This window comes from Onychomys torridus, chromosome 2 (genome assembly GCF_903995425.1).
Source record: "Onychomys torridus chromosome 2, mOncTor1.1, whole genome shotgun sequence".
Lineage (NCBI taxonomy): Eukaryota > Metazoa > Chordata > Mammalia > Rodentia > Cricetidae > Onychomys > Onychomys torridus.
This window is the reverse complement of record NC_050444.1, coordinates 128,635,351-128,707,439: the sequence shown is the minus strand read 5'-3', so window position 1 is coordinate 128,707,439 and position 72,089 is coordinate 128,635,351. Positions and strand designations below refer to the sequence as shown.

At 37.7% G+C, this 72,089-nt stretch overlaps 1 protein-coding gene and 1 pseudogene across 1 annotated transcript in view; one reads left to right on the top strand and one right to left on the bottom strand.

Annotated features, from left to right (window-relative positions):
* The window catches only part of LOC118577968 (selection and upkeep of intraepithelial T-cells protein 10-like), a 15,592-nt gene extending 10,399 nt beyond the window's left edge, over positions 1 to 5,193 (top strand). Inside the window, exons 6-7 of the mRNA XM_036178595.1 lie at positions 2,199 to 2,325; positions 5,145 to 5,193. Of these exons, the coding sequence (XP_036034488.1) occupies positions 2,199 to 2,325; positions 5,145 to 5,193 (176 nt within the window). The remainder of the gene's footprint in view (positions 1 to 2,198; positions 2,326 to 5,144) is intronic.
* Positions 5,194 to 23,585: 18,392 nt separating this feature from the next.
* On the bottom strand, positions 23,586 to 50,386 carry LOC118578727 (annotated as a pseudogene).
* Between the last annotated feature and the right edge of the window lie 21,703 nt (positions 50,387 to 72,089).

Sequence of the window (72,089 nt, the reverse complement as noted above, 5' to 3'; positions counted from 1 at the left end):
TGATATGCTGGTTCTAAAGTCCACATCAGGATCAAATGGACTATTTCTAATTCTTAGAACCCTCATAAAGGAGGAATATAATAGAGATATCCACATTCATCTGAGGAGCCCAAAGTAGTGAATATTGAAATAGTCTATAAAAAAATTTACCAAGTAAAACAGTATGTCTCATGGAATACTATGAAGAGTGGAATGCAGGGACTGGAAAGATGGCTCATTGATTAAAAGCACTTGATTCTCTTGAAGAGGATCTGAATTCTACCTCAGCATATATATGGCAGCTCCAAACTCACTATAATTACAATTTTCGGAGTTCTGTAGACCTTTTCTGGCCTCTAGCATTTATACACATAAAATCAAAAATAGGAAAAATTTTGCAAAAATGGATCGAATTTAGAAATTACTTTTCCTTAGCAAGTTTGCAGGTATTAATTTGTATGAATTCCATGCAAAATATGAAGACAAAGGCAATTGATGTGCTCTCCCCTGGCATATTGAGGGGTAGTTATCAAAGTTATCAAAATTAGCAGTGATGGTCTGGACTTCCTTTATATATATTAAGCATATGAAATACATTGTTTGCATTTAAAAATAGAAGAGTGAACTTAAAATGTGAACAGACAAGAAAAACTATAATAAAATATGATAATATTTCAAAAGTTCAAGTAGAACATCTATATAGACTCAATCATAGTAATTAAAATTTAAGCAATAACTCTGGAAACATTAAACAGGAAATCAAACATAATAAAAAAAGAACTGGACTTCAAATATCAGGTAAGATGCAGTGTGTACATAGTTATCACATGTGGCATGGGCCAAGATTATGCATCAGTTGGTCCTCATCAGAGACTCTTGTATTTTTAGTAGATGACAATCAATTCAGAGCTCAAGGTGCAGAGCATAAAATACATCTGGGTGGTCATTCCTAAGCTGTTTATTTATATCCTGCCTTCCTTCAAAGGCTCACGGATCATTGCAGAAGACAAGAAGGAAAGGTGGTGGATTGCTACAAGGAAACAGTGTTTTCCATATACAGCAGGGCAATTACACACAATGAACTCATAGAAATTGAGATGATATGCAAAAGACCTGTGCAGACTCTGGCAAGATAACTCAATCATGTATAGGCAAGTTGTGCATGAAATCACACCCCTAGTTAGAGAGGTATTGATAGCTGATAAGTTCTGGGAGAGGGAAAGTCAATTTTCTTTAAGGCTGTGGCTTCTGGGGCTTCTGGTATGGTGACTGCCCTTCAGTGAAAGGCACACATCCAGTATCACAAAGGCAGCAAAAACTGTACTTGTGGTGTGTGTGTGTGTGTGTGTGTGTGTGTGTGTGTGTGTGCATTCACATGTGCACATACATCTCTCTGTGAGAGTACTTTTGTTTTTTCATAATAAATATCTGTTGGACACCATAATGTCCTCTGTTAGAATGTTCCTTATGGCCTGAAATATTCTTATTATTGCATCAGATGCTTCCTTTTCTCCTTTGTTTAACTCTTCTTTTATATTCTTGGATGAATACTGATCTCAGCATTGTAATCTAATTTCTACTTCTTACTGTATTTTCCACCTTTGCTCGTTAAGAATTTCTAACACAAACTCAAATGTAGTAATTACAATTACAATAGCCTATCCTTTGCATTCTTAATTTCTTGTATCACATTTCAATATACCTATCCATTTATTATTTACATGGATTGACTTTTAGCTCTTAAATGTTACTATCACATTCTTGGTATGCTGCATACTAGAATCTGCTGTTCTACTGAGCTGCAATGGCAGACAATGTTGGCTTAACCAACTGCTCATCAGACCAATCTATTTCCTTTGTGCTTTTCCTGCAACATCTTGCTTTGGCCACTCTGAACCCAAAGAATAAAAATAAACAAGAGGATGTTCTCAATTATCTGTGGATAAATGAGTAAAAATAACAACATCTTACAATTTATATGCATGGCTCAAACTAAACTACACAAAATCTTTGACACCCTCAAAACTGTAAAGTTATGTCATAAAATCTTGGATTGGTGGCCTAAACTTTGTCCTCCAAATGAAGTTTACTCAAAGCCTCCTTTTTCTCTTTCTTGTTGATTAGGAGCCTGTGGTCTGGCTTCTTAATTTATGCATATTTATCTGTTTCTGTTTTACTTATTTTAAATTATGCTTAATACATTTTTCTCTTTTTTTCAGCTTCTATTTTGGACAATGCATACCAACTGTACAGTAATTGGCTGTGGGACTTATGCATAATCTTGGTTGTGATAATGGTATTTTTCACTGGGCTCATTTTGATTCTACTTTGGACCCTGAACCACAAGTAAGTGAAGCAGTGGGAGACTCAACTCCAGATGAGTCTCCTGTCTCTCTACATACATCCCCATAAATCTAATCTTCACTTGGTAAAACTAGAGGAAAATAGAGGCTTAGGTTATTGCTATCTTTCTTTACTTCCATAAGCAGATTGGGAGGTATTTTAGGATTCATATAGGCCTTGGTAAGTGTTCATTAGATTAGCATGTAGGCTTGCCTATGGGAGACTATCTTTATTAGGTTAGTTGAGATGGGAAGATTGAGACCTTAACTGAGGACTTCTTTATAACATTCACTGTTTCTCCTTTGATACTTTTTGTGATGTTAACCTCAACTATGAGGAGCTCTATCAGCCATCTCCTCCACAGTGCCATGTTACCATATTGAGCTTTGCCCCTGATAAAGTCTGATTTCTCACTTTTAATGCTGGATTCTCACTGAAAGCTGTTTTAAGGAAGCATCTTCTATAACTATCCAAGACTAAACTAATCCCACAGATTTTCATTTATCCACCTACTATATCTAACCCTCTTTGAACTTTTACAAAGACATTCAGTAAATCAGACTTAGAAAAGATCTCTAGGAGTGCCGAAAAAGAAAATAGACATCCAGAGTGATTTAAGCCTTTTAAAATAGAGAGAATCTTGCTTTTCTTCTTTGGGTTCTTAGTTTCATCAATAAAGTAATTTAAATGCAGATAAGAAGGAAAACTGTGGTGCAATGTTATTAATTTAAGAGAAAAACAACAGGACCAATTCAGGCTATGTATTTGCTATTACTAGGAGTCTAAGCTGGGCTCTTCCTTGAAGATTCCTGGGAGATTCCCTTGTGCCAGGTTTTTGCCTGACCCCAAAATGTGTCTGTTTTCAGTAGTCTCTTTCATTATTCACCTTTGTCCCCCCACAACCTGATATTTCATATTTATATCCCCACTCTATGGTGATATTTTATTTGTGCTGAAATGTGATTTTATTTGTATATTAATAAAGTTGCCTGGGGATCAGAGCTAAGAGCAAGCCATTAAGCAGAAGTCTGGTAGTGGTAGCACATGCCCTTAATCTAATCACATGGGAGGCAAGGACACAGCCAGCGTGGTGACACATGCCTTTAATCCCAGTACCAATCATAGAGACCTAGAGGTCTGTATAGACAGGCAGTGACAAGGAAGTCATGTGGTTGGGTTTAGAACCAATTGCAGAACAGAAAGACAATAAAAAGACAGGACACATGAAGAAGGTCTCTCTCTCTCTCAGGGAAGAACAGCAGTGAGTGGTAAGATAAGGTGGTCTTAGCTCTTGGCTACTGCTCAATCTCTGGGCTTTTAACTCTATTTGGCTCTGTGTTTCTTATTTAATAAGACTGTTTAGAATTACATCTACACCACTCACTCTCAGTCCACTCATGAAGTCTCTTCTATTTATCACTTCCCAGGCAGATCTGGGTGTCTCCCCATGAACCCTCCTTGTTACCTAGTCTCTCTGGGTCTGTGGATTGTATCATAGATCTCCTTAACTTTATAGCTAATATGCACTTATTAGTGAGTACATACTATATTTGTCTTTCTTGGTGTGGGTTAGCACACTCAGGATGATTTTTTTCTAGTTCCATTCATTTGCCTTCAAATTTCTTGGTATCCTTGTTTCTAACAATTGAATAATACTCCGTTGTATAAATGTACCACATTTTCTTTGTCCATTCCTCCACTGAGGTACATTTGGTTGTATAACATGAGGTGCAGCTTTCTGTCCCATATGCCTGATTACACCTGGAGGTTACTCCCCAAATTACCACACAGAGGCTAATGTTAATTATAAATGCATGACTAATGGCTCAGGTTTATTACTAACTAGCTCTCACATTCAATATCCATTAATCTCATTATCACCACATGGCTTGTCACTTACCAGTTCTCTGGCATCTTGTATCATGTGAGGCTGGCCATTGTCTGCTCTGACATTGTCCTTCTTGGCATGCAGGTCTTCCACTTGCTTAGATAGAGTTACACCAAGATATTTCATATTATTTGAGGCTATTATAAAGTTTGTTGATTCTCTGATTTCTTTCTTACCCTGCTTATCATTTGTATATAGGAGAGTTACTGATTTTTTTTTCTTTTTTTTTTTTGAGACAGAGTTTCTCTGTGTAGCTTTGGAGCCTGTCCTGAAACTCACTCTGTAAATCAGGCAGGCCTCAAATTCATAAAGATCTGCCTGCCTCTGCCTTCTAAGTGCTGGGATTAAAGGCACAAACCACCACCACTTAGCTAACTTTTTAAATTAATCTTGTATCCAGCCATTGTCTAAAGCTGTTAATCAGTTGTAGGAGTTCCCTGGTAGAGTTTTTTGGGCTGCTTATATATACTATTGTATCATCTGTAAATAATGTTACCTTGACTTCTTTTCTAATTTCTATTCCTTTGATTTCTGTGGTGACATATTTTGTCCCCCAATATATTGTACACCCCAGTGAAGTTTATCTGAAGATCGGAGGAAAATTCAGCCACTATAGTAAACAGACATACTGTGGGATAAAGCTCTTGTACATTGATTTAGTAAAACACTGATTGGCCAGTAGCCAGGCAGGAAGTATAATGGGATGAGCAGACTAAAAGAATTCTGGAAGGAGGAAGGCTGAGTCAGGAGTCACCCGGCAGACCCAAAGGAAGCACGATGACAAGACAGAACTGAGAAAAGGTACCAAGCCATGTGGCTAAAGATATATAAGAATTATGGGTTAATTTAAGTGTAAGAGCTAGTCAGTAATAAGCCTGAGCTAATGGCCAAGCAGTTATAAATGATATTAAGCTTCAAAGTGATTCTTTTATAGATGGGCTCTGGAGCTGCATGGGCCTTCTGGGACTGGAGAAACATTCTGACTACACATAGAGGTCAGGCAATGGTAGCACACACCTTTAATTCTATCAGTCAGAAGGCAGATATCTGTCTGGATCTCTGTGAGTTCAAGACCACACTGGGAACAGAGTCAGGTATGATGGCATTTGCCTTTAATCCCAGCACTAACCCTAGGGGTCTGGAAGTCTGTATAGACAGACAAGAAGTGATTTAGCTAGGCAGAGAAAGAAAGTGAGATGCAAAACAGAAAGGCATATATGTGTGGGTATACAGGAAATAGGTCTCTTTGGCTGAGGATCTCTATGTGGTAAGAATGCAGCTGGCTTCTTTCTGCTTTTCTGATCTCTCAGTTTTTTACCCAGTACCTGGCTCTGGGTTTTATTAATAAGACTGTTTAACAAATTGTCTTACAAATTTCCTTTAGTTGTTTTATTGCTCTAGCAAGAACTTTGAGTACTATAATGAATAGGTATGGAGAGAGTAGAAAGCATAGATTTTCTGTTTTTAGTTAAATTGCTTTGATTTTCTCTCTACTTAACTTCATGCTGGCAATCAGCTTGCTATATATTGCTTTTATTATGCTTAGGTATGTTGCTTGTATCTCTGATCTCTGCAAGACTTTTATTATTAAGGGGTGTTGGATTTTGTACAAAGCTTTTTCAGTATCCTACATAGGAAGGTAATAATGTTTTTTTCCTCTCTCAGTTTATTTATATGGTGGATTACATTGATAGATTTTTTTTTTTGTATGTTGAAAAATCCCTGCATCTCTGCAACAAAGCAAATTTGGTCATGGTGAATGATCTTTTTTTATATGTTCTTGGATTCAGTTTGTCATTATTTTATTGAGTGTTTTGCACCAATGTTCATTAGTGAAATTCCTCTGTAATTCTTTTTCTTTCTTGAGTCTTTTTATGGCCTTGTAGAAAGAATTTTGCAATGTTCATTATATTTCTATCTTGCGAAATAATTTGAAGAGTATTGGCATCAGCATTTCTTTGAAAGTCTGGTAGAATTGTACTTTGAAATCATGTAGCTCTGGGTTTTGTTGTTGTTGTTGTTGTTGTTAGAGGAAATGTAATGACTGCTTCTATATTTCTTATGGGATGTTAGTCATTTTAAATTGTTTATCTCATCTTGATTTAACTTAGGTAAGTGGTATCTATCAAGAAATTTGTTCATTTATTTTAGATTTTACAATTTTGTGGAGTACAGGTTTTTGAGGTATGACCTGATGATTTTCTGGATTTCCTCAGAGTCCATTGTTATGTCCCCTTTTTTGTTTGACTTCATTGATTTGGATATTTTCTCCTTGCCTTTTAGTTAATTTGTTTTTTTTTTTAATTTTCTTGAAGAACCAATTATTAATTTAATTGATTCTTTGTATTGTTCTCTTTTTTTATTTATTGGTTTCAGTCCTCAGTTTATTTCCTACCATCTACTACTCTTAGGTATGTCTACTTCTTTTTTATTCAGGAGCTTTCATTTGTGCTGTTAAGTTGCTAGTATGAGATCTCTCCAAATTCTTCATGAAGGCCCTTAGTGCTATGAAATTTCCTCTTAGCAGTGCTTTTACTGTTTTCCATAAGATTAAATATGTTGTGCATTGGTTTTCATTGACCTCTAGGAAGTCTTTAACTTATTTCTTTATTTCTTCCTCCAACCAGTAGTAATTCAGTAGAGAGTTGTTCAGTTTCCATGAGTGTACAGGCTTTCTGTTGTTGAAATCCAGTTTTAATCCATGGTAGTGTGATAAAATACAGGGGTTATTTAATTTTTTTCACTCTTTGTATTGTATTCTTTTATGTAAGACACGTTTTATTCATTTTACATACCAACCACAGATCCCCCTCTCATCCCTCCTCCTGTTTCCCCCAGCCTATCCCCCATCCACTTTTATATTTGTTGAGACTTTCTTTGTGTCTGAATATATAGTCAATTTTGGAGAAGGTTCCACATGTGGTACTGAGAAGATAAATATTTTTGTGCTTGGGTAAAATGTTCTGTAGATATCTGTTCAGTCCATTTTAGTCATAACATCTGTTAGTTCTGTTATTTCTCTTATTATTTTGCTTCTGTATGGATGACCTGTCCAAAGATGAAAGTCGGGTTTTAAAGTCTCCAACTTTTTCCCCCAACACTTTACTTTGAGGTAATTCCTGTTTTTGATGTTGAGGTATGTTTCTTGTATGCAAAAGAATGATGGATCCCATGTTCAAATCCAATCTGTTAGCCTCTGTCTTTTTATTGGTGAGTTGACTCCATTGATATTGTAGAATATTAATGATCAATGATTATTAATTCCTGTTATTTTCTTATTGGTGGTGGTAGTGTGTATATGTGTGTGTGTGTGTGTGTGTGTGTGTGTGTGTTTGTGTGTATGTATGTATGTGTTTACCTTCTTCAGGTTATACTGTTTTGAGATTATCTATTTCCCATGATTTTGTGGGTATACTTTGTTGCTGGGGTGGGAGTTTTCCTTCTAGAATCTTTAGTGATAAATTTATGGTTAGGTATTGTTTAAATTTGATATTGTCATAAAGTATCTTGTTTTCTCCATCTATGGTGATTGACAGTATTGTTGGGTACAGTACTCTGGGTTAGTATCTGTGGTCTCTCAGAGTCTGCAATACATATGAGTCCTGGCACTTCTGAACTTTAGGGTCTCCAGTGAGAATTTGGTGTGATTCTAATAGGTCCACTTTTATACACTACTTAACCTTTTTCCCTTGGTGCTTTTGATATTCTTTGTTCTGTATGTTTAATATTTTGATTATTATGTGGTGAGAGGACTTTCTTTTCTGATCCATTCTATCTGGTGTACTTTAAGCTTCTTGGACCTTTATAGGCAAGTCCTTATTTAGGTTGCGAAAATTTTCTTCTATGATTTTTTAAATGCATTTTCTAGGTCTTTGAGCTGGCTTACTTCTTATGCTTCTATTCCTATTCTTCTTCTTCTTCTTCTTCTTCTTCTTCTTCTTCTTCTTCTTCTTCTTCTTCTTCTTCTTAGCTTCCATTCATTTGGATATTTGTCCCTGCTCTTTTCAAAATCCTGGTCTTAACAATTCATGCTCTTAAAGTCACTCCTCTTTCTCGACAATTGGACAACTGGAGCTCCACCTGGGGCCTGGCTGAGGATCTCTGCATCCACTTCAGTAAGTTATTGGATGAGAGTTCCAGCACAGCTGTTAGGGTGTTTGGCCATCTGATCACCAGACTAGGTCAGATCAGACTTTCTCTCGACCATTTCCAGCAATCTACAGAGGATGTATCATTGTGGATTTCTGGGGACCTCTCGAGCACTCTGCCTATTCCTGTTCACATGTGGTCTTCATTTATCATGGTCTGTTATTCATCATTCTCCCCTTCTATTCTTGATCTAGCCGGGATCTTCTGCTCCCCTAAGCTTTCTTGCCCTCAAAACTTGCCCTTCATTACCCCCACTGTCATCCAGGTTGTTCATGTAGATCTCATCCATTTCTCTGTCATTGGGTGATCCCTGGGTCTTTCCTAAGGTCCCATTTTCTAGGAAGCCTCCCTGGAGTTGTGTAGCAGTCTAGTCATCTTAGTTTTACATCTAGCATCCTCCTATGAGTGAGTACATACCATGTTTGTCCTTCTGAGTCTGGGTTACCTCACTCAGGATGATTTTTCCAGATCCATCCATTTGCCTGCAAACCTCATGATGTCATTTTTTTTCTCTGCTGAGTAGTATTCCATTGTGTATATGTACCATATTTTCTTTAACCATTCTTCAGTTGAAGGGCATCTAGGTTGTTTCCAGGTTCTGGCTATTACAAACAATGCTGATATGAACATAGCTGAGCAAATACCCTTGTGGGATGACTGAACATTCCTTGCATATATGCCCAAGAGTGCTATAGCTGGGTCTTCGGGGAGAGGGTTTCCCAATTTTCTAAGGTAGTGCCACATTGATTTCCAAAGTGGCTGTACAAGCTTGCATTCCCACCAACAGTGGAGGAGAGTTCCCCTTGCTCCACATCCTCTCCAGCAGAAGCGGTCTTCTGTGTTTTTGATCTTAGGCATTATGACAGGTGTAAGGTGGTATCTCAGAGTCATTTTGGTTTGCATTTCCTGGATAATTAGGGAAGTTGAGCAATTCCTTAAATGTCTTTCAGCCATTTGAACTTCCTCTGTTGAGAATTCTGTTTAGTTCTATAGCCCATTTTTTAATTGGACTGTTGGGCATTTTGATGTCTAATTTCTTGAGTTCTTTATATATTCTGGATATCAGCCCTCTGTCAGATGTGAAGTTGGTGAAGACCTTTTCCCATTCTGTAGGCTGTCACTTTGTCTTGTTGACCATGTCCTTTGCTCTACAAAAGCTTTTCAGTTTTAACAGGTCCCATTGTTTGATTGTTTCTCTCAGTGTCTGTACTACTAGTGTTATATTTAGAAAGTTATCTCCAGTATTAATGCATTCAAGACTACTTCCTACATTCTCTTCTATCAGGTTCAGAGTAACTGGATTTATGTTGAGGTCTTTGATCCACTTGGACTTAAGTTTTGTGCACAGTGTGAGATATGGATCTATTTGCAGCCTTCTACACATTGACATCCAGTTATGCCAGCAACAATTGTTGAAGATGCTTTCTTTTTTCCATTGTACATTTTTGGCTTCTTTGTCAAAAATTATATGTTCATAGGTGTGCAGGTTATTGTCAGGGACTTCAATTTGATTCCATTGGTCCACATGTTGATGCCAGTACCAAGCGGTTTTAATTACAGTAGCTCTATAGTAGAGCTTGAGGTCAGGAATCATGATGCCTCCAGAGGTTGTATTATTGTACAGGATTCTTTTGGCTATCCTGGGTTTTTTGTTTTTCCATATGAAGTTGAGTATTATTCTTTCCAGATCTGTAAAGAATTGTGTTGGTAATTTGATGGGGATTGTGTTGAATCTGTAGATTGCTTTTGGTAAAATCTCCATTTTTACTATGTTAATCCTGCCTATTCATGATCAGGGGAGATCTGTCCATTTTCTGACATCTTCAATTTCTTTCTTCAGGGACTTAAAGTTCTTGTCATAAAGGTCCTTCCCATGCTTAGTTAGAGTAACCCCAAGGTATTTTACATCATTTGTGGCTATTGTAAAGGGTGATATAGCTCTAATTTCCTTCTCAGCCTGTTTGTCTATTCTATATATGAGGGCTACTGATTTTTTTGAGTTGATCCTGTATCCTGCTATGTTGCTTAAGGTTTTTATTAGCTGTATCAGTCCCTTGGTTGAATTTTTGGGGTCTTTCATGTATACTATCATGTCATCTGCAAATAGGGAAAGCTTGACTTCTTCCTTTCCAATTTGTTTCCCCTTAATCTCCTTATGTTGTCTTATAGCTCTGGCTAGAACCTCAAGTACTATATTGAATAAGTATGGGGAGAGGGGACAGCTTTGCCTTGGTCCTGATTTTAGTGATATTGCTTTGAGTTTCTCTCCATTTAATTTGATGTTGGCTGTTGGCTTGCTGTAGATTGCCTTTATTATGTTTAGGTATCTTCCCTGTATTCCTGATCGCTCCAAGACCTTTATGATGATGGGGTGTTGGATTTTGTCAAATGCCTTTTCTGCATCTAGTGAGATGATCATGTTGTGATTTTTCTTTGAGTTTGTTTATATGGTGTATTATATTGACAGACTTTTGTATGCTGAACCACCCTTGCATCCCTGGGATGAAGCCTACTTGATCATGGTGGATGATTGTTTTGATGTGTTCTTGGAGTCTGTTTGCCAGTATTTTATTGGGTATTTTTGAATCAAAGTTCATGAGGGAGATCGGTCTGTAGTTCTCTTTCTTTCTTGCATCTTTGTTTGGTTTAGGAATCAGGCTAATTGTAGCCTCATAGAAGGAGTTGGTAATACTCCTTCTGCTTCTATTGTGTGGAACAATTTAAAGAGTATTGGTATTAAGTCTTCTTTGAAGATCTGGTAGCATTCTGCAGTGAAACCATGTGGTTCTGGGCTTTTTTTGGTTGGGAGACTTTTAATGACTGATTCTATTTCCTTAGGGGTTATTGGATTATTTAAATGGTTTATCTGGTCTTGATTTAACTTAGGTACATGGTACCTATCCAGAAAATTATCCATTTCTTTTAGATTTTCCTGTTTTGTGGAATAGAGGTTTTTGAAGTTTGACCTGATGATTCTCTGGATTTCCTCATTGTCTTGTTATGTTCATTTCAGATTTTGTTAATATGGATGCTCTCTCTCTGTCCTTTGGTTAGTTTGGATAAGGGCTTGTCTATCTTCTTGATCTTCTCAAAGAACCAACTCTTTGTTTCATTAATCCTTTGTATTGTTCTCTTTATTTCTATTTTATTGATTTCAGCTCTCAATTTGATAATTTCCTGGTGTCTGTTCCTCCTGGGAGACTTTGCTTTTTCTTGTTCAAGGGCTTTCAGGTATGCTGTCAAGCCACTAGCATGAGATTTCTCCAGCTTCTTTATGTGGGCCTTTAGTGATATGAATTTTCCTCTTAGCACTGCTTTCATAGTGTCCCATAAATTTGGGTATATGGTGTATTCATTTTCATTGATCTCCAGGAAGTCTTTAATTTCTTTCTTTATCTCTTCCTTGACCCATTGTTGATTCAGTTGAGCTTTATTCAGTTTCCATGAGATTGTAGGGATTCTGTAGTTTTTTCTGTTGTTGAAATCTAACTTTAAACCATGGTGGTCCGATAGAACACAGGAGGTTATTCCAATTGTTTTGTATCTGTTGAGATTTGCTTTGTGGCCAAGTATATGGTCGATTTTAGAGAAGGTTCCATGGGGTGTTGAGAAGAAGGTATATTCTTTTTTGTTTGGGTGGAATGTTCTGTAGATAGCGATTAAGTCCATTTGAGCCATAACAGCAGTTAAGACCATTATTTCTCTGTTAAGTTTCAATTTGGCCAATCTGTCCAGAGGTGAAAGTGGGTTGTTGAAGTCTCCCACTATTAATGTGTGGGGTTTTATATGTGATTTAAGCTTTAGTAATGTTTCTTTTACATATGTAGGTGCCCTTGTGTTTGGGGCATAAATTTCAGAATTGAGACTTCATCTTGTTGGATCTTTCCTGCGATGAGTATGTAGTGTCCTTCATCATCTCTTTTGATTGATTTTAGTTTGAAGTCTATTTTGCTGGATATTAGGATGGCTGCACCAGCTTGTGTCTTATAACCATTTGACTGCAAAGTGTTTTCCCAGCCTTTTATTCTTAGGAGGTATCTATCTTCGAATTTGAGGTATGTTTCTTGTATGCAGCAGAAACATGGGTCCTGTTTTTGTATCCATTCTGTTAGTCTGTGTCTTTTTATAGGTGAATTAAGTCCAGTGATATTAAGGGATATTAATGACCAGTGATTGTTCATTCCTGTTATTCTTTTTTTTTTTTTTTGTGGTAGTGTGCGTGTACTTCTCTTCTTTTGGGTTTACTGCTGTGGTGTTATCTATTGCCTGTGTTTTCAAGGGCCTATCTGACTTCCTTAAGTTGGAATTTTCCTTCTAGTGCTTTCTGTAGGGCTGGGTTTGTGGATAAGTATTGTTTAAATCTGGTTTTGTCTTGGAAGGTCTTGTTCACTCCATCTATGTTGATTGAAATTTTTGCTGGGTATATTAGTCTAGACTGGCATCCTTGGTCTCTTAGTGTCTGTATTATATCTGTCCAGGTCCTTCTGGCTTTCAAAGACTCCATTGAGAAATTTGGTGTTATTCTGATCGGTTTGATTTTATAAGTCACTTGGCCTTTTTCCTTTGCTGCCCTTAATATTCTTTATTTATTCTGTACATTTAGTTGTTTAATTATTATGTGGCAAGGAGCTTTTTTTGGGATCTAGTCTATTTGGTGTTCTGTAGGCTTCTTGTATCTTCATAGGCATTTCCTTCTTTAAGTTGGGAAAGTTTTCTTCTATGATCTTGTTAAATATATTTTCTGTGCCTTTGAGTTGGTATTCTTCTCATTCCTTTTTCCCTATTATTCATAGGTTTAGTCTTTTCATGGTGTCCCAAATTTTCTGGACATTTTGGGTCATGACTTAGTTGGTTTTAATGTTTTCTTTGACTGATGAATCTATTTCTTCTAATGTATCTTCCACACCAGAGATCCTGTCTTCCATCTCTTGCATTCTGTTTGTTATACTTGCATTTGAAGTTCTTGTTTGTTTACTCAGATTTTCTATTTCCAGCATTCCTTCTGCTAGTGTCTTCTTCATTTTTTCTATTTCCCTCTTCAGGTCTTGGACTGTTTCCTTCGTCTGTGTCGTTGCTTTTTCATGATTTTCTTTCAGGGACTTGTTGTTTTCTTCTGCTTTAATTGTCCTTTCCTCTACTTTTTTATAGCGTTCTTCCCATTTTTTGTTTGTCTGTTCCTCTACTTTATTTTTGATTTCTTCTATATAAGGCTCTAGCCTCTTTATGATGTTACTTATAAGGTTGTTTTTTTTCTGCTTCTTCCATTCTGTGATGTTCAGGTCTAGCTGTTGGAGAAGGGCTAGGTTCTGGTGATGCTGTATTGCTCTTTATTTTGTTGTAAGTACTTCTGCCTTGATGTCTGCCCATCTCCTCATGGATTTGTCCTTGGTCTTATCAGTGTACTTGGTCCAGACAGAGCTGACAGATTTAGGGAGCCTCTTTCTGGGCCAGATGGGAGCTCTGGTCCAGATGAGAGTGCTGGCCAGATAGGAGCTGGGGGCTGGACTCTGAGTTTTAAGAAGTCCCTGGGGTCTCCTTATCTTGTCCAGATGGGAGCTCCTCTTGTCTAGATGCGAGTTCCGGGGCAGGATGGAATGTTGGACGCTGGTCTCTAAGTCTCCGGAAGTGGCTGTGGTCTCTGGCAGATGGGTGTGGATGCAAGGCGTTAAGGTTGTAGTTTCCACTGGAGGGTCTCTGTGGTCCAGGTGGGAGTTCCATGGCAGATGGGAGCTGGGGCTGGACTCTGTGTTTCAGGAATTGGCTGGGGTCTTAGGCAAATCGGTGTGGGAGCAGTGTGTGGAGACTGCAGGGTCTGCCTGCAGTCTTGGAAAAGGGAAGCCTTCCAGCAGGGCCCGCTGATTGGCCAGAAACAGGGGCCAAGTTGGGCAGTTCCTCCTGGTATGGCTGGTGCCCAGGGATGGGACCCAGGGTCAGTTGCCTCTCTGACTATAACCCCAGGCACTCACCTCTGGTCCAGATGTGAGTTCTGGGATGGATGGGAGCTGGGGGCTGGTCTCTGAATCTCAGGAAGTGGCTGGGGTCTTGGGCAAATGGGTCTGATGGCAGGGTCTGAAAAAGGGCTAATTTCCTTCTTTTTTACTGTCTTGACCCACTTTTCATTCAATAGAGTATTTCAGTTTCCATGAGTTTGTTGGCTTTCTGTTGTTTCTGTTGTTGAAATCCAGCCTTAATCCATGGTAGTCAGATGGGATGGGGGGTGTTATTTCAAATTTTCTAGTAGGTGTTGAAACTTGTTTGGTGACTAAGTATGTAGTCAGTTTCAGAGTAAGCTTGGTGAAAGACTCAGAAGAAGATATATTCTTTAGTGTTGGAGTAAAATGTTCTTGAGTTATCTGTTAGATACATTTGGTTTATAAAATCTATCATCTCTATTATTTTTCTGTTGAGTTTCGTCTGGATTACCTGTCCATTGAAGAGGATGGAGTGCTAAAGTCTCACACTATGAATTTATGAGGGTCAATGTGTGATTTGAGGCTTTAGTAATGTTTCTTTTGCAAGGGTGGGTATGCTTACATTTGAGGAGTAGATGTAAAGTCTTGGAGATACCAGGGATATAAGAAACATATCTCAACATAAAAAGCAATGTATAGCAAGCCTATAGACAAAATTAAATTAAATGGAGAGAAACTCAAAGAAATTCTACTAAAATCAGGAATACACCAGGTAAGACTTCTTTTTCCATATCTAGTCAATATAGTTCTTGAAGTTCTAGCTAGAGTAATAAGACAACAAAGATATCAAAGGGATACAAATTAGAAAGGAAGACATCAAGATTTTTCTATTTGCAGATGATATGATAGTACACATAAGTGACCCCCCCCCCAATTCTACTAGGGAACTTCTACCGCTGTTAATTAAATACCTTTAACAAAATAACTAGATACAAGATTGACTCTAGAAAAATAATAACCAGTAGCTGTCTTACATAAAAATAACAAATTGACTGAGGAACAAATCAGGGAAACAACACCCTTAACAATAGCCACAAATAATATAAATTATCTTGAGGTAACACTAATCAAGTGAATGAAAGTCTTGTATGATAAAAACTTCAAGTTTCTGAAGAAAGAAATTGAAGAGGACATTAGAAGATAGAAAGATCTCCTATGTTCAAGCCTCAGTAGAATCAACATAGTAAAAATGGACATCCCACTGGAAGCAATCTATAGTTGCAATGCAATCCCCATCAAAATGCCAACACAATTCTTTAAAGACTTTGAAAATATAATACTTAACTTCATATGGCAAAACAAACAAACAAATAAACAATCCAAGATAGCTAAAACTGTCCTGAGCAGTAAAAGAACTTGTGGAGCTGTCACCATACCTGATTTCAAGCTGTACTACATAGAGCAAGAGAAATAAAACCCACATGGTATTGGCATAAAATCAGAAAGGTTGATCAATGCAATATAATTGAAGACCCAGATATAACTTCATACACCTATGGATATCTCATATGTCAAAAGTGTACAATGAAAAGAAAGCATCTACAACAAGTAGTGCTGGTATAACTTTAAGCCTGCATGTAGAAGAATGCAGATAGATCCATATATATCACCCTGAACAAAACTCAAAGACCTCAACGTAAAATCAGATATACTGAACCTGATAGGAGAGAAAGTGTCCCGGAATAGAATTGAGCACACTGGCACAGGAGACAACTTTCTGAACAGAACACCATTACCACAGGCACTAAGATCAACAATTAACAAATGGGACCTCAAAACTAAAAAGCGTCGGGCAGTGATGGCACATGCCTTTAATCCCAGCACTTGGGAGGCAAAACCAGGCAGATCTCTGTGAGTTCGAGGCCAGCCTGGGCTACCAAGAGAGTTCCAGGAAAGGCACAAAGCTACACAGAGAAACCCTGCTCGAAAAACCAAACAACAACAAAAACAAACAAACAAACAAAAAAAAACAAAAAAACAAAACTGAAAAGCTTCTGTGAGGCAAAGGACACCATCAATAGGACAAAACAGCAGCCTACAAGATAGGAAAGGATTTCCACCAACTACACATCTAACAGAGGCCCAAATTGGAAAATTTCATCAGGTCCTCCCCTTAGAGCTTGGGGAATCCCACAGAAAGTGGGGGTGTAGATGGCCTAGAATTTGAGGAGTCTGAGGATTCAAGGACACCACAAGAACATTGCCCACAGAATATACTAAGTGGAGCTCAAAGGGACTTAAAGAGACTGAAGTGGTAATTGCAGAGCCTGCATGGGTCTGTGTTCAATCCTCTGCAAATGCCATGGTTGTTAGCTTGGCATTTTTGTGGGACTACTAATGGTGGGAGCAGGGATATTTCTAACTCTTTCACCTGCTCTTCACACCTTTCCCCTCCCACTGAGTTGCCTTGTCCAGCCTTGATATGAGGTTATTTGCCTAGTCTTATTTCATCTTGTTATGCCACATTTAGTTGATATCCCTGGGAGGCCTGTTCTTTTCTGAAACAGAGGAGGAGTGGATCTGTGGGAGAGGAAAGGTGGTGGAGGGAACTGGGAGGAGTGGAGGGAGGTAAAACTGTGGTCAGGATGTATTGTGTGAGAGAAGAGTAAACAAAATATAATAAAGAGAGACTTCAGAGTTCAAGTTCCTTTAAAAAATGAACTGTTTTAGTCCCTTTTGCTTTAAATATCTATAGAGATAACAATTTCAGAGATCTCATTTCTAAACTCAAAAGTTAAGATATTGAGGACAGCCATCTGAAGAAATCTGAGAGACCCTGATAGTCTCACAGCAACACAAGGGGATTTCATGCCTTCATTAAAATAGAGTTCTGTGTATATACACCAAACAACTGAGACAAAATGTCATCATCTACCATGAGTTCCATTGTCCTATTCTGCCTTATGTCTAATGATTTCCTAACACTGTGGTTCTTGAGTACCTTATGGTAGAAAAGGGCTTTGTTTATAACATTAATATGAAGATTGTGAATAACAAGTTGCTATATGATATAGTGTGTGTGTGTGTGTGTGTGTGTGTGTGTGTGTGTGTGTGTGTTGATGTGTCAGATAGTACTATCAGAAGACTCCAAAACCTTCCATGAAAATGGAGTTTCTTATATCCCTCTCAGGCTAAAATGTCTATATATCTGCTCAGGTCTTCAAAGGTTCCAGAGAGGAAATCGTCCAGGTCCAAGGAAGTATTGTAGAGGAGATCTTCCATCAGCACAAACAAAGTTGTGGAGAGAAGATTTTCAGTCCTCTTCAGCACTTAACATTGGATTGCAGTCTCAATGGGAAACTTGAAATGCTAAAGAAAGAGAGAAAAGGATTCTGATTTGAACTATAAAATTTATATCTACAAAACATACAATTAGGGGATTCTTTGATCAAATTCTGTCTAAAAATGTAGATTTAAAAAAATACATTTCAAAATTAAAATACAATTACATTGCTTCCCCCTTCTCTTTCTCCTCTAGTTCCTTAAGGCACCCTCCTTCCAAGCCTTCCCATGTGCCCCAAAACTGATGGTCTATATTTCTTTGATTATTATTGTTCACACACTTATATGAATATGTATGCACAAATATATAAATACAACATGCTGAGACTGTTTTTGTTGTTTGTATATATAGTTTCAGGGCAAAAATATACGTTTTTATTTTGAGCTTTGTCGTCATATAGATGCCAATAAGTGTCTATGTGGTCTGTGATGCATACTCTCCTCAACATCTTAAACTCAATAGGGATTGAATCAATGTAGATTTGTTAAAAATAATTCTTTGTTGAATTTTCTTCAAGTGTGAACATAGAATTTCATTTTTGAAGAAAGGATGACTGATGGAATTAAAAGCAGCAATTCTAAACTTTTTGGAAGAGTATTTTGGAACAAAATAATACACTTTTGTATAAAGCCAATGTTTAGCAGCAAAATGAAATATTTTCCTGTAGAGTCCCACTGAATTTTCCCAGTGAGAACTTACTCAGGGTCTGAGAATCTGAGCTTGCTTTACCCAGCAGGGTTGCATAAGGGGACGATTTGTCTGTGGGCATGGTTACCAGGTGTTTGGAAGGGTGTACATTTGGCTATGTTGTTTGGTTTGATCTAGCAAGGGGGAGGTCTTTTGCCCCACCCCTTGGCATTGCTATAAAAAGCCCTTTTGATGAGACAGAAGAGGGTGATAGATTTTGATCCAGGTCCTCCCAAAGCTATCCTATGTTTCTGTCTTTCTCTTCTCCACTATCTTTCTATCTAAAAGTTTCTTATCCCTCTCTCCTCCTCATAGGAATTGTTTAAAAGGTGGGAGCTTGCCTCCCACATTTTCCTACTTTTCAAAAATTCTAAAAATATATTACCTATATTATCTTTCCAATTTTCATAAATTAGTATCGAAGTAAATATAATAGTATAATAAATAATAACTACCAGATATGAGAATATCTGCACTTATAAAAAGGCAATTAGTAAACATAAAATGAATGACAGAGTCTAAATATTTCCAGAAACAATTAAAATACATCATAGAGAGACAATGGAGAGATGGCTCAATGATTAAGAGTATTTGTTACTCTTCCAGAGGACCAGAGTTTGGCTCCTAGTACCCATATTAGATTACTCATAACCACATGTAACTCCAGTTCCATAGAGTCCAAAACCCTTTCCAAGCTTCTTTTTTGGTTATGCACTCACATGGAATACCCACACACAATCACAGACAAACATGATTAAAGGTGAAAAAAAAATTCTTAAAATACACTGATCAGATATTTAAATGGAACCAAATCTCTAATTTTTTTTTAAGATGATGCTGAAACTAAATGAAAAAAATGGGTGTTTGGATTTTTTTAGAATACATTCTTAAACAATGATAAAAACAGTTTCAATGTAAAGAAATAGAAAAAGAAATCACTGAAGGTAAGCCTTAGTCTTTAAAGACTGAGCCAACTTTCCAGCTCAGATCTCAAAGCCGCATCAATATTAACTATTTTCATTCCTTGTTTTCCCTTTCTGTTCTTGATCCAGACAGACCATGATAAATGAAGACCACATGAGAACAGGAAGAAGCAAAGTGCTAGAGAGGTCCCCAGAAATCCACAATGATACATCCACTGTAGACTACTGGCAATGGTTGAGAGAAAGTCTGATCTGACCTAGTTTGGTGATCAGATGGTTAAACACCCTAACTGTTGTGCTGGAACTCTCATCCAATAACTGATGTAAGTGGATGCAGAGATCCTCAGCCAGGCCCCAGGTGGAGCTCCAGGACTCCAATTGTCGAGAAAGAGGAGGGACTGTAAGACTGTGAATAGTTGAGCCCAAGATTGGAAAAGCACAGGGACAAATAGCCAAACTAATGGAAACACATGAATTATGAACCAAAAGCTGTGGAGCCCCCAGCTGGAGCACGTCCTCTGGATAAGTGAGACAATTGAATAGCTTGAACTGTTTAGGAGGCACCCAGGTAGTGGGACCCAGACCTTTCCTTAGTGCATGAGCTGGCTGTTTGGAACCTTGGGCTTACACAGGGACCCTTTGCTCAGCCTGGAAGGAGGGGACTGGACCTGCCTGTACTGAATCTACCAGGTTTAGCTGAATCCCCAGGGGAGTCTTGTCCTTGGAGGAGATGGGAATGGAGGGGAGAGGCTGGAGGGAAGGCAGGGGCGGGGATGGGAGGGCGTAGGACAGGAGAACCCATGGCTGATACGTAAAATTAAAGCACAAATATAATAAAAAATAGAAAAATAAAAAATATTAGCTAGCTTTCATAGTTCTGGAAGGTACTATGTATGCTGCCAGAAGATAAAAGTGATCATTAATTATAGACAGCTGTGAGCCCTGCCAGCCTGCTGCTGTAACAGTGACACAGACATCAAAAGATTAACCACTTTTTCATTGGATTTAAGTTCCAATCCACAATGTGAATCCCATATCTGGCTCCATTATCAGGCAAAGAACCTGTGGATAAACAGCACATGGGCTGTAAGTGGGGGGAGGGACCTACTACCATAATCCTGATTAATGGACATAGCATTAAACCAATTCCTAATGACTTGTTATTATACTCACAGATCACTGCATCTCTGAAAACTAACCTGAGAAGCTTACATTTGCAGTATACAATGATTAATGCAGAGACTCACAAGTGGCCAAGGAACACGCAATAAACAACTACAGGATGCTCAGCCCTAAAGTGGGCATATATACTGCAACTCCCAATCAGGACTTAAGGATTACTGTAGGAACATGTAAGATAAGGATTCAATTTGAACAAGAGAGGCCTCTTAATTAAAAGAGGTAATAGTTCATCAACCAGCATGACCATTCAACTTAAACTAGCTTATACCACTAACAAATGCTTTTCATTTAATCAGATATAATTTGCCAAATGGGAACCTCCCCAAAATTAGGATTGGGGAAGGGATTTTCTTTTTGTCTTTCAGGTGAATGAATCTAAGGAATCTGAAGAGGGCTGGACAATGGAGACATCTGAAGAAAAAGGACAAATGATCCAGAAAAAAAGTGTCCCAAGACTAATCCTAGATAAAAAGGCTTCATCTAGCTTTCTGTACATGATTTTGAGTTTAAGTTTCTTTCATTCTTCTGCAAGGAACCATGACTTGTGTCTAACAGCAACTTTGAAGTCTCCAAAACGATAATGGAGACCCACAATGACAACAATTCTATTAGGACAATGATTACCACTAAGCTCTCAAACACAACCTAAAGATAGGCTTTGGATTACAAACTGCTCAGGACAATTATGAGATGGCAACCAATGATCCAGCCTCACAGACTATTCAAGCAAGTACTTGAGACAAGCCCTGCATTTTCACATTATGCAGAGACAGGACAACAAATGATATAGCTACCTTGCCCAGGACTTGATAATTAACCCAAGTTTTTTGTTTTCAGGAGCTCCTAAAGATGTCTTGGCCCCAAATCAGCAGGAAACAATATTAAGATCACAATGCTCACATTCCCAAGAGGTGGGATGGGTGGGTTTTTGGTCATTTAATGGGTTATGGATAACTGTCATTGTTTATGAGGGTTGGGTATAAGTTGTTAATTGATAAAGGTTGGGACAAAAGCTAAACAAAAGAAATTAGACTGAGGATTCCTGTTTGAAAAACAAGAGGATGTAGATAAGAGGTAGATTATTGAATCTACTCAGGAAAGAAAAAAGAGAGGATATAGATATGATAAGATAAAAAAGGTAGATTGTTGAATCTGCTTTTAAAGGTAACTACTAGTTTTAAATATTTTACATTAGATTCAATTATTGTATATTATATGCAAATTATGTATATTGATACAAATTTGAGATTGATTTTGTTAGAAAATATTGTACATATATTTCTAATCTTGTTCAAGGTATTTTACCTCTACAGTTTATTAACAATGTAATGCAAATTGCTAGCCCTTGAAAGTTATTACCAACTAATTACGATGTAAGAAATGCAAGTTAATAGACATTACTATCAAACTTGTAGTCATATTAGGTATGTTTTCAAGGTCAAACAGATATATTTTATAGAGACCGGTCATCTTCAAACACTTCAGCGATCTGTAGAATATGGCATTTAAGGTGTTTTAATAACATAGATTTTTTTTCTATGACAATGAGACATGTCTGCTGCTGGTAACACCAACCTACTTCAAAGAGTATGATGAGTGCAAAGAAACTCCATAGTGAATTTACTTTCTTTGTGGCAAATTAGCCACTGGGCAAGAAGATGCCCTTGCCTCAACTGCTGATAGTATGCTGTCCAAAACTGACAAACAGGATACAAAAGAAAGGACTGCTGATCCTTGCCACAACAAGGTAGGAGGCTCTTTAGAGAATACTGCTTCACAGATGATTATGTCAGATATGCTAGGCCTGTAGGCCAAAAATGGATACTCCATCATTGCAGAGGAATCTTGGGTGACTGTCCAGACTGCCAGCTGTTTCTGTCATTTCTCACATGTTTTTGGAAGTGTCTTGTTTGCACTTGCAGCTTACTCAGTTAATATTATTTCCTTCTTGGGTCTCTGAGGGGGCCAAAGACTAGATATTTATAGTTTTCTGTGTTAGCAAATTCAGACAAGAAACTCACTAAAGAGGTGTAAACTGTGTAAGTTTGAAAGACATCAAAAGATAATTTTCAGTTGGTAATGAATTAGGATAGAAGGTGAATTAGATATAATCTTTTGGATTTACAAAGGTAGGATAGATAATGGAGTATTTTCTCCAAATTTATCAAAAGCAAATGGACTAGACATTGTTAATGTATTTATTGCCTATATGTATTGTATATAGTTATTGTACCTATTGTATGCAGGTTTTCTTATATTAGTAATAATCTCTTTTTAGACAAAAAAGGGGAAATGTGGTGATATTTTATTTGTACTCAAACAAATAAAGATTGCCTAGGGATCAGAGGACAAAGCCAGCCACTGTTTTAAACATAGAGGTGGCAGTTGTAGCACACACCTTTAATCCTAGCATTGGGGAGGCAGAGATTCGTCTGCATCTCTGTGAGTTCAAGGCTATACTACAAACAGGCCTGGTGGCACACATCTTTAATTCCAGTGCTAGTTAACCATAGGAGTCTGGACAGACAAAAAGTAATAAAGCTGGGCAAAAAGAGGAAGTGATGTAGCTGGGTGGAAAGAGGAAGTAAGATGGCAGGGCACAGAAAGGTATATAAGGTGTGAGTAAACAGGATGTAGCTTTCTTGGGCTGAGTATTTCCTAGGGTTAAGAACTTATGGTTGGTTTGTTCTATTCCTCTGATCTTTCAGCTTGCACCCTAATATCTGGCCTGGGGTTTTTATTAATAAGGCCTTTTAGCAATTCATGTTACAGACAATTATTTTTATCTTACCTTTCATGGGCTCTCTTCACATTAGCTCCTATGTGCTTCTAATTAACAACATCTACGGCTGCTTGTGTAGGAAACCAAGGACTGAATGTTACAAAGTTATAGAACTGTTGTTTTGATTATTTTATTCCTCTGTATCTTAACAAAGATTTTAATAATTGTATCAAATGCTTTGTGTCAAAGGACTGAGAAAAACCATGTTTATTTGACTCTCTGAGTTGTGGTTGTGACCCCTTTGGTGAGAGGACCAAACTCCTTTTCCATGCTTCTATTTAAGGCTTTTCTTACAGTTACTATGACACAAGGAGTGGAAAGTTCACCCTCTAGACATCTGAGTATTAGTCACATGAATCAAATTTTCTGAGTTTCCACCATTCCCATCATATTTACCTTACAGTCTGAAGTAAATAAATGAAACAAGCTTGATGATGAAGCCTATCAGCATACACAGGATCACACTAATATCTTCTAACCACAAAGTGTCCAGTTCAAAATGAGGATCTGAAACTGTGACTAGAAAAAGAGGAGTCAGGACAGTTGCAGCCAAGAGTAAGGCTAGACTACACATGAAAGGTAGCTTTGCTTTTCAAGTTCCTGTTACTCCATGCCTCCCACATGTACAAGAACAATCTAGAAGAAATTTGGCCTACTTGATTTTGGAGATGAACATGTTTGTGTCAGGCCTGGAAAAGGTTAAGAGGAGATTCATTCAATGCATCTTCCTAAAAAACTTCAAGTGAGAATAGTTTCCTTGTCCCTCCCCAGGTTTCTGGCTAGCCCTGAAAAAAAATCAAAAGAGACAGATAAAAAGCAGAAAAGAATAACAGATTTATTTCATCTAAGTTCTATATGAAAGAGCAGCCTTTAGAATGAAGATCCATGACTCAGGATGAATATCCATTTTTATACTTCTGTTTGATAAAGCATGGGCAGATCTGCAGAAATATGATTGGACAGAAGGGCAGACCCAAAGGGTGTGCCAGCTTGAGTTCTTTAGGACTTCTATTTTTTCCTCCCAGATGTAGAATGGATATTTTCCAGGTGAAGTTCTTATTACCTACTGCTAAAGACAGGAAGGAGAATCTTTGCCTGGCAAACTCTTTAAAAAAAAGATGTGGAAGTTAGAGCAGAGTTTCCATGTTTGGGAAGAAAGGGACTAAATTCCCGATCCAATTTGGAAAAGAGGAATTCTAGCTTTAAGGCCACCTTGAAAAGAAATGCAAGAAGGAAGAAGGAGGGCTGAGGCAAGGTGGAAAGGGCTCCAACTAATGCCATTTGGAGTCTTTTTTAGTTATAAATGCACACTGTGTTGAGGTGACAACCTTTGCATTGTCATGCTCAGAATCTCAACAATACCTACTGGGCACTAGCTACAGCTTTAGTCAGTATTGGAGCCATCAGTAAACCTGATAGATGGAATCCTCTGATGTAACACTCCCCAAAAATCTTACAGTTTGATTGAGTTAGTAAAAGGACAATAAAATGACAAGTATTGGCAAATGTGTGAATAAATGAGCATTCTTGGCCACTGTTGTGAAAATGTCAAATCTTCAGAGCATGGCTTGTTATATGCTCAAGAAAAAGCAGAATTATCATGTGGTCCAGAAACTCTATTTTTGTACATATGCCCAAAAGAATGGAAAACATGCTCTAGAAAAGTTGTCTGTATGCCCTTGTTAACAGAAGTATCAAGGTCAAAAATAAAAAGATGTGCAATCTACACTTTTATTTTTTAAGTATAAACCATTGGGGTCTACAATTCTACAAATAGAAGTCAAAATAACATGTAAAGGAAAAGAAGCTTTGTTCAAACTATAGTGTGGAAGAAATAAAATATTATAGATTCGGTTTGATTGTCAATTTGTTTATAAAGTCCATGACTTGAGATTTCATGTTTATAGCAGGGTCTTTTGTAAAACAAAAAGATATTATTTTTATTATAGTAAAGGCTCTGGATCTTAAATTTATCACATTGATCATTTTCTACTTTATAATTTTGTAAAATTAAATATATTTATATTGTACAAGTTTCATTATCATTTATCTTTAAATGCTTTTATTAAAATTGAAATTGAGATTCTATATCCATCAAACAATAATTCCATCTCTTCTCCTACCTCTAGCTCTTGTAAACTTCCACTCTACTTTTTATATATAAGGTCTGGACTACTTTAAGGGCCTCCTAATAGTGGAATCACACAATGTCTTTTTATGACCAGATTATCCTAATGAGTATAAGGCCCTAAAACTCATTTATGCAGATAATATATTGCCCAATTTGCAATGTACTCTCAATTGTTTTAAGGCTATCATTGAATGAAAAACTCTTCTAGGAGTTCAATGCAGCCTTGTGATTCTGCATTATGATTTGTGGCTATACCTCTGGCTTACTATAATACAGTAGCAGTTCTCAACCTGTGGGTTGTGACCATTGGACAAAACATACTTCCAATGAAGTCCTCACAAACACCCAATTTTTGTTGCTGCTTTGACATAGAAATGGTGGGAAAAAAAGGTTGATTGTTGAATCTACTTTAATCCAAAAAACAACTGTTAATCTTATATTTTACATTGGTATGAATTTTAGTTTATTGACACAAACTTAAAGTCAATTTTGTTATATTTTATGTATATTTCTACTCTTATTGAAGGTGTTATGCTTATACAACTCATTTGAAATTATAGTATATTATTAAGAAATACAGATTAATAGTCATCTATGATAATCAAACTTATAGCCATGTTAGTTAAGTTTTCTAGGTATACAAAGATACATTTCAATTATGGAATTTAAAATATTTTAGGAGCTTAAACTTTTCTACTCCTAGTACCATGAATTACTTCAAGAGCATATTGGACCTTGAAGAAACTTGTTATGGAGTTTGCTTACAATGTAGAGAAGGCTAGCCATTTGGGCAAGAAACTGCACTTTCCTGAACTGTTTGACATGTTGTATAAACTGCACATGCAGGACCCAAAGGAACATGACCACTGAATTTTATTAAAACAAGGAGAGATGGTCCTTTAGGTTCCTGCTTCACAAAGAAACTGCCAGACATTCTGCAGTACACAAAGGAAAACAACTGATGAATTTTGACATTAAGCAGAATAATCCTTCAAATTTCATGCTTCACTGAAAAGTATGCCAGAGACTCTAGGCCTGTAGGTAGAAGATAGATGCCCCAACATTGCAGAGGAACTTTGAGTGACTGTTCAGGCAGCCAAATGTATCTGTCATTTCTAGAATTTTGGAAGTTGCTGACAATGCACTTCCTGTTTACTCAGATAATATTAATCCTTCTGGAGTCTTTGGTAGAGTTGAAGACAAGATAGTTATAATTATAGTTTTCCTTAGTTATGATAAATGGTAAATTAGATATAAAATTTAGACTCACAAAAATAGGATAGATATTTTCTTTAATTTTGCCAAATATAAATTGACTAGATATCATAGCTATAATTCTTGCTTGATGACTGTTTTGTTATATGTAATTTTACTATGTTAAAGTAAAAATCTTCCTTTTTGATTAGACAGAAAATAGGAAGTGCTAGGTGATGACCTTTCTGTACGCTGTGAATATGTGTTGCTACCATTGGTTAATAAAGAAACTGCTATGGCCTATGGCAAGGCAGAATAGAGCCAGGCAGGGAATCCAAGCAGAGGGATAGGAGAAGAAAGGCAGAGTCGGAGGAGACAGGATCCAGCTGCCCAAGGATCAACAACATGCCAGCAGACCACTAATTCTACAGCCATATGGCAATAAATAGGTTAATAGAAATGGGTTAATTTAAGACGCAATACCTAGCTAACAATAAGCCTGAGCCATAGACCAAACAGTTTATAATTAATATAAGCCTCTGAGTGTTTACTTGGGGCCAAGGGGGTCTGGAACACAGAAAAAACTTCCATCTACACTACTTCATAAGTATAACTTTGCCACTGAGCCATGTCTCAGCTCCTAAGTCCATTGGGAATATGTGCTTTCTGATGGTGAGAACCACTGCAGCATAGAGAATTATTTAATCTCATTGTTCTGTGCCTTGTGTACAAATTTCATAAGGACCTTAACTATAAAAGGGATGACAACACATTTTAAACATGTTTTCCTTATTTTTTTTTAAATTTCCCCCTTTATTTTAAACTCAGTGATGAAAACAAAGAATGACTCTAGTTGTCTATTGTGGTGGTTTGAAACAAAATGCCCCCCCCCCAAAGCGTGGTACTATTAGGAGGTATAGCCTCATTGGAGTAGGTGTGGTCTTATTGGAGGAAGTATGTCACTGGGGAGGTAAGCTTTGAGGTCTCATATCTGTTCAAGGGACTCCCAGTGAGAAACACTACTTCCTGTTGCCTGAAAACCAAGATGTAGGACACTGGGCTACCTCTCCAGCACTGTGTCTGCGTGTATACTGCCATATCTCACCGTGATGATAATGGACTGCACCTCTGAACTATAGGTGAGCCACCCCAATGAAATGTTTTCCTTTATAAGAGTTGCTGTGGTCATGGTGTCTCTTCACAGCAACAGAAACCCTAAATAAGACATCTATGAACAGTTGGAAAATTAGCAAATTTTGACATGGGTGTCAAATTTTGCTTTGCAAGAATGTCTAAAAGAAATATTTGAATTCAAAAGTATCTTTTCACAATGGACGTGTGTTTTTAAATTCATAATATCCAAAACATTGCTCAAGTATAGCATTTCACTATGACAATTACTATTTGAGTTCATTTTTCTTTTCTGACTATATTTATTTTAAATTGCAATATTATTTGAAAAGTTCATTTTTGATTGAAAACAATTTTTCTTACAATAAATTCTGATTACAATTTTCCCTTCCCAACTACTCCCACCTTGCCTTCAACCTCACCCAACTCCAAGCCTTCTTTCACTATCTGATTTTAGAAAGGTTCATATGTGATACAATATATTGTGATCATTTTATCTAATTGTTCTCATTCTTTTCCACTCTCTCACTCCAACACATTCACTCTGACCTTTCCAACACAACTCCCTCCAAACTTCATGTCTTTGTTTTATTTTTTTGGCAAACCAATGAGTTTAATGGATGCTGTCCATATGCAGTGTGTGAGGTCACACACTGAAGCAACCACCAATGGCCACACTTCCAAAGAAAAACTGACTCTTTCTTGCCCAGCATCCATTAACTGCTAATAGTGTCTCAGTGAGATATGGAGCATGAGAAGCTCCAATTGCAAATTCAATGCTGGAATTTTTAACAGGTTTGATACAAACTCAAAAATTTTAAGATAGTGGAACTAGTTAGATGGCTCAGCAGTTAGAGCACTGACTGCTCATTCAGGGGACCTGGGTTCAATTTCCAGCACCTACATGGTGGCTACTAACCATTTGGGGAATCTAACATCATCTTCTGGCTCCCATGAGCACAAGGCATGAAGGCAAAACAGCCATACACATAAATAAAATTTAAAAAGATAAAAAGTTTAAGATACTAAATGATTATCTCCTTTATGCTAAAAGAATAAACCAATCAGAACAATTTATTAGATAATGATGACTGCTGAATTTTTCCAGGAAAAAATCCACTGTGAATTTCAATGGAATTCTTTCTCTTAGAGCAGAATAAACAGCTGCATCTGCTATTAAAGCCTATAAAAGTTAAACTGGAATCTAGACGTTTTGGCATGTGTTCCCATGGCCTATTTATTGACCCTATAGTTCAAATTCAAGTAACAATTACTCCTCTTTTGCTAAATGTTTTAATTTACTGTTTGAAGAAGACTTTTACAGCATGGGACCAGCCTCTTGCTTACATACCTCTTTGCTTTAGGTGTAAAATGAGCATTACTCCTATAATTGCACACACTGATGTCAGGAATAGCACTGAGCCCTTTAACCAATAAGAAAATCTCTCAGTGATGATACCTAGAGGAAAAAAATATAATTACCATTTGACATTTATATGGAGACATGCTACATTTGATTTTTTTTTTTTTTTTGGAAACTGAGGATCGAACCCAGGGCCTTGCACTTACTAAGCAAGCTCTCTACCACTGAGCTAAATCCCCAACCCCCATGCTACATTTGAAAAAAAATGTATCAAGAAAGCAAGAGTTATTGTGGGTATATGTGTTTATTTTTTAAAGTTTCATTTAAATTTTTTTCGTTTAATTTTCAAGAATATTATATAATTATAACATCCCCCCCCCTTCCCTTTAAGAGGAACTATTTCCAAGATAATGTGGAAATAAATACAGAAGGGAATGTCAGGGTATAAATAAGGGCTACTTTTTAATGCTGTCTCCTTGTATTCATACATCAGGGAAAAATTCAGAAGTAGAATATAAGATGATAGTAGCAAAGGCGTAGCTGTTTTTAAGGTGGGGCAGGATTGGGATTGAGACTAAGCAGAAGCACAGGAAAGTAGCTAACCTTTACTCCATCTCACTTGCCATGAGTAAGCCTTATTAAGAGCAAAAGATAGAGTAATGGAATCCTCTTTACCACCTTTTCTGGGTTTGAGAGGATAGGTCTGAAGTCCTCTGAACTGCCAAAAAAAATTCAATTTCCATAATGTGAGAACTTACTATCATAGGTAGTTTCCATTTGTCTGCTAGAGAGCTGTAGTCTCTGTGGTGGTTGGAATGAGAATGGTTCCCATAGACTCATATATATATCGGTTCTCAGTTGTTAGAATTTTCAGGAAAAATTAAGAGGTGTGGTCATGTTGGAGGAGGTGTGTCACTGGTGGAGGACTTTGAGGTTTCAAAATATATTCTCAATTTCTATTTTCTTTCTTTCTCTGCACTGTTTATTTGCAAATAAAGATGTAAAAATCTTGGATAACGTCAATAAGAAAAAAACTTCTGAGAAAATTGATCTCTACAGGGTATTATCTAGTATAAAAAGGGTTGTGAATTTCTGGCTTTTAAATAAGTGGTCCCATGCCCCGAAAAGAAAGGTTGGACATGGCAGCTGATTCAGTCAGATAGCAGCGTTCAGAAGGGAAGCTAGAAATCTACAAGAGAAAACTCAGATACTTCAGAGAAATAGAGGAACATTCATACACAAATCCTTAGGTGATGAACATATTGCATTCCTTGCAGGAGATTCAGAGGGCTGGAATGTGCTCTTGAAAAATAAAACTGTGGCAAAAATGTACACCAGTTTGAGCATTTTAATTTTATTGTCACATGTACATCACATTTAGTAATGAATGTCTTTAAGATGTTTACTTTCAGATATATCATATCCATTGACCACATGGTCCCCCCCCCCACACACACACATACTTTTTGCCTCTGCTTCAATATAGGATCCCCCCAGACAATCTTGCTTTTCTTTTTCTTTTTCTTTTTTTGAGCTGAGGATCAAACCCAGAGCCTTGAGATTGCTAGGCAAACGCTCTACCACTGAGCTAAATCCCCAACCCAACTGAGCTAAATCCCCAACCCCAATCTTGCTTTTCTATTCATCTTGCACATATTTAAAATGTTTCTTGTATCTATGCAAACTCTACAATCCACAAATGAGGAAAATTGTGATATCTGTATCATTTCTGAATTATATTAGTTAAAATATCAGTTTCCTGGTTCATTCATTTATGTTCTATCAATGACAATTCTGTTCTTTATAACAGAATAAAACTCCAGCATGAATGAGTATCATATTCTCATACATTTTTACCTGCTCCTCTGTTCACAAACATTAAAACTGATTTCATACTTGGCAATTGTGAGCAGTGCTACAATAAATTGAGATGCACAATTATCTCAGTTTTATGATGACTTGGAGTCTCTGGGAGTAACACCAAGTACCAGTAATACTGGGGTATATAAAGTTCTAATTTAGGTGTCTGAGGTATATTACTGTATGATTTGTCATGGGAGAAGTGACAAATAACAACTCCAGATATGAGATCTACAATGAAACAAAGAAAGTATTTCACCAAGTCCAGTTTAATGGACTAGTGAGTTTCCTGGGATTGCTTGCAGGAACATGGTTGACTCAAGGGTAACTATATAACTAAAAGATCTTTCCCAGTATGAATGGCGAGTCATGAAATTTGCTTCCCTGGAGCTCTTTGCTTAACTTATAAGCAACTTCCACTGAAAATATCTTCTCCCCAGAATTTGTTTAATGATTTTGTAACCAATAGTGAGGATGAGAACTGTGAAATTTGTAAGTTGTCTGAGCTTCCTGTTCCTTTTAAATTTCCTTGTCTTCCTAAGTGTTATGAGTCTTCCTTCACTCTCCAGGAAAAAAAAAAATGTTTCTAGTTGAAGGAGATATCCATAGAACACTCCATTCCTTTCTCTAGCCCTTGTATTCTTTTGATGCACTCTTATGACTTTGGAGAAAGTTGTATATATGTCTATTATTTTTTCATTATGGCTAAAATTAGGGTCACTATGTTATAGCAAAAGTCACTTATTCTGAGGAGCTTAGCCACTTATGGGTCTACGTGGGGAATGCAGAAGAGAAATTTCCTCTACATTCTATTAGCATACGTATTGTATGGGTAGAAACACTCATGTTTAGAATACAATTTAGTAGGCACTTCAGAACTCTTTATCAAAACAGTAGTAGTTGACATAGCATTGTCTGGTGCTATGAAACCCAGCAATCAGTGTCCATCTATGTCTTCTTCCAATATTTATGTTAGATAGTCAAAGGGTGTAGTATCTTTATCAACATGCATTATCATATAGTTTTGACACAATCAACAGCAGTATAAGCAGCCTTTGTCATTTGTGAGGACTTAGGACTTCATTGGCTCCTAAAGTGTTCCTACAACAATATATCCTTTTGGCTCCTAGCAGTGTCCTTTTGTTGGTTTTTACTTACACATGGTGGCTTGCAAAAAGTTCCTTAACTGTTTTTTTTTTTTCAAAGACGTTTTTCCAAGTCTATAAGACACTTGTGAATTAGCCTTAAAAAATCTGATTTCTTTTACAGAGGGTAGACACTTTAAGGGCTCACTACTGTCCACTTCAAGCAAGTCAATTACTTCTAATGAGCTAAAAGAACTCACAGAGAAAACATGAGCTGGGATGAAATTATGCATGAGAAGATCCTAACATTTGTATCAATTATTTCATTACAAAAAGCAATGTTGGTACAAATACATATACAGGAGAGACTACCCATCTAGCCCTAAACAACTCAATCATATCCCATAAGCCATCTGTCCCCATGTCCTGAGTTTCTGTTTTTGCAGGGATCCTGTGGATCTTTCTACTCTAGGTGGCCTCCAGCCAGTGTCATTTTGTGCTGTACATCATGGTTCTTGTTTAAGGAGGAACAGGGTAATATGTAGCCTGCTGTGCCTACTGCTGCAGCTGGCTCCCTGGCTCTGACTAGCTCTTAACCAGCAACATAAACCCATTTTTTCATCAACCATATCTGGTTATTGAAAGATGGTTGATGAAAATCTTCACTTGTAGTTTACTTATTTCATGGGAGAAACATACATCACATATTCAGGCAGAGAATAATTGCCTTTCTCTATGACAAACTCAATAATTTTCATCTGCTGCTTTATCATTTATGCCTCAAATAAACTTTTTCTCAGTCTTTTAAGCCTTCTAGAAACTCACAGTTATATGGCATTTGATATTTTGATGAAATTTCCCTGAGCATTCTAGTTGTCACATTTGAATTTGAGTGAACATAGCAGTAAACCCCAAAGAAGAGAAGTACACACACACTACCACCAAAAAAATAACAGGAATGAACAATCACTGGTCATTAATATCCATTAATATCAATGGACTTAATTCACCTATAAAAAGACACAAACAGAATGGATACGAAAACAGGACCCATCTTTCTGCTGCATACAAGAAACATACCTCAAATTCAAAGATAGACACTACCTAAGAATAAAAGGATGGGAAAAGACTTTCCAATCAAATGGTCTTAATAAGCAAGCAGGTGCATTCATCTTAATATCCAGCAAAATAGACTTCAAACTAAAATCAATCAAAAAAGATCAAGAAGGGCATTATATACTCATTGCAAGGAAGATCCACCAAGATGAAGTTTTAATTCTTAACATCTATGTACCAAACACAAGGGCACCCACATATGTAAAAGAAACATTACTGAAGCTTAAATCACATATAAAACCCCACACATTAATAGTGGGAGACTTCAACACCCCACTTTCACCACAGGAAAGATCTGCCAAATTGAAACTTAAACAGAAAAATAAAGGACTTAACCGATGTTACAACTCAAATGGACTTAATATCTACAGAACATTCCATCTGAACAAAAAAGAATATACCTTTTTCTCAGGACCCCATGGAACCTTCTCTAAAATCGGCCACATACTTGGCCACAAAGCAAATCTCAACAGATATAAAACAATTGGAATAACCTCCTGTGTTCTATCAGACAACCATGGTTTAAAGTTAGATTTCAACAAAAACAAAAATTAACAGAAAACCAACAATCTTATGGAAACTGAATAATGCTCAACTGCATCACCAATGGGTTAAAGAAGAAATAAAGAAAGAAATTAAAGACTGCCTAGAGATTGACGAGAATGAATACACCACATACCCAATCTTATGGGACACTATGAAAGTAGTGCTAAGAGGGAAATTCATAGCACTAAACGTCCACATAAAGAAGTTGGAGAAATCTCACACTAGTGACTTAACAGGACACTTGAAAGCTCTCGAACAAGAAGAAGTAAAGTCTCCCAGGAAGTACAGATGCCAGGAAATTATTAAATTGAGAGCTGAAATCAATAAAATAGAAACAAAGAGAACAATACAAAAAATTAATAAAACAAAGAGTTGTTTCTTTGAGAAAATCAACAAGATAGACAAGTCCTTATCCAAACTAACCAAAAGACAGAGAGAGAACATACAAATTAACAAAATCAGAAATGAAAAGGGGGACATAACAATAGACAACGAGGAAATCCAGAGAATCATCAGGTCATACTTCAAAAACCTCTACTCCACAAAACTGGAAAATCTAAAAGAAATGGATAATTTTCTGGATAGGTACCACATATGTAAGTTAAATCAAGACCAGATAAACCATTTAAGTAGTCAAATAATCCCTAAGGAAATAGAATCAGTCATTAAAAGTCTCCCAATCAAAGAAAGCCCAGGACCAGAAGGTTTCAGTGCAGAATTCTACCAGATGTTCAAAGAAGTCTTAATACCAATACTCTTTGAATTTTTCCACACAATAGAAGCAGAAGGAACATTACCAAACTCCTTCTATGAGGCTAAAATTACCCTGGTTCCTAAACCAAACAATGATGCAACAAAGAAAGAGAACTACAGACCGATCTCCCTCATGAACATTGATACAAAAATACTCAATAAAATACTGGCAAATAGACTCCAAGAACACATCAAAACAATTAGCTACCATGATCAAATAGGCTTCATCCCAGGGATGCAAGGGTGGTTCAACATACGAAAGTCCATCAATGAAATACACCATATAAACAAACTCAAAGAAATAAACCACATGATCATCTCACTAGATGCAAAAAAGGCATTTGACAAAATCCAACACCCCTTCCACCTCCTCCAAGGCAAGGTCTCTCCTGGGGGGTTAGCCCAGCCTGGTCCATTCATTTGAGGCAGGTCTTTGGGATTTTTAACTGCAGAAAGATATTTGATTGTAAAGGCTGCTGAATTAAACCAAGATATGTACTTTAAAGGTATCTTGACTTCAAAATTTGTCAAGGATATGTTGTTTTGGAAAAGAGGTTGTGCTTTTCTTTTCATAGAAGATGAGAAGCTGTGGATTCCTGCCAGATTAATATGGTTCTATCAAGGAAAACAACCTGAGAGGTGTCCAGATGATCCAGCATCAAGAACAGTTTCAAGGCAACTGGTGTAGAGAATGCAACCTCATAGACTATTCCTGTCAGGACTTGACCATAATCCTAAAACTTTCTTTGTGTCTTCAGAAGACTACCAGCACCACCAATCAGCAGTAAGTAGCCTAGAACACTATACCCAAATTCTCAAGAAATGGATTATGGATGATTGTCCTTATTTGGGGATGGGTTACAAATTGTTGTTGGTCATAGTCAATCTCTTTCTAAAAAAAGAAAGAGGTATATGATATGTAATATAAATGTAGTATATAGATCTGATAGGATGGAAGAGTAGATCATTGAATCTAGTTTGAAAGAGCAACAACTTGTTTAAAATGTTTTACATTGCTATGGATTTTAGTTTATTGATACAAATTTAGTTAATTTTGTTATATTATATATATTTCTACCCTTGTTTAAGGTATTATGTTTATGAAACTCATTTAAAATTGTAATGTATAATTGAGAAATACAGGTTAATAATTTGTCATCTATGAAAATCAAATTTATAGTCTTTTTGGTTACGTTCTCTAGGTATACATAGATATATTTCAATTAGGCAGGTAATCTTCAAATACTTCAAAGACCTACAGAACATGGCATTTAAAATGTTGTAAGATATTAGACTTTTCTGAACATTTGAGACATATCTGCTCCTACCAACACCAATTTACTTCAGAGAAGATGATGAGGATCTAAGAAACAACTCCATATGGATTTTGTCTTTTTTAGTCATTTGGGCCAGAAACTGCTCTTGCCTGTACTGTTTGACAGTATGTTGTATAACCTGGACATGCAGGACCCATGGCAAAATGACCACTGAACTTTGCCAAAACAGGGTGATATGGCCTTAAGGTTCTTCCTTGTAGAAGAAATTGCCAGACATTCTATAGGACACAGGGAGAAGTGACTGATGAACTTTGCCAAAATGGGTGGAATAGTCCTTAAAATTTCCTGCTTCACTAAAATGTCTGCAAGAGAACTGTAGGCCTATTGTCTGAAGATGGATGCCCCAACCTTGCAGGGCAACTTTGGGTGACTGTCCAGGCAGCCAGTTGTCTCTGTCATTCTAGATTTTTGGAAGTTGTTTACAATGTTCTTCCTGTTTACATAGGTAACATTATATCCTTCTGAGGTCTTTGATGTAGTTGAAAACTAGATAATTATAATTCTAATTTTTCTTGATTATGATAAAAGATAAATTAGATATGAAACTTTAGACTCACCAATATAGGATAGATGATAGAGTATTTTCTTTAGCTTTTTCAAATACAAATAGACTAGATAATGTAACTGGTAATTCTTGCTTGATAACTCTTCTATTATATGTAATTTTACTATGTTAAAGTTAAAATCTTCCTTTTTGATTAGACAGAAAGGGGGGAACTGCTGTGGGATGTCTTTCTGTGTGCTGTGAATATGTGTTGCTATGATTGGTTAATAAAGAAGCTGCTCTGGCCTATGGCAAGTCAGGTTATAGCTAGGCAGAAAATCCAAGAGAAAGATAGGAAGAAGAAAGGGAGAGGTGGGAGAGATACCAGCCTCCCACTCAAGGAGCAACATGCCATTAGACCAGTAAAGCCTCGGAACTCATGAAGAAAACATATATTAATATAAATGGATTAGTTGAAGATATAAGGGCTAGCTTGCAAGAGGCCTATCATAGGCCATAGCATTTGTAAATAACATTAAACCTCTGAGTGATTATTTTATAAGCAACTCCAGGACCACAGGGTTGGGAGATACCAAAGAAAACTTCTGATTACATCAATCCTTGATACTTAAGGGAATCTTGTCTTAAGACTGTTAAGTGTTTCTAGTATCTCTTGTAAGTCAATCCTTCCAGATTGATGTCCTTATATTGCCTCATGTTATGCAGGATGGATAGTTACATTACTGTTTCTCTAGTACTGTGAAACTTACATTGGTCCTATCTGCTCCCATATCCTGCAGTTTCACAATCCAGGTTCTGAGAAACTCAGTATTTGTTTGTATGTTTTAAAGTCTTCCCAATTTTAAGCCATATAGATTTTAGCTGATCATAATTTTGTTGCCTTTCCTCTCCATGATATTGAAATCATACTTGATGCATATATTCTATCACTGTTACCTCATGATTTTTTTTTCATCTTTTGATTTTTTTACAGTGACTTCTAAGTTTTTTGTTCTGAGGGAGAGCTCCTCAGCAAAGATCTAACTCATTCCCTGCTTCCAGCTGTAAGAAATTGCACATTGACATCTCATCCTCCCTTTGTTTCTCTTTTCTTGTCAAATCAAAGACTTGTGTGGAGGATTGCAACATCCTTACATCTTTTTGTATAATCATTCCTCACTCATGTGAGGAAATTACTTCTGGGCAGACAGATGAGCCTCCGTTTAATGTCTTATCACTCACAGAAAAGGCATATAACTGCTAACAAAGCTTTCTTATGAAAGAAGTATCTGTTACTTTCAGAGACTGCAATATATAGTCCACCAGGCACTTGGGGTGCTTCTCAATACTCAACATAAAGCTGATCCCATTCATCAATGAAGTATTCCACCTGATGCCATGTAAAGAGAGATGTCCACACATAAGAACATCCTTCCCCCAAAATGCTCTACTCTCAGATATCTCAGTCTTTGTTTCATGATTTATAACTCATCATAGTGAACACACAACTTTCACTACAGAAAAGAAGCTCATCATTCCATATCACATGGGTGATGTTATTGATATTGAAATTGACCTGCACAGATGCCTTACCCTCAGACTGATCACAATTAGATAAATCAACCTTATATTGTACACTGTATGCACTAGAAATCAATTCCTCCCCAACAATTTCTGGGTAGACAAAGAACCAAAAATTTTTTCACTTGAACAGGCCACTCATGACAGAATGAAGATTCCACATAAGTGATTAGTGAACAAATGAGTTTATTTGGGATTACTCACAAGATCATGGGTAAGCAGTTAATTACTAGAATCCAGATCATCAAAAATGGATACTACTGAATGGCTCACTTCAGCATGGGTTATGACATACACTAGTTACATCTTAACATCTCCCTGGTCAACTTGGATGTCAATCAACATACGTCAAAGGTGTTTCAACTTGATTAAGTAAAGGCAGCACCGGCTTTTGTAAATAGTATTGTGAGAAACTCCACCATCAGAAGCAGAGAATATAGGACTAAGAAGTGGGTAAGATCCTACATAACATGTGACAAAAGAGTTTAGGATTTCCTTGGCAGACTAGTTTGGGAAGCAATGGCTGAATAGCTTTAGCTACTTCCCCTTCTTCCACTTTTGCTCCACAACACAAACCTACTTACCATATATGAGATAATGCTGAATGCAGTATGTCACAAGAAAGGCTACTGACACAGATGCTATTATATTCAGAATCCACATCCAAACACTTTTCTATGAAAACAGTTCACCTGAAACATGAGTCACAAATCTTATCATTGAGAAAACTTGGCTTGTACATACCTAGTTAGCAATGGTACTCATCTGAAGCTTGTTACAATTTAAGAGTCTACCACCCTGGAATACTAGGCCTACACAGGTGTGCAAAAGCTGTTATGATGGACTGGGTAAAGATCATGCCATGATACAGATATAGAGATATAGAATGGCACAATAGGTAAAAATGAGACTAATAAGAAAGGAAGCAAAGTTTGGTAAGGAAACAGAGACCCCCAGGTGAGTGAGGCAGGCAGGTTGTATGCTTCAGGTTGGTTATCAAGATAATACTTATGAGGAAGTGAGATTTGAATGTCAAATTGAAGGAGATAAGGAAATTTAGTTGAATTTACATTACGCTGTAAGAAGAAACAACTAGAAGAAAAATCTGAAGGCTGAGCTCATCAACATGGATGTGTAAATATTTGAGATGGAGAAGGAGAACATTAGGAGGTGAGACTATGAAGGTAACAGGGGCACAGGTAACTAAAAAAAAAATTGGAGATAGTTACCTATAACTAAAAAGGGAGCAATTTCAGGGTACTTAACAGAGATGGTATTTTTAAGTAATTTGTTCTATATCCTATTTTCAGAGTATACCATCACAAACTGGATAAAAAATTGGAGAGTTTTAGGATGCTATAATTCAGACTTAGATAGTGGTAAGAAATGATGAAGGAGGATCCAATTATTAATCTGATTATTTTTCTCTCTGATACATTCTTTTCTGACCTGCTGGATTCCTAATTTCATTTTAAATTCCTGATTCCATATCTACACCAAATGTAGAGTCACCCCTCACCAAACAAACTCCTTATAGATAGGAATCTTCTTGATATAAAAAATATTCAGTGCTCTGTTCAAAACATCTCAACTCTAGCTTTTGTTTGTTCATGTCTGTATAATCTCAAGGCCTATATTGTCACTGTGAGGACATCCTTAGACTTGTTCTATAAGTGTGACCAGAGTGAAATTAAATTGTCTCTTTTTGTTTTATCATCAGATTTTATACACATTTTTCTCTTTAGAACAGATGACTAAATCTGGATCATTGGAACCACCATAGTCTGGGACCCTGAATCAGACATCTGTCTTGGGACTCCAGTAATAATGAGACCCTGGTATATTTTAACTGTAGAACTAATACTGTTTCTCTGTATATGTGAATATGATAGAAAATGGAAGCCACAGGTGACTTTAGTGATTTAGTTTTGAGAAACTGAAAATATGAAATGTTACTTCAAATCACTAAATTAAGCAAACTTTAGAGTAACCATGAGTTTAGATCTTATTGTGCTCATTTTATATTTATTAAACTTTTGGGTTGACTTACAAGTTTTCAGATGAGAGCAGAAGGAGGGAGGAGATATAACTTAAGGAAGAGTGAGAGTTCTGGTGTTACTTAAAGCCATGAGATAAAAGGAAGTCAGAAGAGAGTAAGGCCTCAAAAGCTATGCCTTGGAAGCTTGGATGTCAATATGCCAATTAGTTTTGTTGACTTGACACAAACTAGAGTCATCTGGGAAGGAGAAATCCCAATTAAGGAATTTCATCCTCTGATTGGACTTAGACCATGAGAGCAGGCATTTTCTTGATTGATGATTGATGTGGTAGGATCCAGGACCCTGCAAGTGTGTGGTGCCATCCTTCATCAGGTATTCCTGAGTTGTATAGGAAAGCAGAGAAAGCCATTGTGAACAAGCCAATGAAAAGTGTTCCTTTGTGGTCTCTACTTCAATTCCTGCCTCCAAGTTCCTCCTCGCTTCCCTTGATGAAACACTAAGGTGTAGAAGTGTAATCCAAATAGACTCTTGTCTCACTCCAATTTGTTTATGATCATGATGTTTTATCACAGTGACAGAAAAGGAATCTACAATAGTCAAGACTATAGATTGAGAACATAAACACATCAGAGAGAGTAAGAGAGACAACAAACTATATGTTGAGGAAGGCCGAAAAAAGAATGCAAGCCCTGAGGAACCAAATCAAAGAAGAAGTGATACATAAATATGTGTGGCAAACATTTTACCTGATAGGATAATATTTATGCTTTCTTCTTGGTGAGTTAGACGGTTTTGAAGATAGCAAGTGACATTCCTGTGGGAACTGGCTTCAATAAAAAGGGCCATTTTAATGTTGAACAATTGTTTCCATCCTGTGAATGGGATTTTGATGTTGCTGGAATGACCTCTCCTTTGCTGTCTCTCCATTCCATATGAGGCTGTGGGAACCAACCTCCTGAATGACACTCCAACATTACACCTTTGGTATTAGGGGAGTGCATAAGAATCTGTATGTCTGAGCTTGTAACTGGTTGACAAAAAAAGAGGAAAACAGTATTGTTAGGTATAAATGTAAGAGGAAATGATGGAAAAGTAGAAGCTCTTTTTGGTTTTTAACCTGGTTTCAAAAGATACATTAATAATAAAAACTCTATACAATTCTGGTTGCCTCATGAAAATGTTAAGAACCACATGGAAAGGCTATAGTTCACAGTCAGCAATCTGTCCAAACTAAATCAGCTGAGAAAAGACCTGTTTCATTTGTTTATTCATTTATTTAAAGCATATTTTAGGTTATTTACTGAGTCTAAGAAATTAATCTACACCTTTGGATTATGGTGAACAAAAACAATCAAGATTTTGAACCTTATAGAATTTATCATTTAAATTTTTCTTTGATCATAGTTACTAGTTATTTTGAGCCACTGTAAATAGATTATAAGAATGAATTTCCATATAGCACAACTGTGGAACTCTACTTGAATCTTTGTGTATGTCTATAACAGGTAATTTTATAATTTGGGAACATTTGCAAGTAAAACTATTTGGAGAAAAGGATATACTGTGTGACATAAGGTAGCTCCCATTGTCACTAAAACAAAAGGAGGGATGATGGAAGAGAGGGAAAGATAGAGGAGCAAAGTGTTTGTTATTGTTTTGCTTTTCTTGTTGTTATCATATTTTCAATTAATATTTTAGTTCTTTTTTTTAAATTTTCCTTTGCAGAGGTGGGGGTGGGCAGCTAGCTACAAGGATACAGGGCCAATACTGAGAGACTGGTAGGTGAGTGAGCCTGGAGTGGATGATGTGAAATTCCCAAAGAATCAGTAAAAAATTATATTAAAATGTGTTTAATATAAAATAGATAATACATTAATACTGTTAAAGGTACATGTTAGTTTAGAGAAAATGAACATGTATGAAAATTTTCAGCATATTTTATGAGGACTAAAATTTGCCTAATGTATAGGGCAAAAGAAAATAGAGATTAACACTTTGCTCGGCCTGGAAGGATGGGACTGGACCCGCACGAACTGAATCTACCATGTTGAGCTGAATACCCAGGGGAGTCTTGGCCCTAGAGAAGATGGAAATGGGGGGAGGCTTTGGGGAAGGTGGGGGGGGGGGCAGGAGGGGGAATAGGGGAACCCTTGGCTGATATGTTAAATTAAATTAAATTTTAAATAAAGAAAAGAAAAGAAAATGGAGATTAAAAGCACTGTACCAAAGCTGCTCTGTCTAGTAAAGTGTCCCAGAAATAACACAAATGTTATATATATATGTGCTAACACAGTTGCTTTTAGACCCATTAGACTACTGAAAATGGCAATGATTAGCTTTTTGTCCCATTAGACCACTAAACTTACAATGAGCTACATTGTCTAATTCTGCTCTACACTGCAGAGGTGAGTGTCACATGACAGCCAATAAAGATCATTCAACTGAGTCTAGAGTCCTACATGTATGTATACACATTTATAGAATTTTTCAGTTTCTTTTAAACCCTTAACCTTCATACAACTCCAGGGAGGCTACCTAAAAAACGAGACACTAAGAAAGACACAGGAATTGCCCAATGACAGAGAAATGGATGAGATCTACATGAACAATCTGGATGACAGTGGGGGTAATAAAGGGCAAGGTTTGATAGAAAGAGAGCTTAGGGGAGCAGGAGATCCCAGCTGGATCAAGAACAGAAAGGGAGAACAAGGAATAACAGACCATGATAAATGAAGACATGAAAACAAGAATAGGCAGAGTGCTGGAGAGGTCCCCAGAAATCCACAATGATACATCCTCTGTAGACTGCTGGCAATGGCCAAGAGAAAGCCTGATCTGACCTAGTCTGGTGATCAGATGGCCAAAGACCCTAACAGTCGTGCTAGAAATCTCATCCAATAACTGATGGAAGTGAATGTAGAGATCTTCGGCCAGGCCCCAGGTGGAGTTCCAGGAGTCCAATTGTCGAGAAAGAGGAGGGACTGTAAGAGTGTGAAGTGCCCTTCATTACTCCCACTGTCGTCCAGGTTGTTCATGTAGATCTCATCCATTTCTCTGTCATTGGGTGATCCCTGGGTCTTTCCTAGGGTCCCATTTTCTAGGTAGCCTCCCTGGAGTTGTGTAGCAGTCAAGTCATCTTAGTTTTACATCTAATATCCTCCTATGAGTGAGAACATACCATGTTTGTCCTTCTGAGTCTGGGTTACCTCACTCAGGATGATTTTTTCTAGATCCATCCATTTGACTGCAAACCTCATGATGTCATTGTTTTTCATTGCTGAGTAGTACTCCATTGTGTATATGTACACCATATTTTCTTTATCCATTCTTCAGTTGAAGGGCATCTAGGTTGTTTCCAGGTTCTGGCTATTACAAACAATGCTGATATGAACATAGCTGAGCAAATGCCCTTGTGGTATGATTGAGCATTCCTTGGGAATATGCCCAAGAGTGCTACAGCTGGTTCTAGGGGGAGATGGCTTCCCAATTTCTAAGGAAGCACCATATTGATTTCCAAAGTGGCTGTACAAGCTTGCATTCCCACCAGTAGTGGAGGAGAGTTCCACTTGTTCCACATCCTCTCCAGCATAAGCTGTCTTCTGTGTTTTTGAACTTAGCCATTCTGACAGGTGTAAGGTGGTAACTCAGAGTCATTTTGATTTGCATTTCCTGGATAATTAGGGATGTTGAGCAATTCCTTAAATGTCTTTCAGCCACTTGAATTTCCTGTGTTGAGAATTATCTGTTCAGCTGTATAGCCCATTTCTTAATTGAACTGTTGGGCATTTTGATGTCTAATTTCTTGAGTTCTTTATATATTCTGGATATCAGCCCTCTGTCAGGTGTAGGGTTGGTGAAGACCTTTTCCCATTCTGTAGGCTGTCGCTTTGTCTTGTTGACCATGTCCTTTGCTCCACAAAAGCTTCTTAGTTTCAACAGGTCCCATTGATTGATTGTTTCTCTCAGTGTCTGTGCTACTGGTGTTATATTTAGAAAGTGATCTCTAGTGCCAATGTGTTCAAGAGTACTTCCTACTTTCTCTTCTATCAGGTTCAGAGTAACTGGATTTATGTTGAGGTCTTTGATCCACTTGGACTTATGGTATGTACTCACTCATAGGAGGATACCAGATGTAAAACAAAGATTACTAGACTGCTACAGAACTCCAGGGAGTCTACCTAGAAAACAGGACCCTAGGAAAGACACAGGGATCACCCAATGACAGAGAAATGGGTGAGATCTACATGAACAACCTGGACGACAGTGGGAGTAATGAAGGGAAAGTTTCGAGGGAAAGAAAGCTTAGGGGAGCAGGAGATCCCAGCTGGATCAAGAACAGAATGGGAGAACAAGGAATAACAGACCATGATAAATGATGACAATATGAGAACAGGAATAGGCAGAGTGATGGAGAGGTCCCCAGAAATCCATAATAATACATCCTCTGTAGACTGCTGGCAATGTTTGAGAGAAGCCTGATCTGACCTGGTCTCCTGATCAGATGGCCAAACACCCTAACTGTCATGCTACAACTCTCATCCAATAACTGATGTAAGTGGATGCAGAGATCCTCAGCCAGGCCCCAGGTGGAGCTCCAGGTGTCCAACTGTTGAGAAAGAGGAGGGATTGCAAGAGCATGAATTGTTGAATCCAAGATTGCAAAAAGCACAGGGACAAATAGCCAATCAAAAGAAAGCACATGAATTATGAACCAACAGCTGTGGAGCCCCCAGCTAGATCAGGCCCTCTGGATAAGTGAGACAATTAAATAGCTTGATCTGTTTGGGAGGCACCCAGGCTGTGGGACCAGGACCTGTCCTTAGTGTATGAGCTGGCTGTTTGGAACCCTGGGCTTACACAGGGACACATGCTCAGCCTGGAAGGAGGGGACAGGACCTACCTGTACTGAATCCACCAGGTTTAAATGAATCCCCAGGGGTGTCTTGGTCTTGGAAGACATAGGAATGGAGGGGAGGGGCTGGGGGGAAGGTGGATGTAGGGGCGGGAGGGAGAGGACAGGGGAACTGATGTATAAAATTAAAACATATAATAATAATAATAATAATAATAATAATAATAATAATAATAATAAAAGAGTGTGAATTATTGAGACCAAGATTGGACAAGCACAGGGACAAATAGCCAAACTAATGGAAACACATGAATTATGAACCAAAAGCTGTGGAGTCCCCAACTGGATCAGGCCTTCTGGATAAGTGAGACAATTGAATAGCTTCAACTGTTTGGGAGGCCCCCAGGCAGTGGGACCCACCCAGACCTGTCCTTAGTGCATGAGCTAGCTGTTTGGAACCTTGGGTTTACACAGGGACCCTTTGCTCAGCCTGGAAGGAGGGGACCTGACTTGCCTGTACTGAATCTACCAGGTTGAGCTGGAATACCCAGGGGAGTCTTGGCCTTGGAGGAGATGGGAATTGAGGGGAGAGGCTGGGAAGAAGGTGGGAGTCGGGGAGGGAGGGGAGAGGACAGGGGAACCTATGGCTGTTATGTAAAATTAAAACACAAATATAATAAAACTATCAATAAAAAATAAAATAATTCAGAGTAAAGAAAGTAGCTTCAATGCTATATAGTTGCCTTTATTTCAAATATAACATTACATGTGAGGATAGTGATGATTGTATCTAAAATTGTTTGAAAAAAGATTTAGAAAAATTAAACAAGTGCTAAGTAGTCAGTGAATTGATTTGGAGAGAAATGGAAATAAGTATTATTAGTAAAAAGAATTTCTTTCTTTCATTAAAAATTTTCACACAATATTTTTTGATCATATATTTTCCCTGAAATTCTTCCCATGTCCTCTTCACCTTGATACTCACCCAACTTTACAGTAAGAAGCATGTTTTAAAAATTCAGTTTATTTGGAAGATTACTAAAGTGTTGATAGAGGTATTTGAAAAGGTAATAAAACAGCCTAAATGGTAGCTGATTATATGTTAGAAATATAACAATGTATATAGGAATAATAAGAAAGTATTTACTAATAGAACTACTCTGCACTGTAGTAATTTTCATTTTTGATCTTCCATGACATCCAATTAAAAAACTAGTCTGGTGGTGGTGGCACTTGCCTTTAATGCCAGCACTCAGGAGGCAGAGACATGTGGATCTCTGAGTTCCAGGCCAGCCTGGTCTACAGAGCAAGATCCAGGAAAGGTGCAGAGCTACACAGAGAAACCCTGTCTCGAAAAACCCAAAAAATTTAAAAAAAACATTAATAGTGAGAAGTCATTTTACTAATCAAACCATATAAAAAGGGTCAAGCACTGATAATTTTCTGACCGACCACTCAACCCTACATAGGCTTTAAATTATGGGTACACAACAGTCTCAGATAGGAATCCATGCCTACATGTGACTTTAACCTCTGTAATATGCTCTTCATAAAATTCACCATCTTTGAAGAAGCAGCGGTATGGCCCATCATCATCAACAGTCACATTAAAAATTCTGAGGGTCACTTTTCCTTCTCCAATGGCATCTTTCAGGAGTTCAGTCCGCTCCACATACTTGGAGATAGTTTCTCTATGCAGATCTTTACCATCCCTGTACAGGCGTACTGGCTGCATATAATGGTTCCTGAACCAGCGAATCTCCATGTGCTGTGCATGTTGTGGTGGAGACAACTGACAGCTGAGTTCAAGGGTTCCACCCAGTGGGGTCAAGACTGGCCTAGTCAATCCAGTCACTGTGAATTCCTCTGTCAAGGAGAATAATCAAAAGACAAGAGTGTGAATGAATAAATACATTCACACCTTTTGTTGTAATCATTCTTTCTGTAACCCCTCTTCTGCATTCTCCCCCCTCTCAAATATCCATATATATTTCATGGAAGGTCACTTTGTTTATCCTGAAGGCATTTTAATTACTAATTACTCAATAGATACTAAAGCAGAAAGTGTTACTACGAATGGTTAAGACAATTTTAAGGAAATATTGGAGATGTTGAGTCACTTCAAGACAGGCTGGATTCAAGATAAATCAAGGCAATGTGCAAGTCTGGGTCAGGGAAAATTTAAATATGAGTAGATTCTGTCATGTAGTGGAAATTTTGCTGAACTCAGGCTCCAGGGACAGTAGGGAATAAACAGCCAGTGTGTCTTGTGATGCACACACAAGGTTTGTAGATGAGAGTGTGGCAGGCACTTTGTCTTAAATCCTCCACCTTTTATATGATACAGATGAAGGGGCTACCACCTCCCTTGGTCTGGTATGTTCAATAACAGGCCTTCATTTTATGATATAGTTTTAATATTTCCATGTGCACTTGTGTTCCTGATCCACACTGATAACTTAATAGATATTATTTTCTTTATTTGTATGATTAAGCTATTTGTAGTTTTGTTCCTCATGATTCATATGGGATTGGTCATGATTCTATACTTGCACAAATGTACACAGTTATTCTGACTCAGCTTGTGCACTCAAAATTTAACAAACTGCTGCACTGTGAAATGGAGTCACTCAGGGTAATACTCAGCTTGAAAGCTACTGTTTCACATGATGTAGAGTAGAGCAGGGCATAGCCTGGACTCTACAGTAAATAAAGATGAAAATTAGCTCAATATTGTGACATTAGAATATTGTGAATCAAAACAACAATAAGCCATCAACCAATTACTAGAATAGCTGAAATCTAAAACATTTGACAACACAAAATGATGGCAAAAGAAGAAGACAGTAGGACTGTTATTTATTGTTGGCAGCAATGCAAAATGATTCACACTATGGAATACAGTTTGCTACTCTCTAACAGTGCTGTGCTAGATGTGGGATTATAATAATTTATTTCCATAATCATGATTCTGTATGTAATCCAAATGAATTATAAAATACATATACATTGAAATTTATACAAAAATGCAAATAATTTCTTTGTTCTCAGTTGCTTAAAAAATGGAGCAATCAAAATGCCCTTTAATAGGTGAAGAATATAACTCTGGTTCACTCATTCAATGAAATATTATAAAATTAATAAAAAAAACTTGTGCAACAGTTACACAAATGTTAGTGCAGAAGCCAACCAATGTTGATGGGATTTAAGACCCACTCCATGAGACAGAAATTATCCCTGATACTCCTAAAGTGGTCAGAACCTGAGATCAGGTAAGTCATGTGCCTCAGGGAGAAACACAATATTACTAATCTGTGAAAGGAATATAGAGATAAAGTGACTCCTAATGACATACTGCTATACCCATCGATCAATGCCTTTCAGTAGATGGAAATCAACACATAGACCCATGGTAGAACAATATGCAGAGAGTAAGAGACTTTGGAATACTAAATGCTAAATGATACGTCTTCATCAAACCACTCTCCCTTAAGACTCAGGGAACTATGCAGAAGAGGAGTCAGAAAGCGTATAAGAGCAAGAAGTAGACCCTGCAGTCTCCACACCCTGTCCCCACACTCATCTGCCAGAGACCCCAACCACTTCCTGAGACTCAGAGAACAACCCCCAGCTCCCTTCTGCCCAGGAACTCCCATCTGGACCAGAGGTGAGTGCCTGGGGTTATAGCCAGAGAGGCAACTGCCCCTAGGTCCCACCACTGGACACAGGCCATCCCTGGAGGAACTGACCAACATGGCCCCAGTTTCCAGCCAATCAGCAGACACTGCAGGAAGGCTCCCCTTTTCAAAGACTGCAGGCAGACCCTGGAGTCAATACACCCTGCCCCCACACCCATCTGCCAGAGACCCCAGCCACTTCCTGAGAATGAGAGATCAGCCCCCAGCTTCCATCCTGCCCTGGAACTCCCATCTTGACCAGAGACCAAAGGAACTCCCATCTGGACAAGAGGAGCTCCCATCTGGACAAAATAAGGAGACCCCAGGGACTTCCTGAGACTCAGAGTCCAGCCCCACAGCTCCTATCCAGCCAGCACTCTCATCTGGACCAGAGCTCCCATCTACCCCAGAGATTCCATCTGGACCAGAGAGAGGCTCCCTAAATCTGTCAGCTCTCTCTGGACCAAGTACACTCATAAGACCAAGAATGAACCCAAGAGGAGATGGGCAGATGTCAAGGCAGAAATACATACAACAAAATAAAGAGCAATACAGCATCACCAGAACCTAGCCCTTCTCCAACAACTAGACCTGAATATAACAGAATGGAAGAAGAAGAAGAAAACAACCATATAAGTAACATCATGAAGAGGCTAGAGCCTTATATAGAAGAAATCAAAAATAAAGTAGAGGAACAGACCAAAAAAAAAAAAATGGGAAGAAAGCTATAAAAAAAACTAGAGGAAAGGACAATTAAAGCAGAAGAAAACAATAAGTCCTTGAAAGAAAATAATGAAAAAGCAAGGGAGACAGTCCAAGACCTGAAGAGGGAAATAGAAAAAATGAAGAAGACACTAGCAGAAGGAATGCTGGAAATAGAAAATCTGAGTAAGCAAACAGGAACTTCAGAGGCAACTATAACCAATAGAATGCAAGAGATGGAAGTGAGGATCTCTGGTGTTGAAGATATGGTAGAAGAAATAGATTAATCAGTCAAAAAAACACTAAAAAAAAATTACAAAGTCATGACCCAAAATGTCCAAGAAATTTGGGACACCATGAAAAGACCAAACCTATGAATAATAGGGATAGAGGAAGGAGAAGAATACCAACTCAAAGGCACAGAAAATATATTTAACAAGATCATAGAAGAAAATTTTCCCAACTTAAAGAAGGAAATGCCTGTGAAGATACAAGAAGCCTATAGAACACCAAACAAACTAGACCCCCCAAAAAAGTCCCATTGACACATAATAATTAAACAACTAAATGTACAGAATAAATAAAGAATATTAAGGACAGCAAAGGAAAAAGGCCAAGTGACTTATAAAGGCAAACCCATCAGAATAACACCCGATTTCTCAATGGATACTTTGAAAGCCAGAAGGACCAGGACAGACATAATGCAGACACTAAGAGACCATGGATGCCAGCCTAGACAAATATACCCAGCAAAACTTTCAATCATCATAGATGGAGTGAACAAGACCTTCCAAGACAAAACCAGATTTAAACAATACTTATCCACAAACCCAGCCCTACAGAAAGCACTAGAAGGAAAATGCCAACCTAAGGAAGGCAGATACTCCCATGAAAACACAGGCAATAGATAACACCACAGCAGTAAACCTGGAGGAAGAGAAGTACACACACACTACCACCAAAAAATAAAAATAACAACAGGAACGAACAGTCACTGGTCATTACTAACCCTTAATATCAATGGACTTAATTCACCTATAAAAAGACACAGACTAACAGAATGGATACGAAAATAGGACCCATCTTTCTGCTGCATACAAGAAACACACCTCAAATTCAAAGACAGACACCTCCTAAGAATAAAAGGCTGGGAAAAGACTTTCCAATCAAATGGTCTTAAGAAGCAGACTGGTGTAGCCATCCTAATATCCAGCAAAATAGACTTCAAACTAAAATCAATCAAAAGAGATGATGAAGGACACTACATACTCATCCCAGGAAAGATCCACCAAGATGAAGTCTCAATTCTGAACATTTATGCCCCAAACACAAGGGAACCCACATATGTAAAAGAAACATTACTAAAACTCAAATCACATATAAAACCACACACATTAATAGTGGGAGATTTCAACAACCCACTTTCACCTCTGGACAGATCGGCCAAATTGAAACTTAACAGAGACATAATGGACTTAACTGATGTTATGGCTCAAATGGACTTAATCGATATCTACAGAACATTCCACCCAAACAAAAAAGAATATACCTTCTTCTCAACACCCCATGGAACCTTCTCTAAAATCGACCACATACTTGGCCACAAAGCAAATCTCAACAGATACAAAATAATTGGAATAACCTTCTGTGTTCTATCAGACCACCATGGTTTAAAGTTAGATTTCAACAACAGCAAAAACTATAGAAACCCTACAATCTCATGGAAACTGAATAAAGCTCAACTGAATGAACAATGGGTTAAGGAAGAAATAAAGAAAGAAATTAAAGACTTCCTGGAGATCAATGAAAATGAATACACCATATACCCAAATTTATGGGACACTATGAAAGCAGTGCTAAGAGGAATATTCATATCACTAAAGGGTCACATAAAGAAGCTGGAAAAATCTCATGCTAGTGACTTGACAGCACACCTGAAAGCCCTTGAACAGGAAGAAGCAAAGTCTCCCAGGAGAAACAGACACCAGAAAATTATCAAATTGAGGGCTGAAACCAATGAAATAGAAATAAAGAGAACAATACAAAGGATTTATTAAACAAAGCATTGGTTCTTTGAGAAGATCAACAAGATAGACAAGTCCTTATCCAAACTAACCAAGGGACAGAGAGAGAGCATCCAAATTAACAAAATCAAAAATGAAAAGAGGGCTATAACAACAGATGATGAGGAAATCCAGAGAATCATCAGGTCATACTTCAAAAACCTCTACTCCACAAAACTGGAAAATCTAAAAGAAATGGATAATTTTCTGAATAGGTACCACATACCTAAGTTAAATCAAGACCAGATAAACCATTTAAATAGTCCAATAACCCCTAAGGAAATAGAATCAGTTATTAAAAGTCTCCCAACCAAAAAAAGGACAGGACCAGATGGTTTCACTGCAGAATTCTACCAGATCTTCAAAGAAGACTTAATACCAATACTCTTTAAATTGTTCCACACAATATAAGCAGAAAGTATATTACCAAACTCCTTCTATGAGGCTACAATTACCCTGATTCCTAAACCAAACAAAGATGCAACAAAGAAAGAGAACTACAGATCGATCTCCCTCATGAACATTGATGCAAAAATACTCAATGAAATTCTGGCGAACAGACACCAAGAACACACCATAATCACATAGGCTTCATCCCAGTGATGCAAGGGTGGTTCAACATACGAAACTCCATCAATGAAATACACCATATAAACAAAGTCAAAGAAAAAAACCACATGATCATCTCACTAAATGCAGAAAAGGCATTTGACAAAATCCAATACCCCTTCATGATAAAGGTCTTGGAGTGATCAGGAATACAGGGAACATACCTAAACATAATAAAGGCAATCTACAGCAAGCCAATAGCCAACATCAAATTAAATGGAGAGAAACTCAAAGCAATACCACTAAATTCAGGAACAAGGCAAGGCTGTCCCCTCTCCCCATACTTACTTAATATAGTACTTGAAGTTCTAGCCAGAGCTATAAGACAACAAAAGGAGATTAAGGGGATACAAATTGGAAAGGAAGAAGTCAAGCTCTCCTTATTTGCAGATGACATGATAGTATGCATGAGTGACCCCAAAAATTCAACCAAGGAACTGATACAGCTAATAAAAACCTTCAGCAACTTAGCAGGATACAAGATCAACTCGAAAAAGTCTACTGATTTTTTGTCTACTCCTATATAGAATAGACAAACAGGCTGAGAAGGAAATCAGAGCTACATCACCCTTTAAAATAGCCACAAATGATGTAAAATACCTTGGGGTTACTCTAACTAAGCACGTGAAGGACCTATATGACAACAACTTTAAGTCCCTGAAAAAAGAAATTGAAGAAGATGTCAGAAAATGGAAAGATTTCCCATGCTCATGGATAGGCAGGATTAACATAGTAAAAATGGCGATTTTACCAAAAGCAATCTACAGATTCAATGAAATCCCCATCAAATTACCAACACAATTCTTCACAGATCTGGAAAGAATAATACTCAACTTCATGTGGAAAAACAAAAAACCCAGAATAGCCAAAAGAATCCTTCACAATAAAACAACTTCTGGAGGCATCATGATCCCTGACCTCAAGCTCTACTATAGAGCTACAGTAATAAAAACAGCTTGGTACTGGCATAAAAACTGACATGTGGACCAATGGAATCAAATTGAAGGCCCTGACATTAACCCGCACAGCTATGAACATATAATTTTTGACAAAGAAGCCAAAAATATACAATGGAAAAGAGAAAGCATCTTCAACAAATGGTGCTGGCATAACTGGGTGTCTATATGTAGAAGGCTGCAAATACATCCATATCTGTCACCATGAACAAAACTTAAGTCCAAGTGGATCAAAGACCTCCGCATAAATCCTGTTACTCTGAACCTGATAGAAAAAAAAGTAGGAAGTACTCTTGAAGGCATTGGCACTAGAGATCACTTTCTAAATATAACACCAGTAGCACAGACACTGAGAGAAACAATCAATCAATGGAACCTATTGAAACTGAGAAGCTTTTGTAGAGCAAAGGACGTGGTCAACAAGACAAAGTGACAGCCTACAGAATGGGAAAATGTCTTCACCAACCCCACATCTGACAGAGGGCTGATATCCAGAATATATAAAGAACTCAAGAAATTAGTCATCATAATGCCCAACTGTCCAATTAAGAAATGGGCTATAGAACTAAACAGAATTCTCAACAGAGGAAGTTCGAATGGCTGAAAGACATTTAAGGAATTGCTCAACATCCCTAATTATCCAGGAAATGCAAATCAAAATGACTCTGAGATATCACCTTACATCTGTCAGAATAGCTAAGATCAAAAACACTGAAGATAGCTAGCTTATGCTGGAGAGGATGTGGAGCAAGGGGAACTCTCCTCCACTGCTGGTGGGAATGCTAGATTGTACAGCAAATTGGAAATCAATATGGCACTTCCTTAAAAAATTGGGAATCCATCTCCCTCAAGACCCAGCTATAGCACTATTGGGCATATACCCAGGGAATGCTCAATCACAACACAGGGGCATTTGCTCAGCTATGTTCATATCAGCATTGTTTGTAATAGCCAGAACCTGGAAACAACCTAGATGCCCTTCAACTGAAGAATGGATAAAGAAAATGTGGTACATATACACAATGGAGTACTACTCAGCAAAGAAAAACAATGACATCATGAGGTTTGCAGGCAAATGGATGGATCTAGAAAAAATCATTCTGAGTGAGGTAACCCAGACTCAGAAGGACAAACATGGTATGTACTCACTCATAGGATGATACTAGATGTTAAACTAAGATGACTAGACTGCTACACAACTCCAGGTTGGCTGCCCAAAAAACGGGACCCTAGGAAAGACCCAGGGATCACCCAGCGACAGAGAAATGGATGAGATCTACATGAACAACCTGGACGACAGTGGGATTAATGAAGGGCAAGATTTCAGGGAAAGAAAGCTTAGGGGAGCAGGAGATCCCAGCTGGATCAAGAACAGAATGGCAGAAGAAGGAATAACAGATCATGATAGATGAAGACCACATGAGCACAGGAATAGGCAGAGTACTTGAGAGGTCCCCAGAAATCCACAATGATATATCCTCTGTAGACTGCTGGCAATGGTCGAGAGAAAGCCTGATCTGACCTAGTCTGGTGATCAGATGACTAAACACCCTAGCAGTCGTCTTGGAACTCTCATCCAATAACTGATGTAAGTGGATGCAGAGATCCTCAGCCAGGCCCCAGGTGGAGCTACAGGTGTCCAACTGTTGAGAAAGAGGAGGGACTGCAAGAGCATGAATTGTTGAATCCAAGATTGCTAAAAGCACAGGGACAAATAGCCAATCGAAAGAAAGCACAAGAATTATGAACCAACGGCTATGGAGCCCCTAGCTAGATCAGGGCCTCTGGATAAGTGAGACTATTGAATAGCTTGATCTGTTTGGGAGGCACCCAGGCTGTGGGACGAGGACCTCTCCTTAGTGCATGAGCTGGCTGTTTGGAACCTTGGGCTTACACAGGGACACATGCTCAGCCTGGAAGTAGGGGACAGGTCTTGCCTGTACTGAATCAACCAGGTTTAAATAAATTCCCAGGCATGTCTTGGTCCTGGAGGACATGGGAATGGAGAGGAGGGGCTGGGGCCATGGCGGGGGTGGGTTCAGGAGGGGGAGAACAGGGGAACCCATGGCTGATGTATAAAATTATAATACATAATAAAAAAAAGAGCAAGAAGTAATGGATGAGTGCAAGGAACAATATCTTTCAGATGCAACAAGACTGATTCATATGAACTCACAGAGACTCGGTCAGCACACTTGAAACCTGCACAGGTTTAAGGCAGACAGAGACCCAGCACAGAGAGGAGGAAGTGGAAATGAGGTCCCACACCTAACAAAAGCTATCTGCACTTGTTACACACTAGCAAAGGAAAAAAATAAGTTTTATCCAATGGAATCTTGCTGGTATGTTACCCACACTCCAATGCAGGCCCAGGAATACTCGTCAATCCAAACCGACTTAGGGAATTTTGGAGGGCTTTTTGTTTTGTTTTCCTTTTTATTGCATTCTTTTCTTTTTCCATTACCTGTCTTTTGCTTGCTTGTTTTGATCTTTTGTTTTTGTGTTTCTTTTTTGCTTTCATTTTGTTTCTTGTTTTTTGGTTCTTGATAAAGAGAGAGTAAAAGATTGAGAGAGAGACAGAAAGGTAACAAAAGAGAAAACAAGTGGGAGAGAGGAAAAGAGAAAGACAGAGAGAGATACAGACAAAGATTAAAAAGTTGTGTAGGTAAAGAAGATGTGGAAGGAAAAGGGTAGGAAAAATATGACCAAAGTAGATTTATTAAATTTTGTTTTAAAGTATAACTTTTAAACAGGAATTAGTTACATGAAAGAACTTTAGGTCTTTGGAAGTGAAAAAAAATCAGTTTAAAACAGAATATCTTTTTTTAGCTTTTTTAAATTTTATTTCAAATTTTATTTTTATAAGGATATTTGTGTTTAATTTTACATATCAGCCATGGGTTCCCCTGTCCTCCCCCCTACTCCTTTCCCCACAGTTCCCCCATCTCCTCCTCCCCATTCCCATCTCCTCCAGGGCCAAGACTCCCCTGAGGATTCATTTAAACTTGGTGGATTCAGTACAGGCAGGTCCAGTCCCCTCCTTCCAGGCTGAGCATGTGTCCCTGTGTAAGCCCCAGGTTCTAAATAGCCAGCTCATGGACTAAGGACAGGTCTGGATCCCACTGCCTGGGTGCCTCCCAAACAGTTCAAGTTATTCAATTTTCTCACTTATCCAGAGTGCCTGATCCAGTTGGAGGCTCAGAAATCCACAATGGTACATCCACTGTAGACTACTGGCAATGGTCAAGAGAAAGCCTGATCTGACCTAGTCCGGTGATTGGAAGGCCAAACACACTAACTCGTGGTATAACTCTCATCCAATAACTGATGGAAGTGGATGCAGAGATCCTCGGCCAGGTCCCAGGTGGAGCTCCAGGAGTCCAATTCGCGAGAAAGAGAGAAGGGATTGTATTAGCGAGAATTGTTGAGACCAAGATTGGAAAAATCACAGGGGCAAATAGCCAAACTAATGGAAACACATGACTTATGAACTAAAATGGACATATCTTATATGATACTATCTATGTTACATTCTAGAAAGCAGAGGCACAATTTGCGCTGCAACCTTTTGTTGGGGGATGGAAAGAGGGACTAATGGGTGTAGTTTATGGAAGGTTTAGGAGATGAATATTTTATGCATGATACTGAAATAGTAGATATATGACATTATGCACATATATAATAAATATCAGAATTTTAAGGTCTGATCATGGGAAAAGATAAACCACAGGGTAAAAGTAGCATGTGACACTCTTCTGTTTGGGAAGCACTTTAGCAGTTTCACAGGAGATAGCTCTCAAAGCTGATGCACCAGGACAGTCATCCAGAAAGAAAGAAGGGCCAAGTCCCATAGTTTGAGAGGAGGCATGTGTGTGTGTGTGTGTGTGTGTGTGTGTGTGTGTGTGTGTGTATGTGCATGTGTGTGTGTGTGTTTGTCTGTCTTTCTGTGTGTTTATGTGTGTGACACCTCTCCACTGCACAAAAGGGAGTCCCTGGTCAGATAACTATGAAGAGTGTTAGCAGTTTTAGTGTTTTTGATTTGGTCATTTTCACAATGACAAAGTTCATCTAGTCTTTGTTGAGCATGGGTTAAGAGCATCCTACATAATATCCAAGGCAGGAAGTCACTAAATGAGTAAAACAACTTACTTGTAATATATTGAAAACAATTTGCTATGCAAAGGTATGAATTTGACATTGATGAGCTTTTTAATTAATGGGTCTCTGTAGTGGGTAGCCATTCCAGCCTTGGCCTGGAAGTTCCAACCCCCATTAAGGCTTCAGTAATGGTCATACCTACAAGGCGGGGCTGAGAGAGGATGCTAAAGACCCTGGATTGTAAACCAAGCTGGCTTTGGAGAGGGAATTGGCTCACTCCTTCTCTAAACCCAAGCATATTGATAAAAGAAAAGGTTGAGAGATTCTTCAGTCCCATACACTAAGAGTCCTCTGATGTGAGACAGAAGGAAATCAATAATAAGGGACCATTGTCTTCAAGATTCTAATTCTCTCCATGCTTACTCTTGATTTCTTGGAATCCTTTCTTACATGCCATGTCATCTTTAAATCCAAACCTTCCATTCTGATAAAAAATAAGTTTTTCCAATAGAAATCTCTGAAGTCTCCAGAAGGAAGATGGGGCCCCAACAACAACAACTCTACTCAGTCCAGAATGATGCCATGGTAATCATGATCATACTACACTTCTTGCCAGAATTTCAGACAATCTTACCCATTACTCTGAGAGTTGCTGCAGAATCTACAGTTAGTCTAACTGAGATTTAACTATCTGAGCTTTCTCAAAATACCCAACAGAGATATCATCACCCCCTAAACAGCAGGAAGCAATTCTAAGGTAGAATAATGAATACATTAGTAAAAAAATTTAGTAAAATAGCAGCCTTAGATAATTTGCACTGTTATGAATTCTACATTGCTAAAACTCTTAAGGGCAAGTGAGAGTCATACCTGAACTCAGTGCCACTATCTGAAGGAGGTACAAGACAACACAGTTTGTGACAAGAAGTACTTCTGTAACTCCCATTACACCTGTGATGAAACACATTAGATGAAAGTATAGATTAGATTTATTTTAACTGTCCATTCAATTTTCAAATTCTCTATAATCCTTATATCTTGCCTGATGTATGCATGATAGATATGAAAAATCTATCACATTTGACTCCAGGATCAAAGGCCAGAATACTAAATAACTTATTTTAAGAAAAAATAAATGTTTATGATATATCCCTCTTGAATTCTGAATGAATAAAATAAAGTGAGACACTCACACACACGCACACACATCCACATATGTAAATGTCAAATGTGTTTCACAATCTTTTTCTGAAATTATTTTGTGTGTGTTTGTGTGCATGTGTGTTTTACCTGCATATATGTATGGACCATTTGTATTCCTGGTGCCTACTGAGGTCAGATGATGTCATTTTATCTCCTAGAACTGGAGATAACCATGCTTGAGAACCAGTATATGGATGCCAGAACTAAACCTGGGTCTTCTGCAAAAAGTACTCTTAACTACTGATCCATTTCTCCATTTGTCTTTTTAAATACATTTTATTAACATATACTATTATACATAATGCATGTCATTATGACATTTTCATACATGCGTATACTTTATTTTCACTGCCGTTGCCCTCTCTCGTTCCCTCCCAGCCCCACTAATCTTCCTCTTTCCAACTACTTTCCCTTATACCTTCATGTCTTTTTAGTTTTAAGGATAATCCTTTGAGTCTAATTAGGATATTTTACAGGACCATGGTAAAGGTCTGTTTACAGGAACATGAATCACCAGTGGCTACCCCACTGAAAAAGTGTATCTTCCCCTCCCCAGCAATTATTAGCTTCCTATTAAGCCTCAGAGTGGGATGAGGTCTTGTGAATTCCTCCCTATTCCACAATGGAAATGGTGGCACTAATCCTGTTCAAGTCTTGTGCAGGTAATCACGGTTGCCCCACTATTTCTTATAGATAATTGTATTTTCACTTTTTTATTTTATTTTTATTTATTTTTAAAAGCTTTTTTTAAATTTCACATACCAATCCCAGTTTCCCCTCCCCCTCTCCTCTAAACCCCCCACATCCCACATCCCCTCGCCCCCCCTGCAGTCCTTACCCTCTTCTCAGGGGTAAAACCTCTCTTGGGGAGTCAATAAAGTCTGGCACACTACATTGAGGCAGGACCAAGCCCCTCCCCCTTGTGTCGAGGCTGCCCAAGGAGTCCCACCCTAGGGAATGGGTTCCAAAAAAGCCATTTCATGCACCTGGGATAAGTCCTGGTCCCATTGCCAGGGGCTCCCCAAACAGATCCAGCAAAAAAAAAATCACACATTTTTAAAAGAACGTATATCTTTCCATCTTCTTCCTCTTTCCAAATTTTAATGATAATGATTCTTTCTGCTCTCTACTATGATATCAAGTTTAAAAAAAATTGTATTTGAAATAGAATTACATTAGTTTCCCTCCCTCCAGCTTCTCTCACCTCATCACTGTCAAACTAATAGCCTTTATTTCTTTATTATTGTTACACACACACATATATACATGAGAACATACATATATATATATATATATATAAATGCATATATGTATATAACATCATTACATTGCAATAAACAATAACATTATTATCATAACAACATTAATAATGAAAATGTGTATATGCATGCATATATATGTGTATGTATGTGCATGTGTATATGTACAAATATATATTATCACAGCATACTGAGTTATTTTTTTCTGGTTGTATGTGTATGGTGTCAAGGATGACCACTCTGCATTGGACAAACATCATGGGGCTCATTTCTGGGAAAGTCTAATTCTCCTTTTCACTGGAGTCATTAGTTGTGTGTAGTTCTTTATATAGATGTAGAACCCTCAGAAAATTTCCCATTTTATGTTGACATGTCAATTAATTTCACTGTTTCAGCCATGTTTATGTATCCGTTTCTAGGAAATGTATGATTAAGAACATGAAATATTTGTCTTTTGTGCTAGCCTATTTTAAAAATTGAGTTTTTAAAGACATATTGTAAAAACTTAACAGAGACATCTCACATATTCTATGACTTTCTGACTTTGTTCACTATTACTAGATACAATAGAGAAATCATTCTGGTTAAGAACATGGAATGGGCATAAGCCTCATTTTATGTGGCTGAGAAATAATAATCATAGGAATATATTATCTTTAGCCTTGATCAAACGACACTCCAGTGCCTGATCTCAGTATACACTAAGATTCAGTGTTACAGAGTCATTTTCAACTGATCCATAAAGAAAATTGGGAGTTTTCTTCCCCAGATACTAACTCATCCTTCTTCTGAACCCCAAGATTTACTAGTCCTTAAATGTACTTCTGTCTAAATCTTTGGAACTTTGTAGGCAGACAGTATTCCTTCCAGGAGGCACAAACAAGGAAGAAGAAGAAGTAGAAGAGAAATTATCTGTGAAGATAGATCCATATCCTAAAAGACTACTAAATCTCCTTACTTACCTGAGCCTGACGATCTCAAGTCAGCTCTTTATTGGCCTTACAAAAGCATCAGTTGACTTGTGTGAGTTTTTGGTAATGCTCCAGCATTTTACTGAAGCCACCAAGAATGCCATATTTAGATGGAGATCAGGTAAACTAGCTACTGATGCCTCTCTCCTAACCTGAAAGTCTGGTCCCATGATTCTACAAGCATAATACTTAGGTGTCTTTGCCAGGGAACTTCCTACAGGGCTGGCATATAAACCCACAAAAGAAATCTTTGTTTAGCTCAGTGTCTACATCTGGTATTATTCAAGTACTAACAAGACTCACCTCACCCAGGGAAGAAGCAAAGCGAAATCTGACCCACATCTATCCTATACCCAGTGCCAAATGAAAAGCTACAGTGAATGTATTTTGAATGCTGGACCTATACATAGTAAGGAGAGGGAATTGTAGAAGCACAAGTAAATGGCTTTAAGTTCAGTTAAAGCATTCCATGAAACTTCATTCAGTTAACAACAAATAACAATAATTTTGAAGTAAAAATGACCAGTTAATCCAGTTAAGCAAAGGAACACAGTAATTTTCCAGGCTGTCAGAACAATTCTGTCTTGAAGACATGAAAGAAAGTAGTCAATTCAAAATACTCCTGGTAATTTGCAATAGCTACTGGGACAAAGGATTATAAGGAAAAAGGAGAGGTGAACTTCAGGAGGAAATAATGGAAGTTATGAAAATTTAGGAAACATATGATTTATATGTATGTTTATATATTTGCAGTCAAGTATTTAATATATAAATGTATGTATTAATGTTTAATATAGATGTCATACATATGTAAGTATAGGCTAGCTATGACTATGAATGCATATTGAAACTTATTTACCTAAATATTTTTATAAATATTACATACATTTATACATGTATGCATACATACATATAAAAGTACTATTTCAGAAAATATGTAATACCTCCACAAGTAAGTCATATAACTCACAGTAAATTTATCATATGTGTGTAAGTCATTATAAATGGACACATGTAAATGATTTAAAATTTATTTTATTAGTTCTTTGTGATTTTTGTACAAAGCTGTTTGATCATATTCACCCCCAATTCTTCCCATATCATTACCCTTTCTACTCAATCAACTTTGTGTCCTTTATTTAAAACAAAAACAAACACTTTTAGTGCTGTGATAAAACACCATGACTAAAGCAGCATGGTGTAGCTGAAGTTTTCCTGTGTCCTACTTTGGTCAGGACAAATCTCTGTCACCCACCAGTCCTGCAGCAGCTTGGACCCAAGAAAACACACAGAGGATTATATTAATTAAAACTGCTCGGCCATTGGCTCAGGCCTACCACTGACTAGTTCTTACATTTAAACTAACCCATAATTCTTATTTATGTTTAGCCACATGGCTTGGTACCTTTTCTCAGTTCTGCCTTTACATCTTGCTTCCTCTGTGTCTGGTGGCGACTCCTGACTCAGCCTTCCTGTTCCCAGAATTCTTCTCCCTGCTTATCCTGCCTATATTATACTTCCTGCCTGGATACTGGCAAATCAGCATTTTATTTATCAACCAAATCAGAGCAACATATTTGCAGCATACAGAATGAAATCCACAGCAACATGGGGAGGAAAGACCTTATTTCAGTTACAATTCAGGTCACGCTCCACCAGTGATGGAAACAAAACCAGCAACTCACTCAGTGCATGAACCTGGAGGCAGGAACTAAAGCAGAAATCCTGGAGAGAAAACGGCTTCCTGGCTTGATTCTTAGGGCATGTTCAGCTTGATTTCTTACCACATACCCAAAGTTGGCATAATATAAAGTGTTCTGGCTTCTCTCACATCAATAATCTTCAAGAAAATACTGCAGTCTTATCTATAGTCCAATCTTATGAACATATTTTGCTCACAGTTAGAATTCCCTCTTCCCTGATATGTCTTAGTTTGTGTCAAATTTGCAAAATCTGACCAGTACACCCATCAAGAACAGTTTGTGCCATTCAAATATTTTTGTATGTACAGTCTTCATCCTAGTACAGTTGGCTCACCAGGGACTACACTTTTAGAGAAGAATCTCTCTCCCTCTCTCAGCAGCTATCAGTTGTCAATGAATCCTCAGCTATGGGAGGCAATTTCATACCCAAACATCCATGTAGGGATTTGGTCTGACGGTAACTTGAATAGGTTTTGAACATGCTGTTGTGACCACTGTGAGTGAGTTCATATGTGCAGCTGTCCTGCTGTGTCCAGAAGACACTGTTTCCTTGTGTTAATGTAATATCTTTGACTTTTGTACCCCTCCATTTCTTCCACAATGATTTCCATAAGCTTTAGGGGGTGGTGGTTTAGATGTGTCCTTTAAAGCTGAACATTCCTCAGTCTCTTATTCTCTACACCTTGGCCAGTGGAGAGTCTAAGTGTTAATCACTATCTACTGCAAATAGAAGCTTCTCCCCAGGGAGTTGAGATAAGCATTAATTTATGATTATAGACATAAAAGAGTTAGTTTATCACTGTGGCATTCCATTTATCAAGATAATAGCATTAGGTTCTCTTCTAGGGAATGTGACCTATCTAGACAAAAGTTGTAAACCAATAATTGTGCCATGTATGGTATCCACCAAACTGGAAAATATAAAATAAATGAATGTAGATATATAAATATATCTCCAAAAAGAGTTAAAGCAAGATAGAACAAAAAACCCAAATAGACGTATTAACACCCAACGAGATAGAAGCAATAATTAAAAATCTCCTCATTAAAAAAGAAATCCCAGGACCAAACAGAATCAGCACAGAATCCCATCAGGCTTCCAAAGAACTAATATATTTATGACTATCTGTCAATATATTTTATACCTAGAAAAGGAAGAAACATTCAAATTCCTCTTTTGAAGCCAGTGTTATTGAGGTAAGCACACCAAAGACACAACAAAGAAAATATTATCAGCCAACATTATAAGCAAAATTTTTATTACTTGCAAACTGAATTCAAGAACATATTATACAGAAAATACCTTATAATAATTTTCTCCCAACTTCATCTCTCTCTCTCTCTCTCTCTCTCTCTCTCCCCTCTCTTCTCTTCTCTTTTTCTAACACTCACTGAGTTCATTTAGTGATGACTAAATGTGTAAGGTACGGGAATATCTCTGGAAGTATAGGATGCCTCTTTGGGGTCACATTAATAAAGAAACTAGCTCTCACCAGCCACCCTGCACACAGTATCCATCAGTTGCCACTAGCTATATAAGTAAAGGTGGGACATCAGGATCCCCCAACTCATCCATGATGAAATTTTGGCTTGCTTGATTTTGTAAGCCTTGTATATACAGTCCTAAATGGTGTAGTTGGTGTGTATGTGATGTATTGTATGTATGTAAAGTAGTGTTTTCCTTTAATAATCCACTCCTTCTGGCTCTTATGGTCTTTTTGCCTTCTCTTGCATTTTGATCACTGAATACTGAGAGAAGAAGTATGATAGAAATGTTCCATTTATATCAGAGCACTTCACCATCTCTTATTATCTTCACATTGCCTGATTTTGGGTCTCTATATTAATCATCATCTATTGCAAAAAGAAGCTTCTTTGATAAGTGTTGAGAGATTTATAAATTTTTTTGTCCCTCTAAAATAAAAACTATAAAAGAGATGGATGAATGTCTAAATGCAACGATGAATAGAGATGATGTAAATAATTTAAACATGCATAAAACCATGAGATAGAAGCACTGACTTAAAATCTCTCACCTGGAAAACAGAAAAGAAATGGTTTAGTTTCTAGATATGTGTGACTTACCAATGCTAAATCAAATGGAACTAAATAATTTAAACTGATTTATAACCACAACAAGATAGTTACTAAAGATCCCTGTAGACGAAATTCTAAACACAGAGCCAAATACAGAGTTAAAGCCAAGAGTTCAGAGCAATAGCCACTACTACCTTATCTGAACACCTTGCCGCTGTCACTTCCCCCAGAAAGAGAGATCTTTTTCCTGTGTGACTGTTTTTTAATTGACTTTGTGTTCTGTCTCCTTATTAACTCTAAACCCAACCACATGACTTCCTTGTCTCTGCCTGTCTATACAGACCTCCAGGTCTCTATAGTTGGTACTGGGATTAAAAGTTCAGGTCACCTCGTTTGGCTATGTCCTTTACCACACAGAGACTCTGCCTGCAATGTGATCAGGATTAAGGGCATGTGACACCATTGCTGGACTTCTGCCTAATGGCTATGACCTCTGATCTCCAGGCAACTTTATTAACATATAAATAAAATCACATTTCAGTACAAATAAAATACCACCATAATCTCCCAATTAAAAAAAAAAGATATACAACCCATGGCCAGAAGGACTTAGTACAATATTGTGCCAGACCTTCACTCAAATAACACCAATACTCCATGAATTACTGTATAAAATAGGAAATAGAATATCAAAATTCTTTACATGAAGCTAGTATTACCTTAATAACTAAACAATACATACATCCAACCAAAACTGGAGAATTATAGATCAATCACTTTCATGAACATAGATGAAGAATTCTCAATGAACTATCAGTAATCTGAAGTCAAGAACACATAAAGAGATGATCCACCACAAACAGCTCTGCTTTATTCCAAAAATTCAGGAATATTCAATATGTGTAAATCAATAACTATAATCCAACATTTAAGTAGACCAAATAGATAGAAACCAAATGATCATATCATTAGATGCAGAAAACTCCTTGAACAAAGTAAAACATCCCTTCATGATCAAAGTCCTGTTGAATCTAGGGATACAGGGACACAGCTCAATATAATAAAGGCAAAATATAACAAGCCCACATGCTAAAGGAAAAAAACTCAATACATTTCCACTAAAATCAGAAACAAGATAGGAATGTCCACTCTCACAACTATTTAATATAGAACCTAAAGTGTTAGCTACAATAATAAGATAAAAATGGAGACAAAATGAACAAAAATTGTAAAAGGAGAAGTCAAAGAATACTTAATTCTATCCATAAAAGACACTAAAGACATAATAGAAATGTGCTGTGCCAAAGCTGAAGAAAAATTCACCAAGGTAGCAGGGTACAAACTTACCACCAAAAGGTATCATCTCACTGTACCAATGGCAAACAAACTAAGTCAGAGATCAGGCAAACAACAGTTACAAATGATGTCATAGAATACATTTATCCAAAGAATGTGAAACACTTGTATAATTAAAACCTGAAGACACTGAAGAAAGAAATTGAAGAAAATACAGGAAAATGAACAAAAGCTCCCATGTTCATAGAGTAGTAGGACCAATATTGTGAAAATGGCTGACTAACCAAAAGCAATGTACTCATTCAGCATGATCCTGATAAAATTCCATTGTAATTCTCCACAGAAATGGAAAATAAATTATTAAAATTCCAGTGGAAACACAAAATACCAAGAATAGCAAAAATACCTTGAATAAAAATATTTTTAGAGCTATCACCATCCCTGTTTTCAAGTTATACTGAAGAGATGCCATAATAAAAACAGCATGTACAGTAATAAAAACAGACATATTGATGACTGTGTAGAATTAAGGACCCAGGCATTGACCCACACTCCTACAGCCACCTGATTTCTAACAGAAATCAAAAATGGACATTGGAGAAGAGATAGCATCTTTGACAAATGGTGCTGGTCAAATTGCATAGCTACATGTAGAAAAATGAAACTAGATGCTTATCTCTCGGCCTGCACAAAACTCAACTCCAAAAGAATCAAGGACTTCAACTTTACGACCTGGTACTCTATATTTACTAGAGGAGATAATATGGGGTATGCTTCAGTTTGTATGCACTGAAAAGGAGTTTTTGAACAGGACCACAGTAACTCCAGCATAAGATCAGACAAATAGGACCCTACAAAACTGCTTGTTGTTGTTGTTGTTGTTGTTGTTGTTGATGATGATGATAATGATGATGATGATGATGATGATGATGATGATGATGATGATGTTTGAGACAGGGTTTCCTTGTGTTTTCTTGGCTGTCCTAGAACTAACTCTGTTGACCAGGCTGGCTTCAAACTCATGGAGATCTGCATGATTCTGACTGTCTCATGCTGGGATCATGCTGGGATTAAAGGCAGGTGCCACCACTGCACAGCCAGTTAGGGTTTCTATTGCTGTGAAGAGACACCATGATCATGGGAAACCTTACAAAGGAAAACTTTTAACTGGGCCTGGCTTACAAGTTCAGAGGTTTAGTCTATCATCCTCATAGTGGAAGCATGGTACCACACAGGCAGACATGGTGATGGGGAGGTAGCTGAGAAGTCTACTTCTGGATAAGCAGGCAGCAGGAAGAGGGAGGTATGGACCTAACTTGAGCATAGTCACACCTTTATTGTGGAAGTAAACTACAGTGACCTAATTGGACTTAAGGACCACTCAAAATAGGAGAAAAATTCATGCCAGGTAATGTAAACACAGCCAACTACCCCCACTTGGTGAGTTCAATGACTCTAGAGGAGAACCTATTACAGCCACTTTATAAAACCAATATAAACCTGTTATAGCTCACAGGATTGTACATATTTATCATCATTTCCACAGATGAGTGTGTCTCTCCTACCATGCATCAGAGAAGCTTCTTTTTGTAGCAGATGACTATTGTAAAGATCCACAACTAGTCAAAATGCAGAGAATAAGTGACTGTGGGAGTTAATATGATAGGAAGTGTAGAAGGACCAGGACACCTGCTGTCAGAGAGTGTTTTCTCTACATGATAGGGAAGCTGTACCCATGAAATAATAATATGACTGACTAAATAAGACTGACATAACATGACAATGAGGATATGGAACATTTCATAGGTGCTCATGTAAGATTAATTGTTACAGGCAATCAGTGACTAAGATCAAGAAAATAAATGGTAATAAATATTAATGTGAATGCAACAAAAAGGGAAATATTTATTATCTGAAGGCAGTAGTGGAATCTGGTACAGGCATTATAGAAACCAGTGTGGAGGTTACTAAAGAAGCTAGAAATAGATTTGCCACAAGATCCAGCTGCACCACTTTTAGGCATATGCCCAAAGGACTTGATATCCCACTAAAGGGATAATTGCTCATTCAAGTTCATTGTTATATTCATGATAGTCAAGAAATAGGTTAGGACCTGTCCCCAATGCATGAGCTGCCTCTTTGAAATCTCTTCCCTATGGTGGGATGCCTTGTTCAGTCTTGATGCAGTAGGGAAGAGCTTGGTCCTGATACAACTTGATATGCCCTGCTTTGTTGATTCTCAAGGAAGACCTTATCCCATATGAATGGAAAGATAGGAGTGGATGGGGGAGGGAATAGAAGGGATGTGGAGGAGGAAACAGGAAGAGAGGAGGAAAGGGAAACTGTAGTTGGTATGTAAAATAAAAGAGAAAAATACATTAAAAATAAGGTAAAGGTAAAATAAGTGTGGTGCATTTATACAATGGAATATTATTCAGCTGTTATGAAAAATGAATTTGTATTTATTGTTTGTTATTCCACCTAGCATTCCATCCTTCATTCTGACCTTTCTTCCCACCCCACATAGCCATAACATACTACTCTAGAAGCTTCCTAAAATATATACACAAACATATATTTATTTATTTATTTACTTACTTACTTACTTACTTACTTACTTATTTATTTATTTTTGTGGAGCTGAGGATTGAACCCAGAGCCTTGTGCTTGCTAGGTGAGCACTCTACCACTGAGCTAAATCCCCAACCCCATAAACAAACATATAAAGAGTTTATATAGAGTTACCCTATAATGGAGCAACCATACCCCTATCCCTACTAGACACCACAGACTAACAAATGCAAAGCCAAGTGCCTGGAATGGATTGCCTCTTTTGGATTTGTTGGCCAGTGAATTCCTACAGATCCCCAAACATTCAATGCACTTGGTTATACTCCAGAACTTAAGAGTAAGGCCTTAAAGTTGAAGACATAATATATTTGAGTTGCAAAACACATAAGAGAGCAAGGTGGGAGGCTCTATGGAAGAGAAAAGTAATATCCAGTCTTACCCAGCTATAAATCCTGTGAGCTATAACAGTGACCTGTTACATACCCACTGGTATAATAGTACCATTTATGTCAGGTGCTGATATTAGGACTAATAATCTGTGACTAGATAGGACATAGAAGCTAGGGAAAACCTTCTAATTACTTTGCTAATGAGACATATAATTAAACTAACTCCTAATGAACTATCATTACATGTATAAATTTATACATCTCTCTAAGTCATCAAAGAAGCCTCTTTTCCCCTGTATCTTTTATGTTGTAATTATCATTTAATTGCATTTCTCCCCTCCATTTCCTCTATCCAATATGTCCCATATACCACCTCCCCACTCTTCTTCAAATTCATGGCCTATTATTTTTACTAGTTCTTATTGCATGCATATATGTAAATGTTTGTATATATTCATACACACACACACACACACACACACACATATATATATATATATATATATATATATATATATATATATATATCCTATTGAATATGTATAATGTTAACTGTATGTATGTTTCTAGAGTGACAATTTGGCACTGGACCACCAGTTGGCATTTACTTACCTGGGGAAGACCACCTTCCCCATTCCCAGCCTTCTTTAGTTGTTCATGGTTCTTTGTGTATTATTGAAGACTCATAGGATTTTCTCCATTTAGCTTGGCATGTTCACTAATGTCATCTTTGTTTTGCTCACATCTTTGAACAGCTCACATGTTCAGCATGGGTAGTCACACAAGTGGGACTCTATGGGTAAATCTCCTGATATTACTAAGAGATGCATTCTCGACGATATTCTTAGCTGTCTTTCTGCTCTCTCCTCCAAAATGTTGCTTGAGCCTTAGATGGAGTGTTGTGTAGGTATCCATTGGGACTGGGCTCCATGTCTCTGCATTTTGATTGTTTCTGTTTTTTTTTTTTTTTGCAATGGTCTCAATCACCACAAAGAGAAGTTTCCTTGATGATGGATGAAGACTACACTTATATGTGGATATGTGGATAAATTTTAGAGATTGTTGTTAGTGATTATGCTGTTTTATTAAATCAGTGCTTGTAGATTCTCCTCCAATAACCATGACTTTGCTAATTCTAATCAGTACCAGGAATGGTTTATCTCTTGTTGTGTGTGTCTTAAGTCAAATTGGAGAGAAATTGACTAACACCAAGGTATGTGTAGCCATTATGGTCATCATGCTTGCTGGTTATTGATGTGATTCATAGGTGTCACAGCTGTGTAGGACTTTTAGTTACCTCCTTAGGAAGCTTGCATGGAGCCTTTTGATGCCATGGAAGATAGTCCTTAGGGAGAAAGCTTTCAGGTCAGTTCAAGATCAAGTCTCCAGGCCCTGGTCCTTAAGTGCATGGCATCTTCAGCAATAGAAGCTTACCTTCCACTTTGTGGTGAGTAACCAAAGCTACCAACAACAGATTATTTAGGGGAGTCTCTTGGACAGCCTAGCCAAAAATTGAAAGGAGAGCTATAGAAGCCTCTGTTTTGCAGTTCATAATGATTAACACAGAGACTGTAGAATTTTCATCCATAATGAGATATACATATCACACCATCTTCCAAAGGCTCAGGAATCATTGTGAATGAAGAAACAGAAAGACTGTAAGTGCCAGGGGTGGTTTATCAGTACATGGAAGCATGTTTTCCAGACAGAGTAGGATGGTTGCACATAAGAATCCAAAGCAGTTGAGATAATATGTATAAAATCTGCATAAGCTTAAGTCAGAAAAATACTAGAATGGAGAGAGGAGCTGGGGCACAATATTCCACCCCTAGTTAAGGAGGTATGGCAATTGATAGCCTCTGGGAGAGGAAGAGTAGTGTGTGTGTGTGTGTGTGTGTGTGTGTGTGTGTGTGTGTGTGTGTGTGTGTTTAAATAGGGTTACTCTATAATAAAGGGGCAATTCCTCACTAATAATAAATACAATTCCCAATAGTGGTATAGAGTAACTATTTTTTTTAGTTGCTGGCTAATGGGGTTCAATAGATGCCCTGTTGGTCTAGTTTTGGATCAGCATATGTGTCAGAGGACCAGTGTTGGGGTTCAGCCCTGACATATAGAAGGGTCCCTTGAAGGTGGGAGTGAGCAATTGAGAATTCTATTCAGAAATACAGGTGAAGAAAAAGACAGATACACAGGATAGCTTCAGGAGTGCCCTGAGTCAATACCCAAAAGCCTCAGGTTTATTTCTAATGGGATTTTTATACACTAGCAAGGGGAATGGCAAAAGAGTTCCCCCTCTTAAGTTCAAAGCACAATGTAGACCCTTCAAAACACCTGGGTAACACACCCCATGGCAAAGCATCTGGTGATTAGGCCTTGAAGTATAAAACTCCTGATAACCATGCCTTTTTGTGCTCTATTATGCAGCCTTGGAGAGCAACATAAACTCTGGCTCCCTGACCTTGATTCCAACCACAATTTGGAGTCTTTGTGGACTTCCACACATATGAATGCATGTCCAGTGAGTCTCTGAGTGGCAAGACCCTTGGAGACAGTCTCTCACTAGGCAAGAACCAGAGAACCTCAGGACAGTGCAAAATACCACTGGGACAGTGTGGCCTGCATGCCCTTTTCTCCCTTATGATGTTGATAATTCTCATGGTAGATTCAGTTTCACTTTGTCAGTCATGCATGGAACAAATGTAATCATTTCCTGAAACCCCACTTTTATTTCTCAAATATTTTCCCATAAAATTCCTTGGGAGCTGATGCTTCTTAGGTTTCTTATCTAAGTATCCCAGCTGTGAGTCTAGAAACTGGGAACTGTTCTGATCCAGTGGTGACAGGATCAGCAACAATTAAGTTAATGGATACATAAAAGGAAGCAACACAGGTGATGTTAACTATGTCTCCCCATTCTGGAAAAATTTACATTACGAATGGTGTCGTATTATAAAAACGAGTGTGAGTGCCTTATGGAAGTTTACCCTTCAGAGAGAAGCTTAGGAATACAGGACCCTTTTGTTGGACAAGGAAACAGAAAAATACAAGCTAACTGAATGCACATAGCATGTGACAAGTCAACACTATTTCTGTAAATATGCTTTTGGTTTTAAATGATATTGTTGTTCTTGAGGAACAAAGTGTGCCTATGTCTATCACCTTTTAGTTTTGTAAGGACAGGGTGTGCCTAGCTTGATATTTAGCCAAGTAACAAAATACTGAGCATTACTTACGTTTAAAAGTTGTTTTTATTTAAAAGTTTAAAAATGGTTTATTTTTGTCAGAGGTAAATTCTAGGGTGGGTGTAAAAATATGTTTGTTTTTAAAGTATAAATAAAGACGGCTTGTGCTATTGGCATCTGCATTTGTGTGAAACTCATCTGGTGGTCAGATTCTTATTTACACTGACACCCCTTCCCATCTCAGGAACTGAACCCAACTGAAGCAGGATCCTGGCAAGACCCCAAACATTACAGGCTATTGTGAAACCTATGAAACACAGTAAGAATAGAACTAATAGAAGGTGTGTACATTATAAAAATACAATTTAAAATTGGTTTATGCAGCAGGATATAAAGCAGAGAAGCTACTAATTTCTCAATCCATGAATCTGGATGTCTTTGTAGTTCCAACACAGTGTGGAAGTTCTGGAAGTTCCATAGAAAATTACTGATACTCAGTCCACATTTGAAGGCCAAAGATGCTTGAGTATCTCATCAGATGATGGTGGCAGCAACAGTCATAGTCACATTTGCAAAGGCAGGTAGGTGACAATATTTATTTTTCAGACTTCAAAAGCAACACCCACTTTGAGGTAAAGCCTCCCCACTTTCCTAACTCAGTTAATTTTCTCTGTAAATATACAGGTGGGCCCATTGTTTCTAGGCCTCAGGACATGATGGAAGAGTAAATGGCAGAGCAAAAGTACTCA